At 44.6% G+C, this 61,243-nt stretch overlaps 1 protein-coding gene across 3 annotated transcripts; it reads right to left on the bottom strand.

Moving 5' to 3' along the window:
* Positions 1-7,070: 7,070 nt before the first annotated feature.
* LONRF3 (LON peptidase N-terminal domain and ring finger 3) lies at positions 7,071-56,722 on the bottom strand. Of its 3 annotated transcripts, XM_074392118.1 has the most exons (12): positions 55,372-56,722; positions 52,510-52,628; positions 47,622-47,744; positions 43,569-43,724; positions 40,910-41,198; positions 40,053-40,143; positions 23,467-23,581; positions 20,814-20,935; positions 17,564-17,722; positions 16,363-16,525; positions 15,208-15,357; positions 7,071-12,265 (listed from the first exon to the last, which is right to left on the bottom strand). In XM_074392118.1, the coding sequence occupies exons 1-12, from the start codon at positions 56,195-56,197 to the stop codon at positions 12,110-12,112; spliced, it is 2,469 nt and encodes an 822-aa protein (XP_074248219.1). In that variant the 5' UTR covers positions 56,198-56,722; the 3' UTR covers positions 7,071-12,109. The 3 variants fall into 3 exon arrangements, with proteins under 3 accessions (XP_074248219.1, XP_010339996.2, XP_010339997.2); XM_010341694.3 differs by lacking the exon at positions 43,569-43,724 and having other exon boundaries at positions 55,372-56,719; XM_010341695.3 differs by lacking the exons at positions 43,569-43,724; positions 47,622-47,744 and having other exon boundaries at positions 55,372-56,719.
* Positions 56,723-61,243: the final 4,521 nt, after the last annotated feature.

Consider the following 61,243-nt stretch of genomic DNA (forward strand, 5'->3'; position numbering starts at 1 on the left):
GAAAAATGTGATGTAAATACTCTCACCTTGCTTATTTCAGCTTCCACCCTGACATCACTGAACGGGGAGTTGGGAAGACCAGCTTAGTAGCACACCGTTCTATAATAGCATTGCCACCTCACAGATGAAGTAGATCTAAATACCTTCGAGAACACAGATAACATTAAAAGTATTAAAATAGGCTGGGCATGGTGACTTATGCCTGTAATCCCAGCACTTCAAGAGGCCGAGGTGGGTGGATCATGAGGTCAGGAGTTCAAAACCAGCCTGGCCAATATGGTGAAACCCCGTCTCTACTAAAAATACAAAAATTAGCTGGGCGTGGTGGCACACACCTGTAATCCCAGCTACTCAGGAGGCTGAAGCAGGAGAATTGCTTGAACCTGGGAGGCGGAGGTTGCAGTGAGCTGAGATTACGCCACTGCCCTCCAGCCTGGGTGACAGAGTGAGACTGTCTTAAAAAAAAAAAAAAAAAAAAAAAGTAGTAAAATAAGAAGCAATACATTTTGAGTATTTATTACTTTTTATCATTTTATTACTTTTTATCATAGTATTTATTATCATTTATTTAGTTGTAAGCTTGTACAACTTATTTTTTCAAATAATGGCTATGTTTTACAACTGGCTTTCAAAATTTTTGAAATCTTAATGATCAGTTCTCATGAGCTAGTATGAGCCAGTTTTAGAACACCACAGCCAGAGCCCTGGTTTGCATTTGATTGATCAAGGTGAAGAGATTTATCTGGGTCCATAATCCCAAAGCCTCCAGATCGTATACATCATAATCCTCAATTCTAGTTATACCAACTCCTTGCTTTCGTCCTCCCTCCCCAGCCAGTCTCCCACTTCTTTTTTTTTTTTTTTTTTCGAGATGGAGTTTTGCTGTTGTTGCCCAGGCTGGAGTGCAGTAACACGGTCTTGGCTCACTGAAACCTCTGCCTCCCGGGCTCAAGCATTTCTCCTGCCTCAGCCTCCCGAGTAGCTGAGATCACAGGTGCGGGCCACCATGCCTAGGTTAATTTTTGTATTTTTAATAGAGACAAAATTTCACCATTTTGGCCAGGCTGGTCTCGAACTCCTGACCTCAGGTGATCTGCCTGCCTTAGCCTCCCAAAGTGCTGAGATTACGAGTGTAGCCACCACGCCCGGGCCCCACTTCTGAACACTCCTATCACTCCTCAAAAAATGTCTGTATCACCAACTCCCACTTCTCTTCCTCTTGTCAAAACCCTAAGAGGCTTCCTGAGCTCAGCACCCAGCATCAGGCTGTGCCAAGGGGACTCCCATTAAACTGTGACTTGGACAGCAAGTTGGGCTCTCATAGGCTAACCCTCTCCCCATCACCCAAAAGCCTGCTGCACAGACCTCCGTGGAGACCAGATTTTAATTGGAATAAAACAAAACTGACAGGCCCTGCTCCTCTGTCAGGAACTTGCATGCCTTAAGTCCCGTGTGTTACCAGGTTGAACTACTCATAACATTCCACACGACTGGTCAGTTCTCTCTGTGGACCACCAGATGTTTTTCATGAGTTGGTTCTTCTGCCTGGAGTGCTCTTCAGCTCTTCTCTACTCTCTCATGTGGAAAGCATCTTGTTCTTCTGAGTTTAGCTCCTGCATCACCTCCTCCCAAAGCTCTCCCCGAACACCACCTCCCCAAGCAAGATTAGGTGCCTTTCCCATGAGCGACCACCATGCCCTGTGTAATGAATAAGTCGGTGTTTTCTTCCCTAGCCTGCAAACCTCTCAAGAGCAGGGACAGTGTTGCATTCCTCTCTATAGCCCAATGCTTAGCATATAATATGTGTCCTGCAAATGTTTGCACCATTAATAAATTCATACATTAGAGATGTTAATGCCCTTTTACGGCCTAGACTAAGAATTACCATGATAGCTGAGCCTTTATTTTCCTTTCAGTTTCTATAGGTGAACATCCTCACATTTGAACCTTGAGGTAGGCGTGAGCACTAGAATTCCCCCTTTTTCACTTTAAAAATTCCTTCATCTGTGTATTTGTAGCCCTCTAGGCCTGGTAGCCAACAAAAAACCGTCCCTCTCAGGCATCTGGCTTCAACAGAAAGGACTGGATTAACTTGCTGCTTTTCTTTGTGAATCTGCTTCATCATGGGGCTTTAAAAACATTCAGGAAAGATAGAAACAGACCGCGCACTTGGATGGGATTGTTGAACCTGCGACCCCAGCCCTGAAATCTCTTGCTTCTCGTCTTCCTATAAAAAAAAATAATGCATGTCTATTTGTGGTGGGGGCAAGATTCTAACCTAAACAATCTAACTCTAGGGTCTATGTTCTCAGCCACTGCACTGTAGTAATATTGGATGGATGGATGAAAGAATTAATACATGCATGGAAAGGATTGCAGGTTGAAGGGTCATCTATACTAGAGCAGGATCCCAAAATCTGATTTTAGTCCTAACTGGTATAGCCATTCCAACTCCTTTCATGACCACCTCAGTGACTGGCAGTGGAGGGTGTCTGAGTTGGCAGGCATCATGTTCCTCTTTTTAAGTTGAAAGCAGCCTGCCTCGGTCACATGAAACCCAGACTTCTGTGAATGGAGTTGAAGGTTTCTCCTAAGTAGCAGATTGTGTAAGAGAGAGGCTCCTAGAACAAAGCAGCACTCTAAAGAGAAGGTTGGTTGCGGGGGTTGAGGGGGGCGCAGAGAGAGAACAGTCTCCAGAGGAGCCTTTCCAAATAGGATGTAGCTCTTTAAAAAATTCTTTGTTCTTCCCAATGAAATAGTGCCATCTCCAAGAAGCCACACATCTGAATGAACACTCACGGGGTGGCAAGGGCCAGCTGTGAGCTTCTTCTAGTGTGTTGAATGTGCATTACATTTTAGGCTTTTGTCCCATTTTGGCCAGTAACTCATGGAGTGATCTTGAACACTGGTGTGCAACCATAGTTCTCTTATCTGCAAAATGGGAAAAATAATACTGGCTGAAAGCAGGAAATTTAGCTGGGCTGAATGATTTCTTAAGGCCTCTTCCAGCTTTGGGTGTATGACTCTAGAATATACGTCTGTACATATGTAGCTTTCAATGTTTCTCATTTATTTTGCCTTTTGAATCTCCAAATCTATGCTATTTTTTCTTTGATGCAAAAATAAATTAAATTGGCCACAGAGGTGGGTAGGGGGAACAAGAAGTTGGGTAAGCTGTGTTGATAATTGAGGGGCCCCTGAGTTTGTAGTCATTACAGAGAGAGGCCCTCATGGAGGAGGACCCCAAGTAAAGAAGAGTCAGGTTTTGGGGGTACTAGAGTTAGAATATGGTAGGGCACAGGAATCGAGGCCCAAGAAGTGAGAACGGTGGGCTTTATGAGAGGCAGCCTAACTCACAGAGTGAGTAAGAACAACAGCTGTGGGGCACACAGTCTATATCCCAAGCCTAGCCTCCCTGTTTCCTAGCCACATGACCTTGAACTAGTCATTTTATTTTTCTGAGCTGCAGTGTAAAAGCTGGGTCATAATAGCACCCACCTCAGGACTAAGTAAGATCATGCTTAGCACAGTGCACAGCACATAGTTAACATGCAATAAATGGTTGCTGTTATTTTGCTGTCATCATTACTGAAAGTTCACCAGGCATTTATTATTTTAAATTTAATTTAAGTTCTGGGATACATGTGCAGGATGTGCAGGTTTGTTACATAGGTAAACATCTGCCATGGTGGTTTGCTGCACCCATCAACCCATCACTTAGGTATTAAACCTCGCATGCATTAGCTATTTTTCCTGATGCTCTCCCTCCCACCACCCCACTGACAGGCCCCAGTGTGTGTTGTTCCCCTCCCTGTGTCTCACTGTTCTCATTGTTCAGCTCCCACTTATGAGAACATGCAGTGTTTGGTTTTCTGTTCCTGTATTAGTTTGGCAAGAATGATGGCTTCAGGACTAAATCAGATCATGCTTAGCACAGTGCACAGGACATGATCTCGTTCCTTTTTATGGCTGTATAGTATTCTGTGGTATGTGTCACTTTTTCTTTATCCAGTCTATCATTGATGGGCATTTAGGTTGATTCCATGTCTTTGCTACTGTAAATAGTGCTGCAATGAACATACGCGTGCATGTATCTTTATAAGAGAATGATGTATATTGCTTACCCAGTAATGGGATTGCTGGGCCAAATTGTATTTCTGGTTCTAGGTCTCTGATGGTACCTCATCATAGTTTTGATTTGCATTTATGAACTGAGTTGTTCTCTTGGGTCGGTGGCACTACACAATGGGCATCCCATAATAGTGAGTAAGAATGTGGGCTCTGGCCCAGGTCTTAATCAGTATGGCCACTGGCAAGTAACAAAACCACCCTATGCCACAGTTCACTTGCCTATATCAAGTAAGATGTCTACTTCACATATTATAGTGAACTCTACTTCAGATTATTGTGAAGAGCTCTACTTCACAGATTATTATTGTTTTTTCTTTTTTGAGACAGTCTCACTCTGTCACCCAGGCTGGATGGAGTGCAGTGGCATGATCTCGGCTCACTGCAACCTCCGCCTCCTGGGTTCAAGTGATTCTTCTGCCTCAGCCTCCTGAGTGCCTGGGATTACGGGAGCGTGCCACTATGCCTGGCAATTTTTTAATTTTTATTTTTAGTAGAGACAGAGTTTCACCACATTGGCCAAGCTGGTCAACTCCTGACCTCAGGTGATCTACCCACCTTGGCTTCCCAAAGTACTGGGATTATAGGCATGAGCCACTGCACCTGGCCAAAGATTATTATTTCTAATAAGAGTGTTAAAAATTCTAGAAAAAAAATGGCATGTAGTGAACACTCAATGGACATGGCTTGGCCTTTGGATCAATGACCAGCTCAATAAGGAGCTCCTGGTACACTGTCTGTCCTTTCTGGGATCAGCCTACGGGTGCAAGAACATGGCTCCTATTTCCTGAAGACATGACTGCAGTCTTAGTTTAGGCATAAGTGACACCCCAAATTGGGATGGAAGATCAAGTCCACAGTTAATACAGGAAGAGAATACATGATGTTCTGGCCAGGAGATGAAAAGGTAGCCGATTCAACTTTCATAATTAGCCATTTCCATAACCCTTCTCTGCCTTCATTCCTCTCTTTTCCTCACTCCATCCTTTTCTCCCTCCAGTGGGAACTCATCACTGTAGACTGTGTAAGCAGAAGAGCTTAACTCTGTTTGTGGACATAGTGCTCCCCCTTCCCTAATCACCACTGTCTTCTTATGAACGTGTTCATTTTGGCTCACGGAAAAAACACATGGTCCTGAGACTTCAGAGTTACCTTCTAGGAGTGGCAACAGACATCCTGACAGGCCAAAGGGACAGTGATCTCCCCTGTTCCCATGACTGGATTGAATATCTCCATGATGCACTTCTAAAATCCAAGAGAAGCAAGATTTCTATAGCACAACTGGATTTAGGGCAAGCGGACTGTTCCGGTACTTAATTTTTGCAACACTTGTAGTATCCAGAAATTGTTGATACTACTTACTGGAAGGTAGGAAGCATTCTGCAAGGGGGTGCAATTTGGGAGGCTGTACTTCAGTAAGTGGAGTAAAGAGTTTTTTCAGGGCTTTGTAATGCAGTGATGACATTTGATAATATATGCGTAAGTGGACAGGAAACTTGGATGACCAGTCAATGTGAGTATAGGTTGGAATGGGAAAATCAGTAACTAAAAACTGGAAAGGTTGGGAGAAGGGGCCTCAGAGATACAGAGGCAGGGCTCCTCAGAACTTATACTTCTCTACCTTGACCAGAACATACCTCTGCATTGAGCTGACCACAGACACCTCTGGCTAGGAAATCTCTGCATTACCTGGAAGCAGTAATATGGGGAGTATTAACACCAGCCCCTTCCCATCCCACTTCAGGCCCTCCTGGGAATGAAGAAATCATAAAACCTAATAAGGAAAAATTTAGACTGCTGGGAATCTAGAGCATTCTTTTTCCTTCCTTTCTCTTGTTCATATCTCATTTTTTAACTGGGAGTACCTTCTAAGGAGGCATCTTTGGCCCTGGAGAACTCGAAAGAGCCAGTGGATCCCAGAAGAGAGGATGCAGAAAGTGTTGGCTTTGGTTCTAACAGAGGCCTTGGGGGCAACTGCAAACAGAACCTTCTTTTAAGATGGTCCAATTTGGTTCTCCAGAGAAAAATTACGCAGGCATTCTGGGCAGGACTGTCTTGGAAGGACTGTCTTGTGCCTTCAAGTGTACTCTATCTCTTGAGAACCAGAGTGTGGCATACTGGGCACAGAAGGACAAAGTCCAACAGAGCCAAGCATTTCCTCTGGGGCCTAGATGGGCAGGAGTTCTGATTTTTTTTCAATAATCCCAAAGATCCTATTACACAGAATAAGATCAAGCCCAAGCGGAATTTTCTATAATTTCATTTTTAATTGTCCCATTCATGTGTCCTTTCCTGGTAAAAAAGAATTCATTTAAAAGTTATCAAAGGCATAAGACTAAAATCAGTACTGCAGAGAAGATGGGATGCTGCTGAAGCTCTCCTGCTGGGGTCAATATCACTCAATGTCACATTTATTTTTACCAATTTTCCTATTAAAAGGTTCCATGTTTTGGGCCTTAGCTTTAGCCTACTGTTTACTGCTTGTTTACAATAAAAACGTGTTATTTGCTTTCTTGAACATTTTATGATGCCAAAGAAAATAGCAGATAGTGTGTTCTCCTTTCAGCAAACCCAGTATGTGAATGCTTGGATTTACATATAAAGTAGGGGCTGATAGTGACAAAATGCTTCAACATAATTCTTTACGTAACAAGCTTTTCTTGTGCATTTTGAAACAACTTATGGCCAGTTTTTCAGAACACATCAGTCACATTAATCAGTTCACACATGCCTCACTGTGACACACATGGGAGTTTGCTGTCTGAATGCAGGTATATTTCCTTAAAGAATCTTCTGGTCAAGGGTATTACAACCAATAGGAACAAGAACAAAATAGATGTTCCCGAAGCATTCCTTTCTATTCAACTTCCACCAAAGTGATAGTGAAGCTAGTTGGATAATTCTTTTCCTAAGGTAGGAATACAGTTTTGTTGGACACGAAGTGAGGCAACAGGAAACATTTTTTAATGAACGAACAACTTTCACACAGACTGTATCACATTGTTATTACAACATAGATGAGCTGAAATGTTTTTGTACAGATTTGGAGAAAGGGAATCCTAAAAAAAAACCAAGCATATAGAGGTAGTTGAATAGCAATATGGTGGGGGGGGGAAGCATTGTCTTTTATTTCCCTTCACTTGTTACAGTGCAAGAGTAAAATGGCTGCTTAACAAACAAATGGGAAACAAACACACACACGGTTGCCACTGTTTACGTGGCTCGCTTGATATTTTAATCCTGGTATTACTTACAAATGCATAAGATGATGTAACTAGTTTATCTAAAATAAGCCTATGATGCGACATTGACATATTTGCTTTCCTTTTATTTCATTATTAGTGTTGCTTTAACAATAGATAAATGTTAATCAACTTTTAAAATTATACATTAGCTACAGTGCTGCTTTGTAAACTTCTGTTAAATCACGTTGGCTGCAAAAACATTTTAAACAACAGCTACGGAGTCATGAAGCAAAAGCTTTAAAGTGACACCAGGAACAGAGATTACAGGCACTTCTCTCTGGAGGTTAACTCAGCATGTTTGGAAATAAACATCTGTAAGTGAAAATGTCTTCATTTCACCTCTGGATGTGCGTAACTCAGATTATTAAACAGTTGTACAGTGTAATAAGGTGCAAGCTATCATTCTAAGATGAATTGAATGCGTACATTTTATGTGGCTCCTTTTCCATCCTTCTCTTTGTACTCAGAAGGGGCACAAATTGAAGCCCATGCTGCTGCTTTTTAGAACAGTCTTCTATCATAAATCAAAACCTCATTCCTCAGCCCCAAGAATGGGTTGAAAATCTCCCCTTATCCATTGTTTGGGCTGCCCTCCATTTGCATCTTTGTCACACACCACTGCTATGATTCTGCCTTGAGGAGCAGAAATGGATGTGAAGTCAACATGTTGGGAACTCAAGGAATGAGTCCCTGAATAAAACTCCCATCTTGGAAATGGAGTTGGTGTGGGGATCACAGTCCTCCCCAATGCATTGCAAGTCTGTCAACAGTATGCAATCCATTGACAGTAAGAGACCTCTGGGTGCTGTTAACCAGCCTCAGGAGCTCCGCCGCTCCAATGGCCAGTCACAGGGGATTATCTGAGCCCGGGCCAGCTCCACGGGTAGAGCTGGAAGTGCCACATGTGCAATGACTTGGCTTGCCCCTCGCTGCTGAGGCAACACTGGGCTAGAAGCAGTTGGCCTTCAGAAAAGGCAAACTTCAAAAATAGTCATTCTCTGCCCCACTAAGTCAGGGACAGGCACTCTTTTTTCCAAGTTGTCCACAGAAAATTGGTTTGTTTTTCATTTTCTACATTTTGCTGGTTATTTGCTAGCAGCAGTAGTACAGTACAAAGCAGAAAGGCATGATGTCTGCTTGCTACGTAGTATATATATATGTGTGTGTGTGTGTATACACACACACACACACACGCACACACACACACACGTACAGACATACAAAAATTAATCAAAAATAACCTAGTAGGCAAAGACTGGGTCAGTCACGATAGACAGAAGAACCAAGTAAGTGGCACTATCTATGGTGGGGGAAGTCATTTTTCTGGCCTAAATTTAGCTTTATGTCTTTCTTCTATATACCATTCATTCCTACGCTATGCAGCAAAACCAATTTCCCAGCGTATAAATGGTCAAGACCAATTGATTACCTTGTTAAGGTACATCCCAAAGAAAGCCAAAGCTTAGCCTTGCATCCTGCCTTGCAACTAGACAAAAGTATTTAACAGTGAAGACTCAGTTTTCTCATCCATAATATGGGGATAATAACTGCTCTCACAGGGTTGACAGGATAATGATTTAATGAGCTCAGGTATGTGAGATCACCTGGCTCAGTACCTCATATATGGGAATCTCAGTATATTTTTGTTGAATCTGTTACTTTGGGCAACATAAAAAAATACCATCAACTAAGCACAGAAGTCACAAATCATCTGGCATGGGTAAGGTTCTCAATACATTTTGGAGAACAGGAGTGATAAGCTGGTTATTCTAATGGAGCTAGAACTTAAGGCTTCCATTCTATCAGAAATCCTAGGCTGGGCGTGGTGGCTCATTCCCATGCCTATAATCCCAGCACTTCGGGAAGCCCAGGTGGGTGGATCATCTGAGGTCAGGAATTCGAGACCAGCCTGGGCAACATGGTGAAACCCCATCTCTACTAAAACTACAAAAATTAGCCAGGTATGGTGGTGCATGCCTGTAATCCCAGCTACTATGGAGGCTGAGGCAGGAGAATCACTTGAACCTGGGAGGCGAAGGTTGCAGTGAGCTGAGATTGAGCCACTGCATTCCAGCCTGGGTGACAGCATGAGAGAAAGAAAAGAAAAGAAAGAACAAAAGGAAGGAAGGAAGGAAGGAAAGAAGGAAGGAAGGAGGGAAGGAAATCCTAGACCTACAAGCTTTTTAGCCCTTATTGAAGTGGGAAAAATTTTTCTGGTATAGGATTGATCCCTAACTCTGACCTTCATTTGTTCTCCAGTTATTTCATGTTCACAAACAGATTTAACTCCCAAAATAATTATCTGTAAATCTTCAAATTATGGGTCAAAAAGTCAGTGGCATGGATCCCCCCAACTAAGTTTAAAGGGGTTTCAAGTGGATACTGTGTGTAAAGGCAGTGTTTTATACAAATGTAGGCTCTTGATGATATTCTATAACTACGACTAATCTAACAGTAGCTCTTATTTCTTGAATGCATTCTAGGTGTGAGACACTGTGCTAACTGATTTATACATTATCTAATTTAGTTTTTGTCACAATCCTATATGCAGAACTATCACTAGTATTTCATAGATTAGAAATCTGGGGCTTGACAAAAGTTAAATCAATTGCCAGAAGTAACATATCTAACAAGTAAAGAAGCATTCAGCCCTTTTCTTTGTTGCATTTACACTAGATACCAAGAAACTACTCTATTAGGATTGTGTTATGACCACCTGGTCTGGCAACCAGATGGAAGTGGGAGTCTTTTCTGTTCCTTGAGCCTTGTAGAGTTTTCTTGGGCAGAAATCATGCCTATACTTCCATCTATTTCAATTGTTCACCTGCCCAGACTAGTTCCAAACATCAAATCTGATAAACACAATGCTCTGGCAATATAATGTCCAGTAAGTGAGTGCAGAAAAGATCATCTGGTTTCTGCTTACATGAATCTTTTTTATGTTGTCTGGATCATGGCATTCTCCCTTTCCTGTTTCTAGCTACAGTTGGTGATGAGAGAAGTAAGCATTACCCTCTCACCTTAACAGAGCAATGGGTTGTGAGTGAATGATGCAAAAATCATTCACTGTCCGAAATCACATGGTATAATTTTGCATGACGGTACAAATAGTACAATTCATTTCCTCCCTGCTCTAATTGTTTCACTCTGCCAATATAATACTCCTGTACTCATGGCACCTTGCAGGCTGTCCTGCCACTGAAGGACTCAAACTAGCACTAAGCAAGCTAAATAAGGGCTTACTCTTACTCCCCACCCTGTATTCTCCTGCTACACTGAAATATTTCATCCATGCAACTAGCAGCAAGGCAGTACTTAGATAAAATAATTGTTGCCCAGGCTGGAGTGCAATGGTGCAATCTCGGCTCACTGCAACCTCCATCTCCCGGTTCAAGTGATTCTCCTGCCTCAGCCTCCTGAGTCGCTGGGATTACAGGCACACGCCACCACACCTAACTAATTTTGTATTTTTAGTAGAGATGGGGTTTCACCATGTTGGTCAGGCTGGTCTCGAACTCCTGACCTCAAGTGACCAACCCGCGTCAGCCTCCCAAAGTGCTGGGATTACAGATGTGAGCCACCATGCCCAGCCATCTGGTTTCTTTAAAAAGATTATTAAAGGGTTCTATTCTATCTGGCTTATTTATATTTTTAATAAGAAAAAATCCTTCATCAAGTGTTTCTGCCCAGGTCTTGATCCTCAGAATGCTGAGGAGAGGTGTGGTATGAAGGCTAGTTGGGCATGGCTATGATGTGCCAAACTGAACACCATTTCCTTTGAAGAGTTAATTATAATCCTGCCTAAAATCCCATTCCTAAATGCACCGGGGAGAAATTAGATACACTTACAATTAGACTGCTGGAACAAATGGCTATAATAAAAATAATTCTTTCAGCTTTGCTCTGTATTACACACAGAAAATGAAATATTTTACTTTACCTTGGCATATACCATAATCTAGGCCAAATCCCTTAAGTATTTTATACTGTTTAGTTCAAACTGAAAAAAAGTAGACTCTGAAGACAGATGATCTTAGCATCATTCTGAAGTTCTTTTTAGCATCCACTTGGATAGATATGGAAATGGTCTAAGAACTAGTGTCAATGCAGTAAAAAAAAAAGATTAAAGCAAAAACTGCACACTTCTAGTATTGTTATTTCCCTCTAGGTACACGGTAAACCACATCAATAAATAAAGCAATGGACTTTTAAATAGTTACAAACACACATTGTAGAAAAAAAGAATACAGTAGTGCAAAAAATAAATTATTAAAACAGAAAGAAGCATGAACATTATTTTACACAATGCTCTACAAACCTGAACCACTTGGAATGAGACCTCAAGTCAGTGAAATTATACAGCAACATTATTAGTATCTTTGTTTTCACATTTCAACCATGCAGTCATTGATCTATGAAAGAAGGAATACTAAAGCAAAACCCCTTTAAATTTTTGGAAATTTTAATGTTAAAATCCGATTATGTTTTTCTGGGCTCTTAAACACCTCTGCTGTTTATGCAGTTATGCAGCATGTCAAGAAGCATCTTAAGACAGAAAGTTTCAAAAAGGTCACATTCTTTTGGTCTTTCTACTCAATTTTTCTCTGTGATCAACAGCAGGCTAATGCCTCTGTTTGACACCCTCTTCTGATTTTATTGCAATTAGATATATTTACAGGAAGACTCCCCCCAGCGGCAGTGGGGAAGGTGGGAGCTCCTCTTCGGTAATCCACTCACTAGTTTTGGTTTCGGGACATGAAGGCCAGGACTCGTCGAATACCATTCAGTCTGTCCTTTAAGGATGTCATTGCTAGGAAGGGGAGCTGAGCTCGGCTTTCCAAAGGAAGAACTGCTAACGTCCACCAGCACCAGGCTGGGCCATTCGGGTTCATCTGCAACAGAGAAACACAATGGCATCATCCTATCCCCATCCAAGAACATCAGTCTGCAGGTTTCTAAATGCTCAAGGTAAAGACCCCAGGTAGAACAACTTCTGTGTGGCAGATTGCTAACTGCCCCTATATCTATTTTCTCCCTTATTTTAGCAGGGCATAGAGCCACCCAGAAAAAAAAGACGAAATTTCTCAGTTTCCCTTACAGCTAGGTGAGGCCATGAGACAAAGTTCTGGCTAAGAAGATGTAAAGGGAAGTGATATGTGTAACCTCTTGGTCACGCCCTGAGAAAGCAGCATATGCCCTCTGACTTCTTCTTTCTCTCCCTTTCCCCTAGCTAGAACATGGACATGGTGAGGATCAGCCTTCCTCAATCAAGAAGATGAGGGTGACATTCTAAGGATGTTAGAGCTTTGTGATGAAGGAGCCTGGGTCCCTGAAGGCTATCATGGAATAGAGCTGCCCTAGCTGCCCAGGACTTAGCCCCTCCATCTTGTTTAAGCTCCAGTCATTTTTGGTTCTTGTTAAAGCAAACCAACCAATATCCTAACAGGTACCCTATGCCTCCTAGCCAATGTGATTTTACAAGCTGATATCCACTATGTAGTCTCTTCCACTTCTAAGATTCTGCCGAGTTCCTTTGGACTGATGCATTTAACATGCGGGCCTTCAATTCCCATGACCACTTGGCCTTTGCATGTCTTTTAAGTCCCCTCATTTCCTTGCTGTGGCTGAAGCAATAGTCCAGATATATCATGTCACTATATAGGGCCACTGCTATCTTCTCCCCTAAAACCAAAGGCTACAATTTACATTTCCAAAGAATTACAACCCACTTTGCAAAAATTCCAATTCGAAAACATTCACATTAGAAATACATTCTGCCCCTAGATTTTCTTTTAATAAAGAGCTTTTCCATTACACATAAATCCAGTACATTCTGCCCCTAGATTTTCTTTCAATGAAGAGCTTTCCCATTACACAAAAATCCTTCCCCAAAATTCTGTTCGTAAGCAGCTTCCCTGGCACATATTTTAGACATTGGGAACGTATTTTCTACTAAGCCTAAAACAAGCTTTCTGCCCATAACTTTCAGAAGGTTGGTTGTGGGACTGTAGAGAACCATTCTGATCAAAGTGCCTACACCTGAAATTACTTGGCTCCAAACTGGTTCCTCCGAACTTCACCAAATCTCACTGCCTTCTTTGCTTCTTTGTGCCTCTAGCTTCATTTGCATTGTTTTTCCCTCTCTGAAGTTGGCAACATGCTCTCCCTCCTATGATCAGTTCTGAATATTAGACTGATGTTCTGAACTTTCTTTCCCAGGATCATCAACAGAGATATTTCAGCTGGTTTTAACATTTGTGGCAGTTTCTAAGAAACCTCCTCCTGACAGAACATTCTTATCTGTGGGACCACTGGGGATGCATCATTGGCTGGTGCAAACTGGGATGGGTTTGGGTTTTTCTTTCTTGTTGGTACTGCTGCTGCTGAAGCAACATAACAACAGAACTAAGAAGAAAGGAAGTGAAACCCAAGACTTCAACTTTCTATGTCATTAGCCTTTATGAATCACACTGTAGCATCTGTGTTTTCCCCTGTTATCATTGCTGATCTCTATCTTCTGCCTGACTAGGGGAGAATGCTTCCCGGAAAATGAAGGGGAACATTAAGCTTGATCGTGAGCTTGCTCAGAGGTATATGCTGCAGTCCTGACTCACCATGGCCCAGAGCCAGGAGCTGGGTCACAGGAAGCACTAACTGGCCTTTCTCCCTTGAAAACTCATGATGCCTTTGCAGGGGGGAAAGGAGCCACCTTTGTGGTCTGAGGAAAGCAAGACATTGCAGTTCATTAGGGAACAGACTGGTGTCTTAGAGTCTCAGAATGCAAAAGGAAGAGGGGGCTTTAGAACCTGCTTCATGTCAGGGACAAAGTTGAGAAAAGAAAAGGGATCTTCCCAAGGTCATACCCAAGGTCATTCCCAAGGTAAGCAGGTCAGAATATGTATATTTCGATTTTTCTTTTGTGACAGAGTTGGGGATGAGCATAAGTAAAGAATCAAGGAAGTTCTGGAAGTGTTGATACAGGAGAGCCAGCTCAGAGCATAGGAAGAGATGGTGGTGAGGAAATATGTGGTTAGGATATCTCCAGCCTTGTCCCAGAAAGAAAGTATTCCCTGATTTATGCCAGGCAAGCAAAGTTTGGTGAAACTTAACCATCTCCACTCTCCTGGAGAGCTTCTGATCTGCAGCTTGATCTTGCAAATGGGCCTATCCCCCAGGAAGAACATTGATCAGTAGAAACTAACAAACTACTTCTAGTGTAACTCAACCAACAAGTAAATTTAATGATAGGGTCAGTTTTCTCAGGAGGTGTTCAGCCCTGCTGAGGACAAGAGCAAGGGTCTAGACTTGCAGGGCTAAGCATAGATAGAGCAGGGCATGAAAAGTTTCTGTGGTCTTGCAGTTGTAATCTTATAAGGGTAGCTGGCCCTATCCTTGTTCCCAAAGCAATGAGGGAGAGGGTTATGAAGTTCCCCGAAAGCAGCAGCCTTTGGTCTCAGCTCCTAGGACACCCTTCTCTTAATTCCTGGCCTTTGCACGTATCGTCACCCTAACATTACCATGGTATGAATCTGGACTCCCATGGAAGGTTCTTCCGTTGGTGGAATCTGTGTTCCCATTCTGTTATCTTACTTAGCTATCAAAACCTGCGTTGGATCCGAGTTCCTACTGCTTTACTTTAGTTACCCCAATTCTAACTTGGGATCTTTTTGGTCTTACTCATGACACTCACCGTGCAGCCAAACACCACCAAATTTAATCCATCTTCCTCTCTGCATTCGATATGCTGAATGGTAACCACATACCCATCTAATCACAAACACTACGCACTCTCTTCTGGTGGGGCAACCCATTTAAAATAGACATTTTTCTATACCTGGGGATCAGCATCTTTCTCCGGCATGGGACCAAAGTGATTGAGTATCCGATTCTTTAGGGATGATTTGAGCGAATGAAACCACGATGACGCTTGCTCATAGACACAGTTATGTAATCCCATGAGCTCAGCACAAGCCTCTCCCTGAACCTGAAAGTATCAAAGTGGAAGTGAAATATTCTGTACCCTCTCCATCACTCCCTGAGTCACTTTTGACACCTGACTCACTTTGAGCATCCATCCTGCCTCCCGATGGGAAGGCTCACCCGTCCAGCTTTCTCCTGTGTTTGATGTGAAATGCCCCTTAGTCAAGTGCTGCACAGTATATAGATACTGCTGAGCATGGAGGAAGGAGAAAGGTTCAGCTGGGGATTAGGTGAAACAGCAAATCATGCAGAAAACCAGAGATTCAAACTGGCCCGAGTGGAGGTATGTGATTAAACCAGGTTATGATGGTCCATGCCTTTGCCCTTTTCATTTTTACATCTGTTTTCCCATTTCTTGCTGGAAAAGACACAGGAGTGTGTCAGTCTCAGCATGTAACTATCTTGGTCAAACACGTTTACTCAGTCATCAGATATTTGTTAATCTACTATGTAACAAATGTAAATATAAATGAACACAGGATTATTTACCTCTTCTTCCACCCATTAGCTCAGAAAACCAAGGATTAACTAGATAGGTCATCTCTTCTGCCTTATGGGATAATGGATTATTGGGAAGGGCTCATAGCCAGGTTATATATTTTTAAACACAAATCCATGTGTGGATCTGTAATTATCTCAAAAGAAAAAAGTTTAAAATACACATAAATCGATAGATAAAATATATATGTATAGACCCCACCGTAGATCTATTCCTTGGTATCTTTGGCAAAGACTTAATTCTCAGGCTGAATGGGCCCCAGGGTTGGTCTAGGATAGCATTTCTTAGGCATGAATGAGACTCGGCAGCTAAGCAGAGTCAGGACAATAGATGCTGTCACTGCCATTGTGCAACTGGACAGCAATCCAGCAGCATTCAATGTTGCTGCAGCAATTTGGTGTGAAATCCCAAGGCCTGAAAGGGTTCTGAGAAATCCTTTCCCAACTATCTTTGTGTATCAAGTTACGAGGATAGCCTGGCTTTGGGATTCTTGGCAGTGGCCACCCTCACCTTTTGGTCTTCAATGTATTCAATGTCGGCCGTGTTGTAGCCATCCCGCTGGCTCTGATGGAGCACCCTGAAGCGCCTCTTGCCTATGCTGTCAACCACTGAGCGGCCATCGGCAAAGAATTGAACATTTCTGATCTCTAGGATGCAGCCGTATTCTGCAAACCTGTTTATTGAGAATGGAGTCGAGAGAGAATAGATCCTTGATGAGTTCTGTTTCCCTGGCCTGGCCCCCAGCCATTTCTGTAACCCCATGCTGTGGCTCAAGGGACTTCTGCCTATTTTCCTGTCCCTGGATTTACAGCTTCAATTACACAACAGGCAGTGCCTGTGTGAAAAAAAAAAAAAATCGTAATGTATTTTATAACTGCTACCATTTATTGAGCACATACTATGTGCCAGTGCTATAATTTAATGTTTGTCTCCTCTACAACCCACTTTGAAATTTAATGGCATTGTAGCATTATTAAGAGGTAGGACATTTAAGAGGTGATTAGGCCTCCACCCTCATGAATGAATTCATGCTGATATGGTGGGAGTAGGGTTGTTATCAATATAAAAGGGCAAGTTTGATCCCCACCCCCGTTGCCCCTCTGCTATGCCCTTCCACTATGTTATGATCAAGGAAGAAAGCCCTTGCCAGATGCCAGCACCTTGATCGTGAACTTCCCAGCCTCCAGAACCATGAGAAATAAATTTCACTTGTTCATAAATTATTTGTCTGTGGCATTCTGTTACAGTAGCACAAAACAGACTAAGGAAGCCAGGAACTGTGCTCAGTATTTTATGTACATTATTAACTCACCAATCTTCCCAGCAAACCCAATGAGGTAGGTACTATTATTATACCCACTTTACAGATAAGGAAACTGTGATACAGAAAGGTTAAATAACTTGCTCAAACTCAAACTTGTTCCAAGGCTGCAACTACAATATGAATGCAGGCAGTTTGACTCCATGGCCCACACTCTTACAAAACAAGTTTTATAATATATATCACTTGTTTAACCAAATATTAATTGTTTTTTTTCCCTAGCCCTTACCCAACTAACCACCAAAGGGACCCTGATCCTTACAAATGCTCCTATTCTTCAGTTGGCTAAACCTCATGAGCTACGCCTCCCCATCTCCTGGGAATACCCCAAAGTGAAACAGAAATCCCTCATTATCCCACCTCCCTTTGCTCACATGGCTCCTCACTCACCCTCTGACAGGATCTCCAAGGCACATGCCAAACTGTCTCGTGCCTGTCTCAATGCATCTACGAATCATCAGGCGGTAACAAGGTTCAAAGACGTGCAGGGGACAAGGAACGGTGGGATAGGCCATAGTACACACGAAAATAGGCACATTCTTATTAAGGCTGTCAGAAAGAGCAAATGACAGGAATCTCAAAGCAATCGGACAGAACACAAAAATGTTGGTCAAATGTTAGCATGCGATGCCCCTGGGGGAAGGCAAAGAGACACCAAGTTTGTTTTTTTGACAGTGTCACTTGCCAAACAGACATCAAGTTTTGACGGCTAATAGCAAAATATTGAAACGCAATTGACAGTGTGGGGTAAGTCCCATTAGCTGATGCAGAGGTTAGCCTAAGGCAGGTGTCCCCAAACTACGGCCCGCGGGCCGCATGCAGCCCCCTGAGGCCATTTATCCGGCCCCCCGCCGCACTTCAGGAAGGGGCACCTCTTTCATTGGTGATCAGTGAGAGGAGCACAGTATGTGGCGGCCCTCCAACGGTCTGAGGGACAGTGAACTGGCCCCCTGTGTAAAAAGTTTGAGGACGCCTGGCCTAAGGTCTAATAAATTAAAACTGGTGTTCTACATATTTTAATTTGGCTGGAGAAGTTCTGTAGGATCTTAATATTGTGGGTGATAGCTATACCTCATATGTTTTCTTTCTTTCATGCTCTCCACTCAAAACAATCTCTTTAGGAGTTTTGCAGGCTGCATAGGGAAGGTTGCTGATGAAGTAGACTCAGCAATCCAGAGGGATGGTGGGAAATTCTCTGTAAGGTCCCTAGGGCATCTCAAATTTGCCAGGCCCCCCAAAGAATGTGCAAAGGAGGCCCAGCTGAAAGGGGGAAGGACCAAGAGATAGGCAAGAGTAATCCAGCCCAGTGATGCTCAAATGCTTCTTGCATCAGAATTACCAGGGGGTCTTAAATCAAGAGAACGTGGACACCACATTACCAGAGATACTGATGTGTTAGTTCTGTAATTGGGAACCAGGAGTCTGCCTTTCTTTTCTTTTTGTTTTGTTTTGTTTTTTGCTTCTTTGCTTGTTTTTGAGATGGAGTTTCACATGTCACTCTATCGCCCAGGTTGGAGTGCAGTGGCACGATCTCGGCTCACTGAAACCTCCACCTCCCGGATTCAAGCGATTCTCTTGCCTCAGCCTCCTGAGTAGCTGGGATTACAAGCGTATGCCACCATACCTGGCTAATTTTTGTATTTTTAGTAGAGATGGGGTTTCACCATATTGGCCAGGCTGGTCCTCAACTCCTGACCTTAAGCAATCCACCTGCCTTGGCCTCTCAAAGTGCCAGGATTACAGGCACGAGCCACTGCACCCAGCCCTGCCTTTCAATAAGTACCTACAGAGATTTGCATATACAACCCGTTGGGGAACCAAAATAGAGCCAGCTCCTCTGGGATAGTTGTCTTCTTATTTGTCTAGTAAATCCAACACAGGAACATCTGAACCTAAACCTATCAAGAGATATGAGACCACCTGCCCAAATCTCAAAAGGATTAAGTTTAGGATTCATTTACATAGAAAGCCCTAATACATCTCAGTATTTGGTGTTTTTTTTTTAGATGGAGTTTCACTCTTTTTGCCGAGGCTAGAGTGCAACAGTGCAATCTGGGCTCACTGCAACCTCCGCGTCCCGCGTTCAAGCAATTCTTCTGCCTCAGCCTCCTGAGTAGCTAAGATTACAGGCATGTGCCACTACATCCGGCTAATTTTGTATTTTTGGAAGAGACGGGGTTTCTCCATGTTGGTCAGGCTGGTCTCAAACTCCAGACCTCGTGATTTGCCCTCCTCTGCCTCCAAAAGTGCTGAGATTATAGGCATGAGCCACGATGCCCAGCCCTCAGTATTTAGTAAGACCTTAAATGAGATTTGAGATGAGGCTTAGAGAGGCTCAATGCTAATTTACAGATCAGAAATAAAGATAAAGATGCCCTGAGTAGTTCCAATGTAAATTAATGAGAAAAACAGATTTCTAGTTTCTGAGAAAAACATTATTCAAAGTGAGGAGTGCATTCAAACAAGCCACTGGCAGAGTTTATGAATGTTCTCTACACAATGGGCATGAAATCAGAACCATTTTTGCTGTCACGAACCTGTCTGGAATGCTGTTAGGATTCTACTGGGGTTGGGGAGAGGGGAGGGCAGAAGCAAGAGAGACAGAAATTAGTGACTGCCTCCTGCTTTTTCTGCTAAGGGAGCTGTTCTTGCAGCCAGGCAGGGCACTGAGAACCTCACTGACGCCTCTGCCCCTTCCCTTCACCTCTCACATTACCTGCACATGGCAGAGAAAGCACTTAACAAGTATCAGTACTATTACCATTAATTAAGCGCTTACTATGCACAAGTTCATTTGATCTTCATAAGTCCATTAGGTGGCCAGGCACGATGGCTCACGCCTGTAATCCCAGCACTTTGGGAGGCCCAGGTGGGTATCGCTTGAGGTCCGGAGTTCAAGACCAGCCTGGCCAACATGGTGAAACCCTGTCTCTATTAAAAACTTAAAAAATTAGCTGGGCATTGTGGTACATGCCTGTAATCTCAGCTACTTGGATGGCTGAGGCAGGAGAATGGCTTGAACCTGGGAGGCAGAGGTTGCAGTGAGCCAAGATCACACCACTGTACTCCAGCCTGGGTGACAGAGTGAGACGCCATCTCAAAAAAAAAAAAAAAAGAAGAAGTCCATGAGGTAAGAACTAAAATTATTCTCAAGCTACAGATAAGGAAATTAAGGCCCAGAAAGGTTAAGTGACCTGCCTGAAGTAGACTGGTCATGAAGTAGACTCACTTTGAAGTAGAACTGGGTCTTAAGCCTGGTTCTGGTTGACACCAAAGTTCCTAACCTCATAGCGACTCCTTATATATCTGAAAACAATCTTTTAGACGTTTTGTTAAGTTCCCCTGATTAAGCTACTCCAATTTACTCTTGCCAACAATATCCGTTACTGGGGCCAGGGCATATCTTCTGGTTTCGCTTATGCTTCTTCAGGAGTATGCTGGCATGTTTAAGAACTGGCTCTCTGGGTGCAGGGGAAGCCTTGGTTTGTAGCACTTGCCAATTTCTATGGTGTACTCTCACCACGGCCAATTTCAAGCAACTAGCATGATATCACTAAGTGGGAAGCTTGGAAGAAATGTGCACATTCAGCTCTCATGAGCATCTATGAATGAAACAAAATAGAAATATGCATATACATACTTAGAAAGTTCTTCCATTTCCTCTTCATAAAGCTTCCTTCGTTCCTTCAGTTCTTCTGGAAGGAATTTAGCTATTAGCTCCTCCATTATTACATTTTTGCTGTATTTTCTTGATGCCAAGCACTACATGGGGGGAGGCAATTAGATAATATGCAGTCATCAGTAAAATACTTCTGATGCAATCAGTATACTAGTTAAATGACCCACATATTGCAGTAATCTGAACCCACAAATTAGCAGCTGATATCATCATAATAGTATGTATTTTCTGGATGTTGGAGTTTCATTTAAAAAAAACACATGCAATTGATTATCTTTATAATTAGAAAAAAGTATTTTAACAAGGAGGTAAAACCTGCATTGAAGTTTTTATCACTGAAATCAATTTTCAGTTGTAACACTGAAATCAAGATCATGTTCTTGTCCAAAAAGTGGGGGAAGGGGGATTCTTCCCTTTCCATTTTTTGATTATCATGTTTACAAGCTCACAGAAGTGGTCTCCATCTGGGATATGCTCAAAGTTAGTGGCCAAAAATTTCAGGGAACTTTCAATCACTGATCCTTTCCTGCACTGCCCCACTCTCAGCCTAACCCAATGCTTGGCTTCTGGATACTGTCAAGTCTATATTATATTTTCTCTTTTAATTTTAGTTTATAAAAACACAAACAGCTAAATATTGGTGATTTCATTTGTCTATTTGCCTTTCTAATATACCATGTAGGTATCACTGGGATCAAAAGTCATGACTTCAAGAACTGGACTCAGGCTCAATTGTCACTGTTACTCTCCTCCCAAACAACCCTGCCAAATGCATGCCCAGGGAGGCTTAAGTAGTGGATATTTAACGGTGTGAATCAAACAAGTTAAAACATCTGCAGAGAATTGCTCGCTATGGAAATTACCCCTACAGACCCAGCAGGGGGAGCGCCTGAGTATAAAACTGTTGGCTTCAGACAATGTTGTTCCTTTCTTATATGGGCTGTGTCTATTCTGCAGTGAACATGATTGGAATACTTAATTCTATGTAAAATGGTGCAAGTGTGACCCCTATGTGAATACACAGAGATAGATGAGAATACCTTCTAGCCCCCGAGTCTGAGACCCTGTAGCATCTGTCTCCAGGATGCCTAATCTGCCACTGCCATTCCCTGGCTATGGGAGAATCAACTGCATTTCCCAGTCCCACTTTTGGGGGATAAGCAGTGACTGAGGAGGTAGCCAGTCCAAAAAGCAGGTGACTCCTCTGCTGATTTTAAAACAAAAGGCCAGAAAAGGCACATACTAAAATGTTAAGTAACAGTGGTTTTCTCTAGGTACTGAGCATATGGGTAGATTTTTCTTCTTTCCGCTTAACCTGAATTTTCCAGTGCTACAACAACACAAATGTATTATTTAAGTATAAGGACCATGGACTTCTCACCTGCAATCAGGCCAGCAAATCCTACTCCTTTATCTAGGGAAAGGTATGACATTGACCCTACTCCCAATCCCAACACATACCCTCAGGTATGATCATTTCACTCCATTCCCTTCATTTAAATACTGGGGTGATGGTAAAGCTCAACACGTGACTTTTCTGGACCTGTAGTCACCTAGAGATGGCCTTGCATCTCCAATCTCCCCTCAGGAATGACAGGGGTAAAGGAACATTAACACCAATTGTAAAATGTGGCACACAAATCCCTGAGGGAGGGAAAACAAGATGGATTCTCAGGTCTTCTTTTTCTACAGGAAATCCTTCCAGTTCAATTGAAAAATAAAGATGGGAGTCTGTGTGATTAGTTTTAGAGAATCTGGAAGCCCTAGAGGGCTGCTATCTGCTAAACTGGCTTACTGCAACAGCTCTAGGGCTTCCAGATACAGTGACTCCTGAGGGGCTGGATAACAATAAAGTTCTTCGAGGTTCTTCTGGGGCCTTAGGAGCTGTTATCTTCAAGCCACAGAATAAACATTGATGATAAGGGAACATCAGGGCTGATCTAGTCCAATCCTGGAGGGGACAAAAGATTTACTCAAGATTATAGTGTATCAGGTGCCACAGTGAGATTAAAAAGAGGACCTATGTATATCGCCTATTTAATACTTTTGTTTCCAACCCAAATTAATTTCCATACTTACACTGCATAAAAAGCTACATGTTGCCTCATTTTCCTGAAGGACTTTATGGGGAAGGGGACAATGGCTATAAGACAGGAGACATAGGCCTGGCACGGTGGCTCAGGCCTGCAATCCCAGCACTTTGGGAGGCTGAGGCAGGTGGATCACCTGACGTCAGGACTTCGAAACCAGCCTGACCAATATGGTGAAACCCCATCTCTACTAAAAATGCAAAAATTAGCTGGGCATGGTGACATATGCCTATAATCCCAGCTACTCAGGAGGCTGAGACAGGAGAATTGCTTGAACCCAGGAGGCAGAGGTTGCAGTGAGCTGAGATCGCACCACTGCACTTCAGCCTGGGCGACAGGGCGAGACTCTCTGTCTAAAAAAAAAAAGGTATAGGAGAAATAGATGGTTCAAGGGAGTAACGTGCCCTACCACAGTGCAGTGGCTTGGGGTCCAATTGAACACTGTCTTAGTGCCCAATTTCAAACAAGCTAAACCAAACAAGAAAGAAATACTGATTTAAACCAAACAATAAATATTGATTTACCTGTGAAAGACCATCTTTGCACAGTGGACACTTTGCGTTGTGATCTAGGCATCTTTCCAGGCATTTTAAGCAAAAAGTATGCCCGCAAGGTGTTGTGACTGGCTCATAGAATAATCTGAAATTTAGGAATCAAAATGGAAGAAAACTGCAATAAGACCAAAAATAAAAGAGTGACTCAAAGCTAAGGTTTTAAAACATTATTTAGAATATTTTAGGGTGGGGGAGGAGTTCTTTTTCAAAAATCACTGTTGTACTTCACATAAACATTTGCCTTTCATTTTTGAGCTGGATTATAATAATACATTTATTAATGTTTAGGGCATAGGTAGATCATTTTTTAACATCGATTCTAGACGATCTCTTCTGGGAAATTCAGATTTTTTGCCCTGTCTGGTCTAAGAAGAATAGAGGTTAATGCACAGAGTATCTAGATGAATTCCATTCTGAAAATATTTAGCCAACCTGTTCATCTGAGTATATGTAAAGACACAGATACACACACGTACACACACACTCTCTCTCTCTCTTACACGTTTACCCATTTAAGCACTTTATATCCTATTACCATGAAAAAAAAACTTTGTTAGCTAGGCTTGCTTCCTCTTTTCATCTAAGCAATATTAATGCCTGAAGGATCTCCAAGTTGTTTAATTTTTATAGAGGCAGGAGAATAGTATTGTTGGTGTGCTTACTGATATAGACTAGATATGGATCTATATTGATGCATATACATCCATATATACATACATACACATGTGTACATACATATGTATACATACATACACTTCAATTCAGTACTATTTTAATTGCTTCGAGAGAGCAGGATGTTTTCAAAGCAATCTGGGAATCCTTTTATAAAGCTGTTCTGTGCCTTCAGAGATTCATGGGCTTACTTTGCTTTAAAAAACGGCTCACCTGCAGCGAGATCAGTGAGTGAGGGTAGCTGAAGATGACCGTTGACGAGTAGGGCTTGCACTCACCAAGAGGAGGAGCACAGGAAGAAGGGAAAGACCCCTGCCTGACCAGCCTATTTTGACCTCACAAGAGTGTTCAGTGGCGAGTCAGAGGCTGCCAGCTGCACGGCTCCCTCGTGTGGCCAGGAGGTGCACCAGCAGCCTGGCCAGCATTGCCAGGCTGAATGGAAGAATCAACATGTCAGTTGAAAAGTACTGGAGAAGAAATTGAACCCACTAACTAGAATGAACCTGAGATCCAGAGGGGTTGAAGTCACTTGTCTAAATGTGCACAGCCAACTGTTGACAGATGAAAGTCTATCCAACTTCCACTTCCAGTCATGTCCCTTTTCTGTTGCAACAATAATTCTCTTTTTAAATTTTTTTAGTAGAGACGGGGTTTCGCCGTGTTAGCCAGGATGGTCTCGATCTCCTCACCTCGTGATCCGCCTGCGTCGGTCTCCCAAAGTACTGGGATTACAGGCTTGAGCCACCGCACCCGCCCGACAACAGTAATTCTCAACTATTGCTGTGCATTAGAATCACTTGGGGAGCTTTACCTTTAAAAAGCCTTATTGGCTGGGCGCAGTGGTTCCTACCTGTAATCCCAGCACTTTGGGAGGCCGACGCGGGGGGAGATCACGACGTCAAGAGATCGAGACTATCCTGGCCAACACGGTGAAACCCCGTCTTTACTAAAAATACAAAAATTAGCTGGGCGTGGTGGGATGCGCCTGTAGTCCCAGCTACCCGGGAGGCTGAGGCAGGAGAATTGCTTGAACCCGGGAGGCGGAGGTTGCAGTGAGCCGAGATGGCACCACCGCACTCCAGCGTGGCCCCTGTCAACAGAGCAAAACTCTGTCTCAAAAAAAAAAAAAAAAAAAAAAAAAGCTTTATTGATGCAAAATTGACATATAATGAATGGAACAGACAAAGTGTACAATTTGATAAGTTCTGACATATGTAAACACTTATGAAACCATCGCCACAATCAAGATGCCCATCACTCCTGAATGTTTCCTCTTGTCCCTTTTTATGGCCTCCTTCCTGCCTCCCCCAATCACCTGAGGAACTTATAAACTCTAGATACCCAGTAGGGCACCTACAGAGATTCAAATCGGTAGGCCCAGCATATAGGACAGTCATCAGGAATTTTTTTTTTTTTTTTTTTTTGAGATGGAGTCTCGCTCTGTAGCCCAGGCTGGAGTGCAGTGGTGCGATATTGGCTCACTGCAACCTCTGCCTCCAGGGTCCCAGTTGAAGCAATTCTCCTACCTTAGCCTCCCAAGTAGCTGGGATTACAGACACAAGCCACCATGCCCAGCTAATTTTTGTATTTTCTTTTTTTTTTTCAGTAGAGACGGGGTTTCACCATGTTGGTCAGTCTCATCTTGAACTGATTTCATGATCCTCCCGCCTCGGCCTCCCAAAGGCATCACAGGAATTTTTTAAAGCCTCATGGTGGTTTTAATGTACAGCCAAGGTTGAGGATCATTGTATTACACAGTCCCATTAATCTCTGCATAGGCAAACTTTCTGTATTGGTCTTCAAATATCAGTTACCTGTGGAGCATTAAAAAAAACATACATGGTGAAGCTCCACTGGTTAAAGTTCCAGATTCAGCAGGTCAAGGAGACAAGCAGAGATGGGATATTTTTAACAAGCCAGTGGAGGTCTGGAGTAGGAGAGAGATTTTTTTATATATTCACCTTTTTGGTATTTTTTGAATTTTATGATTCTGTTTAAAAAGTACTTTAACAAATTAATTAAGATTAATAAATTGTAGTTATCAAATTAGCCAAAAAGCAAAGTTTTTTTTTTTTTTAACTATTTATGATGGAGGTCCCAGTGCACTAAGACAAGAAAAAAATTTATGAGAACTGGAAAGGAAAAAACCAAATCTGTCATTATTCCCAAATGATATGATGATGAAGTTGCAAAATCTAAAAGAATCTACAAATTATTAGAATAAGAATTAACAGAATTAACAAGGTTACTAGCTAAATAGACACATGCACACACACAATTATAGTTCCATATACCAGCAATAAACATTAGAAATGCCACCATCTTAAAGATAACATTTACAACTGTTTTTAAAAATCAAATGCCTGGGAAGAAATCTTACAACAGCTGTAGGAGACCTCTATTGGAAAAAGCTACAAACACCTCATCGAAAAAAAATTAAACAACTAACCAAGTCCCAATAAAACAATCTCAAACTATTTCATTTGTTTGTTTTTGTGGAACTTGACAAGTTGATTTCTAAACTTTATAAGGAAAAGCAAAGTGTCAAGAGCCAAGGTACGTCTGAAGAGCAACGATGTGGGAGGACTCACTCTACCAGATAACAGAACATATAAAGCTGTGGTGATTAAAACAGTATATGACTAGCAAAAGGACAAATAGACACATGGAATAGAATAGAAAGCCCAGAAACAGATCCAGACGTGGATTCTTGATTTATGACAAATGTGGCACTTCAAAGCAGATGGGGAAAAGATTTTCAATACATAAATAGCATTCTCAGTAAATGGTATTAGGAGAGTTGGTTATCTATAGGGGGAAATGGAATTGGAGCATGTCTCATATCATCTGCAAAAATCAATTCCATGTGGGCTGTAAAAATAAATGTGAAAAGCAAAACAGCCGGGCGCAGTGGCTCAAGCCTGTAATCCCAGCACTTTGGGAGGCCGAGGCGGGTGGATCACGAGGTCGAGAGATCGAGACCATTCTGGTCAACATGGTGAAACCCCGTCTCTACTAAAAATACAAAAAAATTAGCTGGGCATGGTGGCGCGTGCCTGTAATCCCAGCTACTCAGGAGGCTGAGGCAGGAGAATTGCCTGAACCCAGGAGGCGGAGGTTGCGGTGAGCCAAGATCGCGCCATTGCACTCCAGCCTGGGTAACAAGAGCGAAACTCCGTCTCAAAAAACAAAAAAAAAAAAAAAAGAAAAGAAAAGAAAAGAAAAGAAAAACAATGAAACTTTCAGAAGATGAAGCAGCCAGGCACAGTTGCTTACATGTCTAATCCCAGCTACTTGACGAGGAGGGCTGAGGCAAGAGGATCACTTGAGACCAGGAGTTTGAGACCTCGAGTCTCAAAAAAATTAATTAGTTAAATAAAAGTAAATAAAGATAAAATATGAGAATATCTTTATGACCTGAAGGTAAAAAAATGAATTGCGACACAAACCCTACCTATAAATGAAAAGACTGATAATTTTGACTGTATTAAAATGAAGAGCTTTTGGCTGTGAGCAGTGGCTCATGCCTGTAATCCCAGCACTTTGAGGCTGAGGCGGGTGGATCATCTGAGGTCAGGAGTTTAAGATCAGCCTGGCCAACATGGCAAAATGCAGTAAAAATTAGCCAACCATGTTGGCACGTGCCTGTAATCCCAGATGCTGAGAAGGCTGAGACAGGACAATCGTTTGAATCCAGAAGGCAGAGGTTGCAGTAAGCTGAGATAGCACCACTGCACTCCAGCCTGGGTGACAGAACGAGACTCCCTCTCAAAAAAAGGAAGAAGAAGTGCTTTTAAGTTCATCAGAAAATGTCATTAAGAGGGCAAAAAGGCAAGCCAGAGTAGAAGAAAGTATCTGCAACACACATGACTATCAAAGAACTTGTATCTAGAGCATACATAGAGCCCCTAGAAGTCAGTAAGAAAAAGAGGGAAGCCAACAGAAAATGAACAAACATTCATATGCACCAGCAGGTGTAAACAATGTTTATAATAATGTTGCCCACGATATCCCTTAACTAAATACACCCAAACATCCATCCATAAGAGAACTGATAAACAGACTGTGGAAGATTCATACAGTGGGATACTATATAATAATGAAAATTAACAAACTTCACCAACATGCAATAACTTGGATATATCCTAATATTGAGTAAAATAAACCAGATTGAAAGAATAAACTCTGGATAATTCAGTTTATATAAAGCTTTTACACAGGTAAAACTAGGTTGCATTGCTTAGAGATACATATATGGGTAGTAAAGCTATAAAGAGAAACAAGATAAAAGTCAAGATAGTGGTTCACAATAGGGAGAATAGTCCTGATTGGGAAGAGGCATACGGGCAGCTTCTTGGATCCTGGCAGTATTTTATTTCTTGAACTGAGACGGGTTACATAAGTATCCTCTCTACAATATTTTGTTGAGAGCATATTTATACTTTCTGCACTTTTCCACTGTGTATATTTCACAATTTAAAATGTTTTGCAAAAGTGTGATTTGGAACCACTGCTGTGATCTAATTATCAGAGCAGCTAAGCCAAAATATCTCATTTCCTTGGTAACTTAGTCTTGTGAATCTGAATGCCTCTTATATATTATTATTTGATGGTACTAATGATGAAGATGATTGATGAATCTGTATCTACAACTAATATGCAAAACTATTTTTTTCTGAGAATTTCACTATTAAGCCTATTGTTCATTTAAGAATGTAACAACATAATCTATCTAAAATAACAAAGATATAGCTGGCTAATTAATTGCAATAAATACTGACATTTAGTGAGCAGATGAATAAAACACACCCAAAAGGGCACAGCAATCTCTTAGCAAGAGCTATGATTAAAATGCCCCTGACTGAGTGATAGCAAACACAAATGCGGCCACAGATGCTGCATAATTATTGCCTTGAAATAGTTCAAGGTTCAGATGCTTAGAATACATCACACTTTTCAATACTCACTTCTATATTTAGGGCTACTCTGCTTCTCTGCACGGCCTGAGTAAAGTGACTGGAACAGATGGAATATATTTCTCTGGCTGTATTTATTAGTGAGTCAATACTTAACTTTGTATATTAAGAGGTGGTAATTATGATTAGCTTCATTTTACTATTGGGAAAATTTAAACTCAGGCAGGTTAAATAACATGCCCAAGATCACACAGCTACCTGGTTAAATAGCAGGGCTTTGGGATGTAAATTCAGATCTGACTCCCAAGCCCATCTTTCTCCTTCACTCTATGATGCAGCAACAACTATGTGTATGTATTTCTGCATCCAAATAGACATCATCCATTTACATGTAGATGCAAACTCATCCGCACCCTTTTCTCCCCCGGCTTTCTGCTCTCTCCCTCCTTTTGAGAAAGAGACGCGGGTGGGGGTGGGGTGGGGGGGAACTTGACTAGAATTCCTTTTTATTTACCACTTTAGGTAACAATTTCAGAAAACATGTCCAAGAAGTATTTATAAATCAGAGCAGGGCTAAATTTTCTCACAAAAAAACCATTTTACATTGTTACAGTGATGGAGTAAACAACAGCAATAATAAATACTTTCAGTTTGATGTCAGCCAGGATAAAACGTTTGTCTTGTCTGGAAATAGCTATCTTTTCCCACCAGTTATATCCTTGTATTGTGTTCTCTTCCTATCAAATGAGAGCAAAGAGGGAAGGAGAAGGAAAGGAGGGAGGGGAGAAGGAGAGGGAGAAAGAGAGAGAGAGGAGAGCAAACTGACTCCTTAACACCCAGCTACTTGAGTAACTAAAACTAGGTTAAATATAAAGCTTCTTGTTAGAATTGACAAAGAGGTCACTAGGACATTAGATAACTGGTTCAAATATCAAACATTCTTACTACACATCTCAAAATGTTCTTGTCACCCTAAAAGTTCTGCTCCACAGCAGCCCCAGAGGTGGCCCCCAACAGATAGGATATCCACACAAGGGAAATGTCAAATGAGGATTTGCAACCACTAAGGATTGAGGGCCAGGGTTCTGAAGTGTTGAAGTTAGGCGGTAACTTTCCTCAGCAGAGCTCTCCCAGTTCAGCAAGGGAGACTTGGGCATTGGAAAGGTCCTCATTTACACACCTCCGAAAAGGGTGGAAAGAGTGTTTTATTCACTCTTTCCACCCTTTTCCATCTGGAACTTACAACCTGCTCCTCCTCATTTTCTCTCTAGAATCCGAATATACAAATTCACACTCTAACTTGTCTTTCTACCAATGCTGCACCATGAAATTGGATTTCATACTAGAAACCTGCACAAAGTAGTACAAATGTCTAGTTTCATGACCCACACAGATTGCTTCAGACTATCTTTACTCTTAGACACTCTCTCCCAAAGACACGTGAGGGTAAAAGGAGAACCCAATCATATTCCTAACAACAAGAAAGAGAAGAAAAACACTACAGGGAGGTGGAATCAAAAGCTTTTTTGGCCAGGTGCAGTGGCTCATGCCTGTAATCCCAGCATTTTGGGAGACCGAGGCAGGTGGATCACAAGGTCAGGAGTTCAAGACCAGCCTGGCCAACATGGTGAAACCCCGTCTCTACTAAAAATACAAAAATTAGGCCAGGTGCGGTGGCTCATGGCTGTAATCCCAGCACTTTGGGAGGCCAACGCAGGTGGATCACAAGGTCAGGAGTTTGAGACCTTGTGATCCACCTGCCTTGCCAACATGGTGAAACCTGTCTCTACTAAAAATACAAAAATTAGTCGGGTGTGCTGGCATGAGCCTGTAATCCCAGCTACTTGCGAGGCTGAGGCAGGAGAATAGTTTGAACTTGGAAGGCAGAGGTTGCATTGAGACGAGATTGTGCCATTGCACTCCAGCCTGGGTGACAGGGCAAGACTGTTTTTTTTTTTTAAAAAAAAAAAAAAGCTGAAGCATGTGTATGAAATAGCCTCTGTCGGCCGGACGCAGTGGCTCACACCTATAATCCCAGCACTTTGGGAGGCCGAGGTGGGCAGATCACAAGGTCAAGAGATCAAGACTATCCTGGCCAATTTGGTAGAACCCCAATACAATACTAAAATACTAAAAATACAAAAATTAGCTGGGCATGATGGCATGCACCTGTAGTCCCAGATCTCTGGAGGTTGAGGCAGGAGAATTGCTTGAAACCAGGAGGCGGAGGTTGCAGTGAGTCGAGATCACACCACTGCACTCCAGCCTGGCACCTGGCGACAGAGCAAGACTGTCTAAAAAAAAAACAGAAAAAAAAAGGAATTGTCTCTGTCAACATCTGATGTCTAACTGATAGACAAATCCTGTTGAAAAGGGAACTACATACTTCTAACTGATGGGTGCAGTTTTCAGAACCTCAAGATCCAAAGTTCCTTCTAGATTTAGCAGGCTTCTTATCACCATCAAGCAGTGAGAGGCCAGCTATACCTTAGCAGCCTATGCAATGGCTACTCCAGGCACAGAGGGGTTTTTGGTTTGAAGTCTCACTTAGAACGGAGGGGCAGGATAAGGGAAATGACTTAAATTTCGAGCGAGCCAACTAGAAGGGGGTCTTATCCTCTTGGTGTTTATTTCTTGGACCAAATTTCCAGTCCTCCTTCAAAGCCCCCTGTTGAGATCAAGGACAAACAAGATGAAAGGGAGAAAGCAGAGGAACAAAAGAACTTACACCTCAGGATTCTTAGTTTTCAGAGAAAACACAAACAGGATGAGTCTGTATGTTTGATTTTTTTGTCCCCTGGATGTTGAGGGGACTGTTAAGAAGGATACATACAACAAAGACCTGTTCTCTGTGCAACCTAAGTCAAGTCTACTCCACAGCTCACATCATGGGCTTAGAACCACAATGGTGTTACCTGCAGAAGCCCATTGCTCTGCCTGGAAACAGGATTTCTCTATCCTCTACCTTGGCTTTACCAGGGCCTGCTTGCCATTCTGTCCTGAGGGTGTTAGGGAAGTAGTGAAAGGAACCTGCTCCCCTAGCGCCTCCCACCCTAGTCCACTCCACCCACATCAACTCCTGACAGTATGCAAGAGGCTTGCTTCGAGTGCTTCAACATTCCACCTGCTGAGCTGTTTGTTATCAGGTCTGCCAAAGCTTATGAGCAAATATGGCACTTAAAAATTTTTTTAATAGAAAGAAGGTCCACATTTCAGGTAATGGCTGTGTTACTCGTTTTTCATCATCCGACAATAGTCATTCAGAATACAAATGCACGTGATCAACAGGAGAAGCGTATGTGCTCATAAAGGGCGAGGAAATATCTGAGCAGTTTCTGCTGGCTGGATCCCACCATATAGTGTATCTATCAAAAGACTTTTTTTTTAGGGCCAGTCGCAGTGGCTTACGCCTGTAATCTCAGCACTTTGGGAGGCCAAGGCAGGTGGATCACCTGAGGTCAGGAGTTCAAGACCAGCCTGGCCAATATGGTAAAACCTCATCTCTACTAAAAATACAAAAATTTGCCAGGTGTGATGGTGGGCACCTGTAGTCCCAGCTACTCAGGCGGCTGAATTGCCTGAGCCAAGAGGCAGAGAATGCAGTGAAATAAAATCACACCACTGCACTCCAGCCTGGGTGACAAAGTGAGACTGTCTCAAAAAAATTAATTTAACTTAATTTTTAAAAATTAAATAAATAGACTTTTTGTTATATTTTCTCGAGTCAACCATCTTAATTTCTTTCTTAAAATTTATTTTATTTTGCCATAAGCTATTGGGGTACAGGTGGTATTTGGTTACATGAGTAAGTCCTGTAGTGGTGATTTGTGAGATTTTGGTGCAACCATCATCCAAGCAGCGTGCAGCACCCTATATTTGTAGTCTTTTATCCCTCACGCCTCTTCCACTCTTCCCCACAAGTCCCCAAAGGCCACTGTACCATTCGTATGCCTTTGTATCCTTATACCTCAGCTCCCACATATCAGTTAGAACATACAATGTTTGGTTTTCCATTCTTGAGTTACATCACTTAGAATAGTCTCCAATCTCATCCAGGTCACTGAAAATGCTGTTACTTTATTCATTTTTATGGCTTTGTAGTATGATCGATGGGCATTTGGCTTGGCTCCAAAATTTTGCAATTGTGAATTGTGCTGCTATAAACATACATGTGCAAGTATCTTTTTTGAATAATGACTTATTTTCCTCTGGGTAGATACCCAGTGGGATTGCTGGATCAAATGGTAGTTCTACTTTAATTCTTTAAGCAATCTCCACAGTGTTTTCCACAGTGGCCGTACTAGTTTACATTCCCACCAGCAGTGTAGAAGTGTTCCCTGTTCACTCATCACATCCATGCCAACATCTACTGGCTTTTTTTTTAATGGCCATTCTTGCAGGAGTTAGGTGGCATCACATTTTGATTTACGTTTTCCTGATCATTAGTGATGCTGAGCATTTTTTTCATATGCTTGTTGGCCATTTGTATATCTTCTTTTGAGAATTGTCTATTCATATCCTTGGCCCACCTTTTTATGGGATTGTTTTTTTCTTACTGATTTGTTTGAGTTGATTGTAGATTGTGGGTATTAGTCCTTTGTCAGATGTATAGATTGTGAAGATTTTCTCTCACTCTGTGGGCTGTTTACCAGGCTGACTGCTCCTTTTGCCATACAAAAGTTATTTAGTTTAATTAGGTCCCAGCTATTTTTGTTTTTACTGCATTTGCTTTTCGGTTCTTGGTCATGAAAAGCTTGCTAAAGTCAATGCCTAGAAGGGTTTTTCCAATGTTATATTCTAGAGTTTTTATAGTTTCAGATCTTAGGCTGAAGTCCTTAATCCATCATGAGTTGATTTTTGTATAAAATGAGAGACGACGATCCAGTTTCATTCTCCTACATGTGGCTCGCCAATTATTCCAGCACCACTTGTTGAAAAGGGTGCCCTTTTCCCACTTTAATCTTTTATCTGGAAACTTTGCTGAATTGTTTTATCAGTTCTAGGAGCTTTCTAGAAGAGTCCTTAGGGTTTTTGAAGTAAACGATCATGTCATCAGCAAACAGTGACAGTTTGACTTCCTCTTTACCAGTTTGGATGCCCTTTCTTTCTTTCTCTTGTCTGACTGCTCTGGCTAGGGCCTTCCAGTATATGTTGAAGAGGAGTGGTGAGAGCGGGCATCCTTGTCTTGTTCCAGTTCTCAGAGGGAATGCTTTCAACTTCTCCCCATTCAGTGTTATATTGATTGTGGGTTTGTCATAGATGGCTTTTATTACCTTAAGGTATGTCCCTTGTATGCCGGTTTTGCTGAGCGTTTTAATCATAAAGAGATGCTGCATTTTGTTGAAGGTTTTTTCTGCAGCTATTGGGATGATCACGTGATTTTTGATTTTAATTATGTTTATGTGGTGTATCACATATATTGACTTACATATGTTAAACCATCCCTGCATCCCTCGTGTGAAACCCACTTGATCATGCTAGATTATCTTTTTGATATGTTGTTGGATTTGGTTAACTAGTATTTTGTTAAGGATTTTAGCATCAATGTTCATCAAATGTATCAGACTGTAGCTTTCTTTTTTTGGTTGTCCTTTCCTGGTTTTGGTAGTAGGGTGAAGCTGGCTTTATAGAATGAATTAGGGAGGGTTCCTTCTTGCTCTATCTTGTGGAATGGTGTCAAAAGGATTGGTACCAATTTTTCTTTGAATTTCTGGTAGAATTCTGCTATTAATTTGTCTGGTCCTGGACTTTTTTTTGTTAGTAATTTTTAAATTACCATTTCAACCTCACTGCTTGTTATTGGACTGTGCAGGATATCTCATTCTTCCTGATTTAAGCTAGGAGGGTTGTATTTTTCCAGGAATTTATCTACCTCTTCTAGGTTTTCTAGTTTATATGCATAAAGTTGTTCACAGTAGCCTTGAATGATCTTTTGTATTTCAGTGGTGTCCGTTGTAGTATCTCCCTTTTCATTTCTTAGTGAGGTTATTTGGATTTTCTCTCTTCTTTCCTTGGTGAATCGTGCTAATGGTCTATCAATGTTATTTATCTTTTCAAATAACTGGCTTTTTGTTTATCCTTTGTATTTTCTTCTTGTCGTTTCTATTTAATTTAGTTCTGCTCTGATCTTGGTTATTTCCTTTCTTCTGCTGGGTTTGGATTTGGTTTGTTCTTATTTCTCTAGTTCCTTGAGGTGTGACCGTAGATTGTTGGTTTGTGCTCTTTCAGACTTTTCGATGTAGGTGCTTAGAGCTATACCTATATCCTTAGCATCGCCTTTGCTGTATCCCAGAGGCTTTGATAGGTTGTGTCATTACTGTCATTTAGTTTGAAGAACTTTTTAATTTCCATCTTGATTTTGTTTTTGACCCAATGCTCATTTAGGAGCAGGTTATTTAATTTCCACGTATCCGCATGGTTTCGAAGGTTCCTTTTAGAGTTGATTTCCAGTTTTATTCCACTGTCGTCTCAGAGAATGCTTGATATAATTTTGGTTTCCTTAAATTTATTGAGGCTCGCTTTATGGCCTCTCATATGGTCTATCTTAGAGAAATCTGCATGCACCGTCGAATAGAATGTATATTCTGTGGCTGTTGGATGAAATGTTCTGTATGTATCTGTTAAGTCCATCTGTTTCAAGGCGTAGTTTAAATCCATTGTTTCTTTGTTGACTTTCCGTCTTGATGACCTATCTCGTGCTGTCAGTGGAGTACTGAAGTCCCCCACTATTATTGTATTGCTGTCTATCTCATTTCTTAGGTCCATTAGTAGTTGTTTTATAAATGTGGGAGCTTCAGTGTTAGGTGCATATATGTTTAGGATTGATTGTGATATTTTCCTGTTGGACAAGGCCTTTTACCATTATATGCTGTGTCCCTCTTTGTCTATTTTAACTGCTGTTGCTTTAAAGTTTATTTTGTCTGATATAAAAATAGTTACCCCTGCTTGTTTTTGGTGTCCATTTGCATGAAATGCCTTTTTCCACCCCTTTACTTCAAGTTTATGTGTGAGTATTTATGTGTTAGGTGAGTCTCCTGAAGGCAGCAGATGGTTGGTGAGTTCTTATCCATTCTGATGTTCTGTATTTTTAAGTGGAGCATTTAGGACATTTACATTCAATGTTAGTATTGAAATGTGAGCTACCGTTGCATTCATCATGCTCTTTGTTGCCTGTGTGCTTTGTTTTTTGTTTTTGATTTTTAATTTGTATTTTTGTTTTCTAGGTCGTATGTGATTTATGCTTTAAAGAGGGTTCTGTTTTGATGTGTCTCCAGGATTTGTTTCAATATTTAGAGCTCCTTTTAGCAGTTCTTATAGTGGTAGCTTGGTAATGCTGAATTCTCCCAGCATTTGTTCATCCAAAAATGACTATCTTTCCTTCATAAGTGATGCTTAAGTTTCACTGGATACAAAATTCTTGGCTGGCAATTGTTTTGTCTGAGGAGGCTGAAGATAGGTCCCCAGTCCCTTCTAGCTTTTAAGGTTTCTGCTGAGAAATCTGCTGTTAATCTGATAGGTTTTCCTTTATAGGATACCTGGTGCTACTGTCTCACCGCTCTTAAGATTCTTTCCTTCATCTTAACTTTGGATAGCTTGATGAGAATGTGCCTAGGCAAGGATCTTCTTGCAATGAATTTCCCAGGTGTTCTTTTTGCTTCTTATATTTGGATATCTAGGTCTCTCACAAGGTCAGGGAAGTTTTCCTTGATTATTCCCCCAAATATGTTTTCCAGGATTTTAGAATTTTCTTCTTCCACAGGTACACTGATTATTCTTAGATTTGGTCATTTAACATAATCCCAGATTTCTTGGAGGCTTTGCTCATATTTTCTTACTCCTTTTACTTTGTCTTTATTGGATTGGGTTAATTTGAAGACTTTGTCTTCAAGCTCTGAATTTCTTTCTTCTGCTTGTTCAATTCTATTGCTGTGACTTTACAGAGCATTTCACATTTCTAAACGTGTGTCCAAAGTTTCCTGAATATTTTACTGCTTTTTCTTTAAGCTACCTATTTCCATGAATATTTCCCCCTTCTTGTACCAGTTTTTGGATTTCCTTGCACTGGGCTTTGCCTTTCTCTGGTCTCTCCCTGATTAGCTTAATAACTAACCTCCTGAATTCTTTTTCAGGCAAATCAGGACTTCTTCTTGGTTTGGATCCATTGCTGGTGAACTAGTGTGATTTTTTTGAAGGCACTGAAGAGTCTTGTTTTGTTATATTATCAGGGTTGGTTTTCTGGTTCCTTCTCATTTGAGTAGGCTCTGTCAGAGGAAAGGTCTAGGGTTGAAGGCTGTTGTTCAGATTCTTTTGTCCCACGAGGTGTTCCCTTGATGTACTACTCGCTCCCCTTTTTCTTATGAATGTGGCTTCCTGTGAGCCAAACTGCAGTGACTGTTCTCTCTCTTCTGGGTCTAGCCACCAACAGGGCTACCCGGCTCTGGGCTGGTAATGGGGGTTGTCTGCACAGAGTCCTGTGATATGAACCATCTATGGGTCTCTCAGCAGTGGATATCAGCACCTGTTCTGGTGGAGGTGGCAGAGGGTGCAATGGACTCTGTGAGGGTCCTTAGCTTTGGTGGTTTAATGCTCTATTTTTGTGCTGGTTGGCCTCCTGCCAGAAGGTGTGCTTTCCAGAAAGCATTAGCTGTGGTAATGTGGAGAGGGACAAAGGATGGGTGGGGCCTTAGAACTCCCAAGATTACATGTCCTTTGTCTTCCATTACCAGGGTGGGTAGGGAAGGATCATCAGGTGGGGGCAGGGCTAGGTGTGTCTGAGCTCAGGCTCTCTTTGGGCAGGTCTTGCTGCAGCTGCTATGGGGGATGGGGATGAGATTCCCAGGTCACTGGAGCTTTGTCCCTAGGAGGATTATGTCTGCCTTTGCTGAGTCATGCAGGTTGTCAGGGAAATTAGGGAAATACAGCAGTCCCAGGCCTCACCCAGCTCCCACACAAACCAAAGGACCAGTTTTACTCCCACCATGTCTTCCCCAACAGCCCTGGGTCTGTTTCCAGGTGGAGGCTGAGACAGGCTTGAGAACGTGCCCAAGGCAATTTGCCTCTCAGTGTATTTGGGGTGTCCCCTGGGTCCTGCAGAAGCAACCCGCTTCCTTCAGAGGGACTGTGGGTCCTCTCAGGATTGCTGGTTTGTTCTTGTAGTTGATCTGGAAGCCCCACAGTCCGCAGGACCCTCCAGTGCAACCAACAGTGACAACCATCTTAATTTCTCTGCAAATATCTCAGCCTCCTTTTAATGCTCTTTTGGAAAACAGACACATTTGTGAATCTGCTGAAGGATGTGGACCTTGTCCTGGAAAACCCACACACTTTAACATGCAACTTTGGGGCATTCATACATCTATTAGAATCCATACACAGAACCTCCTCAGAGGTCCATAGACCTAAAGTTTCCTTTCTGATCTCTGGTCTAGAAGGAAAAAAAATAGTTAACATTTACTGAATATCTATTACATGCCAGGCACTATTCCAGGTGTTAAATAGACTTTTCTCAATTAATCATGACAACCCCATGGAGTAGGTACAACTGTTCTCTATTTTACTAACAAGAAAACAGTAGCAGAGAATGTCACTCTCTCCAGGTCAAACAGCTAGTAAAGCCAGGGAGCCTCTCCTCTTAGCCACTAAGTTACAGGTGTGAAATCAAACACATGTAAGTAATTTTAAAAAATTGTAGGCTGGGCACAGTGGCTCATGCCTGTAATCCCAGCACTTTGGGAGGCCAAGGTGGGTGGATCACAAGGTCAGGAGATCGAGACCATCCTGGCGTGAAACCCCATCTTTACTAAAAATACAAAAAAATTAGCCAGGTGTGGTGGCATGCGCCTGTAGTCTCAGCTACTCGGGAGATTGAGGCAGGAGAATCACTTGAACCTGGGAGGCAGAGGTTGCAGTGAGCCGAGATCACGCCACTGCACTGTAGCCTGGGTGACAGCGAGATTCCGTCAAAAAAAAAAAATAAGACCAGGTGCGGTGGCTCAAACCTGTAATCCCAGCACTTTGGGAAGCCAAGGCGGGTGGATCACCTGAGGTCAGGATTTCAAGGCCAGCCTGACCAACATGGAGAAACCCCATCTCTACTAAAAATACAAAAAATTAGCCAGGTGTGATGGTGGGTGCCTGTAATCCCAGCTACTTGGGAGGCTGAGGCAGGAGAATCGCTTGAACCCAGGAGGCGGATGTTGTGGTAAGCCGAGATCGTGGCATTGCACTCTAGCCTGGTCAACAAGAGCAAAAGTCCATCTCAAAAAAAAATTGTATATGGTTACACACACCACAATCATAGCATCTTTCTTTTGGGGTAGGAGAGCATGTGGATAATCTGCCTCTCCAGAGATCTGAGTAAACAGAGATGATGTGGTACTGGTTGGCAGGGAGATACTTGGCTAAGTATCTCAGGCCCACTACTAATATTCATGGCACAACACAAAACAAAAGCCAGTCATCCCCACCACGTGGCTTCCCAAGAATAGGGAACGTTGATTGTCACTTGGGTCAGCTTGTGTCCCCTGCCCACAGACTGCATTCCCTGCATTCCTGACTCCTGACTTAGAAAAACCTGGAGAGTGGGAAGGGAATGGTCTATTCACAGGTCACAAACCGATGCCCCACTGGGCTTAATATGTCTGAATATGTCTTTTTTTTTTTTTTCTTTTTTGGAGAGGCTGAGAGTACAGTGGTGTGATCTCTGTTCACTGAAACCTCTGCCTCCCCAGTTCAAGTAATTCACATGCCTCAGCCTCCCAAGTAGCTGGGATTACAGGCTTGTGCCACCACACTTGGCTAAGTTTTGTGTTTTTAATAAAGACAGGGTTTCACCATGTTGTGATTTCCATTCCGTTAGAGCTATGCTTTTTGCATGCTAACCAACCCAGCAGTAGGTCACTAGCGGAAAGGTTCAGACACCAGAGATGAAGAAACATCAGGCGGTCAATGACAGTACACAGGACGTACCTCATACATAGAGCGCATTCAAGGTCAGATGCGTCGAAGGATGCAAGTGGTAAACTGAGAGCAGGTGTGGCCCCCTGATCAGTGGGAGGATCTGCGAGTTAGAAAGCAAGAAGTCAGCGCTGGAGCTACCCTGGTTTCCTTGATAGTACTTCTGAGGCCAAAGAATCCAATGCGTTTTTCAGTTTGCCATGCTCACCACCTCTCAGAAAGCTGATTTACTGGACACCTGAGCCGTTAAGAATGGGATACTCCGAAGTAGGCTCTCAGAGGTTTCCAGCAGCCCCCCACAGAAAGAGAAATGCACGTCAAGAAATGCCCAGGAGCCCTGGGGACTTCATTCAAATGCATCAGGAACCTCTCTCAACAGCAGAAGCGACAGCAACTGAATGGACTGAGCCAGGCCTTCAAAGCTAAAACTGAATCTTGGCACTGCCAACCTCTCTTGGTAAGATAGCAAGCCACAGCTGCTGCTTTTCACATGCCTACCTATGGGAACACAGCTGAGAATGATCAGGGTGAGGCCTGACCTCACTTCCCTCATCCTGCATTCCTAGAATGGGGATGGGGATAGTGAGAGGTTGACTAGAAGGAAGTGGCATCCTCATGGGTATGGAATGTCATTAGTTGATACTGTGCTTGAGCTGATGCCTTGGCTTTCCATTATATTAATAATTAGTATTGAACACTTATAGTGTGCTAGGCACTGTGCATGATCTCACAGAAGCCTCATAGCAATCTCTGAGGTCACACAGCTAGTAAATGCCACAGCAGGCCACACACCCAGAGCCTAAGGAGCCCCCGGACAGAGGTAAGTAACTTGTATATATTGGTGACCCCAGGCATCTCCTCCCAGCTACCTTCTCCCTGCGTAGAGCCAGAACCTTGCTTGGAGGCTTTATTAGACATCCCTGTGTTATCTTGGACATCAGTTTGGCAATATTTCCTTTTCTTTCCCTGGCATTTTCCAGTCTTGCTGGAAGCAGCTTCTGGAGAGGCAGCATCCTGCTTCCCCTCCTCTTCTTCTTGGTCTTTCATGTGGTGCTGCTGACCATCCCCCTTCACCTTAGCTGCGTTCTTCGGACTGCTGCCGTCTCCCCTGGCTGCTGCTTCCTCCTGACTAGAACAGTGTGGGAGCTCCAGATTGTCCTGAATGAAGAAAGGGCCAAATATCAGAATCTTCTTAGGACCAATATTGTCCTCTGATATTGCTACCCAGAAGGACAAAGGGAAATTATAGAGTCCTGATCCCCTCCCTTGATCGCATAGTGGACACAGAGCTCAACCGAGGGGCTGTCATAAAGCATTGTTTCCCACTTCTTGTCCACACAGCATCTGCATCCAAGGCATACCCAGCTTGGGTGGAGTTAGGGAATTTCCCTAGGCAAGGACTGGAAGGTACGTAGGAGGAGAGGCTCCTTAAGTAGGTGCAAAAAGGGGAAATGTCAGGGATAGCGCCAGTTCCCCTTCTTATCACATCTTTCCCCAGTAACCACTTTAGCAAAACCAAGGCAGACAGTGAGGCCAGATCCTGTCACTCAGTAATTCCTCTCACCTTCACTGCCATTCACAGCCATCTGTGATTCCCAAACTCCAGCTCCAAAAGGACTTTTGGCAGGGCTTTGGCACAGGTCTGTTCATGGCCTGCCAAGTTACCTCATACTCCAGGGCTACGTGTTACACTGGTCAAATGAACCAGGTACAAACCATTCCTTTTACTAGATTTGAGGTGATAAGCATTAAAAAAAAAAAAAAAAAAAGGCAAAATCACCTGGCAAAAAAATCAATAATGTCTCTAGCCTTTTAATATTTTCCGAGGAAATGGATATTTGAAAATGGATTTAGAAATAAACGTAATAATGGTATGTTTATGCAAATTTACATGGAGAACTCCTCTCTAATCTAAACCCATAGTCTCCAGGTCAAAATATTCATCTTGTTGTTTCCCTCTAACCACACCAAAAAAAAAAAAAAAAAAAAAAAAAAAAATTGGTAGACAGGTGAAAAAGGGGAGCATATAGCTGGGAGAAAACAATGAGGTGAGGAGAAAAATAATGTGGGTGTTCTCTGTCTCTAACTTGGGGAGTTGGGGTTTTCTCCAGCACTATAGCAATAATACAACGTTGACTTTCCATGAGCCCAAGGCATTGTCCACTCAGGAGTATACTGCTTTGCAAAGCAAAGTTTGGGTGGAAATCCAATCCTTGTTCCTCAGCTGGCTCACACTGCAAAGCCAACATTGGCATTTTTCTTCTTGTCAGATGGAGCTGCAATTAGAAGTCGCTCCGGCATTTGAGTTCAGTATTAGCATTCTCAGTCAGGTAACAGTGATCTTAATTATTGAAATCACTGGGAGTTCTCTGATTTCAGGAGATCCTGCAAGTTCTGCCTTTTTTTAAAGAAAAGTTGGACACACCTGCATTTTAGTCCTTGTGAGAGCCCAGGCCTTATACACAGGAGAAGAACATCGAGCATGAATGGAGGGAAAACTGCCCCCTTAAAGGTGCCCAGACATTCAGTGCTAAACTTTGCCTTGGAGTCTGGGCTTCTGATCCTCAACTTCTGCCCACTTAACCTCTGCTGAGACAGCCAGGGCCTGGGGCCCATCTCTGTGTTCTGTTTCCTGGTTTTCAAAGAAAGGCACCAATATCTGTCTTCCTCCCACGTCCTTCAACTCCACATTCTTTCCCAACATCTCTTTCCTCTTCTCTGCTACAAATAGGTATTGGAAGCTTACTTATGTATAAGGTATAGTGCAGAAATACAAAATTACATCCATTTGGGGATCAGAGTTGTCTTTGCACAGGATCTGTGCTGGCACTCAAAGGCTAGCAGCTAGAACAAACAAAAAGCTCTAAAGGAGAGACTGTCAGGCCCTCTTCCCAGACTCTGCCTGGAAGCCTATAAACCCACCCAAATTGCATGGCCCAGGGGCAGTAAGCCAATTCCTTTCTAGTTTTATCAAATCTCTCTCTTGGCTGGATCTAACTAAGAACTGAAAATATATATCTATATCTACATCTATATATCTTAGCACTTTGGAAGGCCAAGTTGGGAGTATCACTTGAGGCCAGGAGTTCAAGACCAGCCTAGGCAAAAACGGTGAAACTCCATCTCTTCCAAAAAAAAAAAAAAAAAAAAAAAAAAAAAACTTAGCCGGGCATGGTGGTGCATGCTTGTAGTCCCAGCAACTCAGGAGGTTGAGGAGGGAGGATCTCTTGAGGCCAGGAGTCTGAGGCAGTAAGCCATGATCACATCACTGCACTCCAGCCTGGGTGACAAAACGAGACCCTGATTCAAATTTTTTTTTTTTTTTAATGTAATGAATAACTCTTGAGACCATGCCTGCAATTCACAGCTGTATCTTTAGGAGGTTCTTTGCCAAAAATAGAACCACTAGTGACTCTGTTTCTTCTTTCTCAGGCACCAAAATAGGAGAGGAAGGGCTCACTCCCCACGTTGGCCCCCCAAAAAAGCCAAACAAAGTGTCATGAGTGAGCTGGGTGAGTTGAATTTTACCTGTAACAACCTTGGCAGATTATGGCTGGTAACTTCAGTAGTTATTGACTCTACGTCTTCCTTTAATCTAGGGTGAGGTGCCAACAGCTTCAGGATATTGGGAGAATGTTCCTGAGAGTCCCCCGGGACAGATGGTGAAAAGAAACTAAGGAGAAGCTGGTACATAAAACAGAAGACTTCACTACTTAAGTTTCTACAGATGCCCAGGTGAAGGGGGGAGGGGCGGTGGGGGCAGCTTGCAGGGCAGAACTCTAAGGAGGAAGCCTTTGACCAGTATCCCCAACACACCACACCAGGGCAGGGGTCCTTGCTTCAGTGGGTATCAGAATTAAGTGGGGAACTTATGAAAAATCTAGGTCTCTATTTCCTACTTTCATCTCCCCCAGGTCTGAAGAGCGGTCCAGGAATCTGGATTTTGAGAAGTCACTACAGATGCCTCTGCTGCCTAGCCAACGTTAAGAGCCACCACACTGGTGCTAACACTTCACAGAAATGTCTGCAGTGGGATTTAAAAAAACCCATCTAAGAGGAAAGAGACAGAGAGGTGAAGTCAGGGAGAAACCTCAGTTGGGGAACTTGAAGTTTATAATGCCTCAGTAGGCAGAAGTCTACAGATGTCTTCTAGGATCCTCACTGTTTCTTTTCTCCACTACCCATTTTGCTTCCTCATCTCCCCACCATCACCCCTGGATCTTTGATCCTTTCAGAGCTGGGAACCTGAGCAGTTAATTGTTAGGAAAAACAGAACTCCAGCTTCCTCCCTCTTCTCCCAGCGTCACCTCCCCTATTCTGGCCTTTGCTTCCGAGAGGATGTTAGGTTAAGTTCAAGTACTAGGAGCAAGGAGGTTTCTGTCTCTTGCTGGTTTCCCTTGCAATTGGATAAGCTGAGAGGTTAGACACACATTCTAATGTAGCTTGCACCATTCACTGTCCACATTCCTGCCCCAAGTTTCCCCTGTAGCAGCAAGGATTACATGTTTGTGTGTGTATGTGTGTGTTTCCATATACTGAAACACGTAACACAAGGAGAGCACGTGACTTTGCATCTAAAAAACTGTTCCAGTGCTTACCACCCAGCAGCTCCTGCATGCTCCTGTCCCGTGTTGAAGGTACACAGTCAGGGTATTAATTGATCAATGAAATTTGACAGAATCCCAAACTCCAGTTTGATTTATTCTCTGGCCCCCAGCAGTCTCTTCATGATATTCCTTCAGATGCCAGCACTCACCATGAAGCCAAACCCTGCTCAGCCTTCAAAGCTCAGCTCAAGTGCTACCTTCCCTCACTACTCCAGTCCTGTCCTATGCAGTAGAGAGTGTACCATAATATAGCATCTTGAACAACAACAGAGGCACCACGTTACGTTATCCTAGAAAGGTGTCACAGATGTAAGCCTTTCTCTCCTGCCAGATGGCCAGCTTCTAGAGGGCATATAACAGATACCCAATAAATACTCATCACACCGGATGGAACTGAATCCCCTGGGGTGGATAACCCCAGGGCCCAGGGAGAGGCCTAGCATTCAGGCCCAAAGTCCTCAGACTGATGCCTATGTTTCCTTTCAGCTCTGAGAAACACACTTTCCAGTTATGAGGTGGCAAAGGAGTGAGATGGGGAGGTACTCACAGCACCCAGGGCCATAAATGTCAGCTTTCAGAGCTCCCTCCTCCACAGGAGCCAAGGTTGACCCTCAGAAGCCCTAACGAGTGACCCAACAGGACCAAACCAGTTCTAAGGAGGCAGTATCCCTGGAATTCTCCCAAAAAGAGCATAATGCTCTTCAATGGCAGCCACAGAGCATCACAAGGTGCCAGGATGAAAGGGCAGATGGTGGTGGGAAGGAAAGAGTCCAAGGGAGAAATCAAAAGAAACAAAGCAGAAATAACAACAGCAGTTCCCTTCTTCGTTTTACTACTTAAGATCTCTCTCCAGGCCTTCTCAATGGCATTAAAAAACAAAAGCTGGGATCAACTCTCAGTGAGAATGATCATTCCACATGAATGAAAGTCAATTCCACTTCAGCCTCAGTCTTAGAAAGACCCAAATAGGTCAAAAAGGAGGAAAAAGAATCTGAGGTAAAAACATTCAAAAGAAACACAGGCCTGTGAGTTTGAAGGAAGCTTATTAATGCCAACTGAACTTGCATCATCTCTGTCAAATCTTTAGTCCTGAAACAGGAATGCTTTAGTAAATAAACACAACTGAGGATCCTCGATGTTCTTAATCACTGCCATGGCCTCATCACACTCAATGGAAATTTGCCTCTAAGTTCTCATGCTCACTTCAGAACTCTGTAACACTCATCACCGGCACATGCTAGCTTGTGTCATCTGGCATTTAGGTTAACAAATGCAAGATTGTAAGTTCCTTGAAGGCTAAGACTGTGACTTATGCCTCTTTGGGTCTCCAGAGCTTTACACAATGCCTTGCCTCAAGCCATTAGGCAGCTGTGGAAATGACAACAGTTTGTCTGTAAAAGTGGACTGGAGAGACAGGTCAGCCCAGCTGATGGTACCAAGAACATCTCAGGCCGACTGGGAAATGGACAAACAGGAGTCAAGAAACCTTTCCTCCTTGGGTCTGAGACTTGCCTCTGCTGGCCTTTACACACTCTGTCCCCAAATTCAAGTTTCTTCTAACTGCCTTTGTTCATCCCAGAACTAGAAAGTTCCATTGCTACCAGTGCGTGCTGAAGCTGTGGCCATGTCCTCATGGGAAGCAGGATGGCGGAGCAGCTAACAGACCAGGCTTTGGAAGCAGATAGACTTGGGTTCGAATACTTTCCCACCAATCATCAGCTGCATGACCTTGGGAAAGTCAGCAAGAACTAGCTTCATCTGTCTCATGTGTACCACGAGGATGAATCACCATACCTCACCGCAAAGGAATGTAGTGGGGTTTAAATTACATATTCCACATAAAGTGCCTAGCGCAGTGTCTGGTGCAGAAGAAATACTCAGCAAATGTTAGCTATTATTATTGCTATCATTACTCACACTATGGACTACACTTAAGATTTGGAGAAGGGTCCATAGCTTCGAGCATACTCCTCTCAATCACACCTTGTCCACATACTCAAACAAATTCAAAGCAACTTCCCAGAAAGGAAATCCTCTGTGAGAGACAGAAAATCCAGAGCCAGTTCCTTTAGTTCAGCGATTTTGCTAACCGTTCCTTTCTAGAGCCTTCAGAAACCAGTTCTGTCTCTTGCTCACTTTCTTCATCCACTGCTCTGCCACACTACACTGGGACAGAAACCATGGGACTCGGCGGAGTAGGGGGTGGGACACAAGGAGAGCAGAGACAACCACCGACTGTCAGAATCCAACTTCCAGGCTGATTAACCAGGTACCAGGAGAGTCAATTGTAAAGCAATAAACAACAAAGTTCATGAATTGAAGATACCTGAGCCTTCACTCACGCTCTCAGTATTTCGTGCCATTTTTCTTTTATAACTACCACATTCTCTTGGGACCCAAGAGTTGAAATGACTGTTTGGATTATAACAGTCTCTGACTAGCATTTGTGAGGCAGTGTGTTTTATTTCTAGCAAAGGAGCTGAAGGTTGAAGTTCTGTGTATGGTGATAGGGGAGGTGGAGACGACCAGTGTCCCTTCCCAGGGGCTGGCTGTCCTGTGTGGCTGCTGAAAACTGTGATTCAGCCAAAGAAAAGTTATGTAATGGCAGGCGGCCCCACACCCTGGATCTCGCATCAACAGCCAGAATGTCCTCAGTGAACCTCAATCCCCATGTTAATGTACTTGATTTTGGTTTTTCTCCCACTGACAATCCAGACCCTGAGTCAAGCAAGAATATTCCTCACAGGCTTCTACAAAAATGTAGGAACTGCCCAATCTCATTGTACACACCAGAAGCATGGTGTTTCTGGGCAATCAGTTAGCACTCCCATCTCCCTTTTGTCCCCTTAACCCAGGAAACCACCCACTCAGGACCCCAAATGCCAGGGAGACAAGCACGCTCACTCCCCTTCCTAGAGAAGACAGAGAGGTGAGGGTCCATTAGGCAGCTGGACCTGACGTCATTTCAACTCACTCTTTGGGCTTCAGCTCTTGCTCTCTTGTTCTTTCCATCAAGGGATACACAGTAGAGAAACTCCCTTAGTGCCTCCTCCACCTTGCCTAGGGTGGCTAAGGCTTGGGCTTTTCTGAAATGTGCCTGGAAGGAAACATCAGCATTCAATCCCATTTTATGCAGCCTATTAACACTACTACTGTAACAATAAATAACCCAGAGCACGCACTGTTGTATGAAACATCTTAAAAGGACTCTCTTGGCCAGCAAGGTGGCTCACAGCTATAATCCCAGCACTTTGGGAGGCCGAGGGGGCCGATCACAAGGTCAGGAGTTCCAGACCAGCCTGGCCAACATGGCAAAACCCCATCTCTACTAAAAATACAAACATTAGCCAGATGTGGTGGCAGGCACCTATAATCTCAGCTACTCAGGATGCTGAGGCAGGAGAATCACTTCAACCTGGGAGGCGGAGGTTGCAGTGAGCTGAGATTATGCCATTGCCCTCCAGCATGGGCAACAAGAGCAAGACTCCATCTCAAAAAAAAAAAAAAAAAAAAAAAAAAAAAAAAAAAAAGACTCTCTTATCTACAGCCCTAAAATGCAGGCAACTGTTCTAATGCCATTTTAAAGAAGACAAAACTGAAACCCAAAAAAAGTTAACTTGCCCAATGTAATATAGCTGGTAAATTGTGGGATCAGAGTTTGAACCTGAACCATATTCTTTTTTTTCTTTTTTTTTTTGAGACGGAGTTTCACTCTTGTTACCCAAGCTGGAGTGCAATGGCGTGATCTCGGCTCACCACAACCTCCGCCTCCCAGGTTCAGGTAATTCTCCTGCCTCAGCCTCCTCAGTAGCTGGGATTACAGGTACGCGCCACCATGCCCAGCTAATTTTTTGTATTTTTAGAAGAGACGGGGTTTCACCATGTTGACCAGGATGGCCTCGATCCCTTGACCTTGTGATCCACCCGCCTCGGCTTCCCAAAGTGCTGGGATTACAGGTTTGAGCCACCGCGCCCAGCCCTGAACCATATTCTTAACCACTGTGCCATGCTACCTTGTCTCTGCCCCAACATTGTACGGAGTGACCATCAAATGTAGCAAGAACCCCCATTTTACCACATGCTAACCAGCTTTCAGGGCCTGCCCAGTTATGCCTTCCTTTGAACTAGTCTGTCAAGCAGAGAATTAGTCCTCAGTAGTGGCTTAAATGAGCACCTAAACTAACTGATCAATTTTCAGAAGAGTCCCAGGAAAAGGGATCTGATCTCTCCAAGACCTCAAAGGTAACTAGTGGCAAAACTTGAACTCAAACTGCAGTCTCAGGACTCCCAGAATGTTCTTCTCCATGAAGCAGACTGCCCTTTGGAGGGCTAACCAGGGGGCTGAGCAGATACTTTCTCTCCTAGGGGCTTGGCTCACTTCTGCTCCTTCACCACATACTTTAAAAAGTATAAAGTTGTTTATAGCTCCAAGCCCAACTGCTCTGGGAGAGACATTCTAGAGAAAGCGGAGGAACATCCTGGGGAAGAAGGAAGAAGAAAAAAGAGTAGGGGAGAGGGCTGCCCTCTGTGTGTGTCTTGAGACAGGTGGACACTAGCAACTTGGCTTGAAGAGCATTTCACTTGAGTCATCTAGGATGTCCCTCCACCCAGTGGCCTGCTCCCTTGCCTCCTCCATGAGCAACACTAAGTCTAACTTAGTGAATGAAGTGATTGATCCAGGTTGTGGCTGCTGGATACTTCCCTGCCTCCCTTTCTAACATGCCTCTCTGCAGGCCCCGGCTATGGCCTGCTACAGAGGCCGACCTGAAGTTGCCTTCTTGAACAGTGGCCCCTGCTCCAATGAGGACCTCTCTGCATTCCCCAAGCTCCTTCTGAAGTCTTGTCTTGGTGGATACATGGATGCTGACGGCTTCCTTTGTTGCCTCTCCCTGTGGTGTTTACCAAGGACCTTTGGGGAAGGGCTTGCATGACATCATAGGGCAACCAGAGGGGAGAAGTGCTGGGAGACTGGAAAGGCCTCTGTGATCCCACTAATCATATCAAGTAGCAACCCATATACTCTCTGTCTCTCTTTTTTTTTTTTTTGAGACAGAGTCTTGCTCTGTCACCCAGGCTGGAGTGCAGTGGCGGATCTTGGCTCACTACAACCTCCGCCTCCTGAGTTCAAGCGATTCTCGTGCCTCAGCCTCCTGAGTAGCTGGGACTACAGTGATGTGTCACCATGACAGGCTAATTTTTGTATTTTTAGTAGAAATGGGGTTTCACCATGTTGGCCAGGCTGGTCTGAAATTCCTGACCTCAAGTTGTCTACCTGCCTTGGCCTCCCAAAGTGCTGGGATTACAGGCATGAGCCAGTGCACCCAGCCAACCCATATACTCTACCTGCTCAGGAAAACCAGCTCACAACACTGAGAGCTGTATCACCTGCAGGATGCACTGAGTACCACACACTCTGACTGGATGGCTGGAATGGAGAATAGGGCTGCCAGATAAACCCCTACACTTTGGGCATTTTACATAGAAATGTTGAAAAATATGCAAATCAGGGCTAGAGGTAGTTTTGAATTACATGCATCAGTTCCAGTCTCTTCTCTTAACCCTCAAGACAATAAATTATCTCATCACTGCCCCCACCTCTCCGTCCATCACTATAGGGAAATGAAGCTCCTATTTAATACTTTCTTCAACTCTTCCTTCACTGGGGAAGTCACTTTTCCCATTTCATCCAAAATGCTTCACTGTTTCTCAGCTCTGCTTCTTATCACACTATCCAAGTCCTTAGCCCTAGGATCTAGGCTTAGGGTGGAGGTGGACAGAGTTGCAAGTCCTCTTACTCCTAGGCAGCTCCCTGACTTGCACTAGTGCCCAAAAGTGCCCCCACTATAGCTCCTTTGGGTTAAGACACTGGTGATTTGTATTAAACGCTAACTGTGTTCCTTGGGAAAAAAGCATACTAATCCATCATCACTCAGGAAAACCTTCTTGGAAAAAAAGAGCATACAAATCCATCATCACTCATGAAAACCTTCTCAGGAAAGAACATACAAGATTCACCTGACATTCATGGCAGAGTACACAGGTCCACATGCTGTATCTGAAGTTTCCAGATCCAAAAAAGTTCTGATAACCCATTATTTTCATAAGCTTGACATCAAAATTCATTGGATGGCAAAACCTGACCTAAACTGACATGAAGTGCTTTAAAATATTTGTCCCACAGAGTGTGAATTTTCACAGAATCTGCTGGAGAGATAATGTTTGACTACAGGAAGCTGTCCGGAGCTCACCAAGACATAATATATTGTCCTTGTAAAATCTAAAACATTCTGGATTCTGAACATTTCTGGTCTTATAGTATTCAGATAAGGGATCATGGACTTGAACTTGGATAAAATGGATTTCTGAGGAAGGCATCCTTGGGTTGGTAGAGAGAGCACTACACCCAGCAAGCTTTATAGCTTGCAGAATGTCCTCTTGGCCACGTTCACATTTGACTCTCACTGCATCCTTGTGAAGTAATCAGGGTAGATATCAATAGCTTCATTTTGCAAACAAGGATACTTGGGGTTCAGGGAGTGAAGCCACCTCCCCATGGCTTACAAGTAGTAGAGCACAGGCTCAAATCTAATCTTCAAAACAAAGTACTGACATGTGGCTGAGGGCCAGTCCTGAAGCCAGGCAAAGATACAGAAAGTGACACTTTGCATCCTGGCATCCTGAGAGGTGTCAAGCCTGTCTTTCTTCTCCCCCCCCCCTTTGACCTAAATCCTTGGGGATACTGGCAGGCTGACTGACTATATTAAGGACTCGAAATGGCACAACCATTGTGTGAGTGTACGGATCCCTTCAGAGAAAACTGGCTAAGCTGCCAAGGAGCCTGGCTATCAGCAGAGGTTCAGGAGGGCCAGGCCAGCCATGCTACTCTCACCTCCTCTTTCTAATGTCCCTAGAAAATGATAATGATGATGATAGAAAACATTTATATGGACCAGACACAGTGGCTCAGGCCTCTAATCCTAGCAGTTTGGGAGACTGAGGTGGGTGGATTGCCTGAGGCCAGGAGTTTGACACCAGCCAACATGGCAAAACCCCATCTCTACTAAAAATACAAAAATTACCCAGGCATGGTGGCATATGCCTATTGTGATCCCTGCTACTTGTTAGGTGAGGTGAGAGGATCGCTTGAACCCGGGAGATGGAGGTTGCAGTGAGCTGAGATCATGCCACTGTACTCCAGCCTGGGCGGCAGAGCGAGACTCTATCTCAAAAAAAAAAAAAAAAAAAAAATAGGAAGGAAGGAGGGAGGAAGGGAAGCGGGGAGGGAGGGAGGGAGGGAGGAAGGGAAGGGGGAAGGAAGGGAGGGAGGAAGGAAGGGAGGGAGGAAGGAAGGAACGAACGAAAGAAGGAAGGCATGCAGGCAGGCAGGCAGGCAGGCGTTTATATAGCGCTACGTGCCAGACACTGTTCTAAGCACCTTACATTATTAGCTTATGTAATCCTCGCAACAACCCTATTTAGTAGCTGCTTTGAATATCCCCCATTTTACAGAGGAGGAGATGAAGTATTGGGAAGTTAAGTCATTTGCCCAAGGCCACAAAGGTCATAAAAGCAGCAGAGCTGGGACACAAACCCAGGCAGTTTGGCTTCCAAGGGCGTATTCTAGAGTCACTATGCCCAGGCTGCTCTGAAGGTCATCAGCTGAAGACCGAATTGAGGAAGAATCCAGTTCCCTTGCAGACCTGAGTCTCTCTTTGCCCAGGGATCTTTACCCTGGCTCCTTTGCAAAGCCTTCTTCCTGCTCTGCTTGAGCTCTAGCGCCCCTACGCTCCAGGGAGGCAGCCCTTCCTGCCAATTCCTGTCTACAGTACAACCCCTTCCCACCTCTCCCATCCCACACTCACCTTAAAACCCATCGGGCGGAGCTTACATGCTATTTCTGCATCATGCAGTGCGTTCTCATGAGACTCCAAGGTGAAATAAATCTGAGACCGATTGCTATAAAGCAAGTGGTCATTTGGAGCTGCCAAAATGAGAAAGAAAAACCCTTATTAATGGCCCCCAGCCAGCGCAAGCAGGTGGTAAGTCCTGTTATGAGCATGGATCTTGAGCAAATGATAAGTTTTCTAGGACTTTTTTACTGGAGATCAAAAGGATTGGGATCTATTTCTAGTTCTAATATTGTCCTGCCTTCTACACCGCCAGACAGTCTTGATTCCCCAACTGCAAGGTCATTTTTGACCCCCACTCACAAGTTCATTAGAGGCCCTGTGGTGTCAGTGATGCATTAGACACTTTGACATAGACAAGATGTGGCTACACACAGCTAGTGCCTGGCAGCCAGGTTTGAGGGCATTATCACTAACAAGAAAATAGGCCAGGTAGGAAGGAGAGAGAAGTGGGCAGATGTGACCCCTATCTGAACCACCAAGAAGACAAATCCAAGTTCATCTTCCAGGAGGACTGATGACAATAGCAACATCTCTGTCTACAAAGCCCAGCACATATGAAGATTCCCTAAATGGAATGGGAAAATATATTCATATGGTCCTGTCCTCTCATTTCAGATGACCAAATGTAAATGAACTTGGAAAGGGTTACTGGGAATAAGGTGAGGCTGGCTCTCACCAAAAACTCCGAATTACTAGATGTGAGAGCTGGACAGGCGATTAGAGATTATCTGGCTCAATCAACTCATTCTTCAGATGGGGAAAATCAAGCCCAGAGAAGGGAAAGCATCTTCTCAAGGTCACACAGCTAGATGGACAGAGTCACTGATAACTGGTGAGACTTTGAAGCTAGAATGCTGGGGAGCAGGTTCCTTTTTCTGAAGGTGTGTACAGTACTTGGAATAATATGGACACACTGGCCATCTTCCAAAACAGAGAGCCTCCTTTCCTCTTAGAAGGGTAAAGCTGGCCTTGACATTTTCACCCTGACTTCCCTGAGGGGATTAACAAAGATGCAAGGAAGAACCCCTAGGGAAAGGTGGCAGCAACAGAGGAAGAGGGTGAGGTCAGGAAGGGGCTTTTTTGGCCCTTGGAGGATGGCTAAAAGGAATGTAACCTGCCTTGGAGATCTGGAGTTAAATGCCTTCCAGAGCTTCATTCATATTGCCCTGCTCTTCCCCAAGATCTGACTCTAGCTTCCTCTGTGGCAACAGGTTTTGATGTTTTTTTTTTTGTTGTTTTTTTGTTTTTTTTTCTTTTCCCCCAGGGGTGTGCTAAGGACTTGCTTGGGTGCCCATTACTTGCTCTTAAGACATTAGCAAATTGTTTACAGTCTTTTCTGTCTTTTCTCTTCTGCAGCACACTCCAGCCTGGTGGCAGCTCACAGTGTGCCTTGCTTGTGCACAGACAGGGGCTGGTGGGGTCCCCTTCTCTAGCTGCCAGTGTCACCCCATCAGTCCTTATTCCACCTTCTCCTATTACCTGTCGCAAGCCCGAGTGGAGATTCAACACGTGGAGACTCCAGCCCACACCCTTCCTCCACTCCATAGAGTCAGGTCCAGAACACCCTGGGATGCCAGGGCCCTGTCTGCCCATCCCTGCTGCCTCCTGTCGTCATGCTTCGCCAGACAACCGCGCCCCACGGCCCAGCTTCTGGCAGCCTGCCCGAGCTGGACAACACGGACTGGCAGCTCAGCAGCCACTTCCTGGGTCCAGAGGTGGTGGGTCGCAGAGAGCGGCTCCCTGGGGAAATTCAGGTGCCCTAGTCCAACTGGAGATGTGGGACTGCCCACGTTGCCCTTGAAGCTGCAAAACCCACCCAACCTTCCCAGGCGGCGCTGGAAAGCAGGACAGAGGCGTGACCCATTCGTCGCCAGCCCAAGGTCCCTGGGGATCCCCAAGCAGTTGCCGGGCCCCGTCTCCCACCGGGCTGGCCGGGTTAAAGGGGTTCGAGGCCAGGGCACATGCTGCGGGTTGGCAGGGCGGGAGGAGGGAGGGGGCATCTATTTCAGCAGAAGATCGTGTGATAGGAAGCGGTGACAATGAGTCACAGGGCAGCGGGGCGCAAGCGCTCCCCCTCCCCCCGCACACGCTCGTGGGATGGTTTCCGAGGCGAGCGTGGCCCACTTCAGTTACCTCAGCGGTTACACAATCCCGCCCGCCCGCGCGGAGGAGGGGCCGCCCGACCCGGGCCGCTCGCGGCCCTTATGCAACCAGTGCTCTCCTGACCTAATTCCACGCCGGACCCACCCCACAGGGAGCCGCGGCCCCGGAAGGGGCAACACCCGGCGACGCGAGCGGCACGCAGGCGCCGACCGGACATCGCCAGCCTGGAGGACAGGGCGCCAGTGCGAGGAGCGCGCGAAGTTCCTCTCCTCACTGGGAAGGTGTGAGCAGGTGTAAGAGGAGGCCGGGTGTGCAGCGGGAGGAGGAGAGTCAGAGAAACAGAGAGTGACACTGAGCAAGAAAGAAACAGTGACAAAGATGAGAAGAGATGTAGAAAAAGAACTAGAAACAGGGAGACACAGACAGGAACTGGGACTGACAGGAACACCAAAGCTAACAGAAGTCGGCAGAAAAAGACAAAAGCAACCGATATCGACACAAACACAGAGAAAGACAGCTAAAGCGGGGAAAACAGGACAAACTCAGAGACCCAGACCCAGAAACACCCCTCCCCCACCCCGGCCTGGGTCCATGGGTCCCCTGTCCCCTCTTCCGCCCTGGTCCAAGTCCCATCTCGCTGCAGGGTTTGTTCTCCCGCACCCTCGTCGCCAAACGAGCCCCAGCCCCAGCCCAGCAGCACACTGGACTCACCCAACTGAACTGCCTCGTTGTACTTGAGCAGCGCCGCCTCCACCTGGCGCTCGCGGTACAGCCGGTTGCCCTCGTGCCGGAGTTGCGACGCCCGCGCCGGGCCAGGGAACAACTTGCCGAGGAGGCCTCTGAGCACCACGTTGACTCGCAGCGGTGGCGGCGGAGGCGGCGGCTGCTGCCCAGTCCGCCGGGATCCACGCGCCCGCCCAGTGGCCACCATCAACGCGGAGAGCTTGACCCCGCACAGCGCACAGCGCCGGTCAGCGGCCCGCCCACGTTCCAGGCACAGTTTACAAAAGGTGTGGCCACAGGACAAGGACACGGGGTCTGACAGAAACCCATGACATTTCCGGCACTTAAAGCCGTCCCACACCTCGGTGGCCGCCGCAGCCCCTGTCTCTTCCGCCGCTACGGCGCCGCTTGCAGCGCTACCCTCGTCCGGGGGCGCCAGCGTCAGCGCCTCGACTTGCGGGACTTTCTCCGCCAGGCAGCGCACCAGCTGCTCCAGCTGTTCAGCCACCAGCTGCTGTCGCTCGGAGAGCTGTCTATACACCTCGAGGGCTTCCCGGAGGCGCCCCCGGGACGCCAAGGCGTCTGCCTGCGTGAGCAGGACTTTGCTCTCGGGCGTTGAGGTCCCCGGAGACTGCTCTTGCTCTCGCTCCGGCGTCGGTGGAGGTACGGGACCCTCTGCAGCGGCCTCTGGTGGGGGAGCCGTGTCTACTTCGGCCGCTGATGCCCCTCGCTCCGCCGGCTCCACTGGATCTAAGTTGCTGCTGCTGACCTCGGCGGGCAAGCTCAGCATCTGTTCAGTCCGTACTGGCTCCATAGGGAGAGGGACACGAGAGGGGAAGAGGCGTCTAGGGACCGGGAACACGAAACAAGAAGTGGCGGCTGGAAGAAATCAGGGCGGCCACTGCCGCCGTGCTGCCGAACTCTGGGCCCTGCCGCGCCTCCGGGAGCTCCATGCCGGCTGCCCCGCGCCGCCTAATAACTGTCTTGTCTCAGCAAAGTGTTATATAAAACGGTACCACGTGACGTGCCGCCACGCTGCTCATTGGCCGGCGGCGGGGAAATTGTTACAAAACCAGACAGTTTTGTAACAGTGTTGCTCTTGCTTCTTTGGGCTTCGCTTTTCTTGGCTTCTTTCTGAGGTTGTTTGTGTTTACACTTCGCCTTATTCCTCTTGGCTACCTGGTTCGGTTTCCGAAGTGGGGTTGAGGGCTGGGGAGAAACTCAATGTCTTCTCTTGGGCTTCTCAGTCTCCAAACCCCACCCCATCTCACCTCCAAACGGGCCAGCAAACAGGTCCCCTCTGCCAGCCGCTGCACAGTCCGCGAGGTCTTCTGGGACGCCTAAGGCTCTCCCTCTTGGGGGCGATGGCTGCTGTCAGGGAAAGGAAGCAGCTTGGGAGGAGTATCCGTAAAGCCCCCCCGCCCCCAAACACAACCCAGCCCCAGCCCGAGAGCCCTGGAAGCCCCGCCTGGACTCCTTGCCTTCCTCCAGAAGCCTCCCAAAGGTGGTGAATGCGGTTTTCCGGGGGTGCTTGGTCTTCTGTACCAAGAGCGACTCAGAGCAGCGGGTCCCAAGGGCTCAGAAGTTGGGCGGCGCTCGCTGGGCAATGAGGAACTCGCGGAAAAGATGCTCTTGCCGGCTCAGCCCCGAGAAGGAGGCGCCCCGCCAACTCCCCTCCTTACCTTTCGCCCCCAATGCTGAAACTGGCGCTGGGGCGGACGGCAGGTGCCCAGCTGGAGAGACACCAGGCCGGCTCCTGATCCATTGGCCGCATGGGTGCGGCCTGGACTCCCCGGCCTGCTGGGGTCGGTAGGTACTCTGGGGTCCTGAGAAAGTGCCAGGCGAAAGATGCGAGTTGAGAGCGCTACTCCGGAGAAAGTCCGCGAGTCCTGTCAAGCCTAGTGGCCGACGGAGTAGCCTTCAGGTTTGTGGTTTCTAAGCGCTGAGTTCTCACAGTGGCACGTCACAGTGGGGGGACTGCTGGGGAGGGGTACAACTGGGCAGGAGCCTCAGGGCCTGGTTTACAAAGGCTAGAGGGCCTCTACGGTGCCCCCACACACTTCCTGAAGGTTAGAGTGGTGGCCAGCGGCACACTCTTTGTCTCCCTTGAATCCCCACATTTAGGTCGGGAACCCAGTTCACAAATGAGCAGACAGAAAACGGCGTAGTCACACTGTTCCAAGCAGAGAGGCAGGGTCTAGGATTGCCGCTGGCTCAGCTGGCCTCCAGAGCCTCCGGGCTCTTGGGCAGTGCCAGCGTGCCGCCCCAGGGGCCTGAAGACCTATTGTTGTCCCCTGCTCCAGCCACCTTTTGGCTGGATGACCTTGGGCGAAAGTCACTTAAAATCTAGAATCCATCATTTTTGCTTATGAATGAATGTCAGAGTTGATCTTACTTGGGATTAAGTCATGTTTCAGAGTTGGGTTATGGCACGCTCCCTTGGAGCTCTGCTTCTCTTTAGGTAGTTAAACCAGCCTTAGATCAATACCAAGGTCCCAGAGAACAGGTACTATGCAGCCAGCTCCAGAACCTCTCTCTAATAAGACAGGACAGCGAGAGAGAGAGAGAGAGAGTCACAGCGCAGAAAGGAAGCATCACATAGGGGGAAAAAGACACCAAAAAAAAAAAAAAAAAAAAAAAGTAGAGAAACTCCGGATGTAGCCAGGAAAGCACGAGGAACAAAAACTTGGCTTGAAGCCTTGGCTTTGTCATGTATTTGCTATGAAACCTTAGGTAGGTTCTCCAGACCTTAGTTTCTCTTCATCTCCAAGGTTCCTTCCAGCTCTAACCTTGAATGGCTTTGATCCTAAGACCAGATTTCATGATACTAACTCTTATTTAAGTACAAACGACTAGTCCTAATGCTGTGGATGGTGGTTTGAATGGGAGTTGAGGGGGTGGGAAGTAAACAGAAGGCTGTGCGTTTAGTCCAGGTCAGGTCTGAGCTAGATCCTTTTTTTTTTTTTTTTTTTTTTTTTTTTGAGATGGAGTTTTACTCTGTTGCCACGCTGGAGTGCAATGGCACAATCTTGGCTCACTGCAACCTCCACCTCCCAGGTTCAAGTGGTTCTCCTGCCTCAGCCTCCTGAGTAGCTGAGATTACAGGTGTGTACCACAATGCCTGGCTAATCTTTGTATTTTTAGTGGAGACGAAGTTTCACCATGTTGGTCAGTCTGGTCTCGAACTTCTGACCTCAGATGATGTACCCGCCTTGGCCTCCCAAAGTGCTGGGATTACAGGCGTGAGCCACCACACCCATCCCTGAGCTAGATTTTTAAGTAGAGGTCAGAGCACTGGCCAAGAGGCGGTGGAGGTGGCTGTGCCAAGCAGCAGGGGAGAAGCTGGGGTTCCTGGTGACTTGCTAACTCACTAAGGAGAGCTCTTTTCACCTCTCAGGTTCCCCTACTATCAAATGAGATCCCCAGCACTAATTATCTGCCTGCCCCTTCAGACACCTGTGGGAAGGGCGTCCTATGGGAAAGGCATGAGATGGATAATGATGAAAAATCTTAATTCAAAAGCTTTACCCCTTCACCATATCTTTTTTTAAAAAATAGATGTATGTTACCCAAAATTGTTTCCTAGTTGCAAATCTAGGATGTACTTTGCTCCCCGGATGACCTTGACCACGGAATACCCGCTGGGTTGATTCCCCTCCCTTGCCCTGTTATGGTAGGGAAGCTAAAAGAAGGCCAGGTCAGGTAGAGAGTCACAGTCCTGCAGGCATGGAGAAGAGAAACTCTCTCCAGGCAGGCCCTCTTGGCTGCCAATGCATGAGGCTGACCTTGCACTTGGTCAGGAATGTTAATAGCTGTCTGAATGTTGCGAGGTACCATGGTGTAAATGACAGTACCACCTCCTCACTGACCAGACTCCACAGGGAGTTTTACATTATAATCAAGACTGCCTGTAGGATAACACCAAATGGGTTTCTATTGAATGCTGGAAAACATTACCACAGTGGCTTTCTTTACTTCTTTAAGTTAAACAAACATTACCATTACATGATAAACATTTGTGAACCAAGTCAGAAGTCTCCTATTCAGAACTTCCTCCCCTCTGCTCTTACTAATGGGAGCCCCCCCTGGAAGGAGGGTAAGGGGGAGATTGACACCATCTTTTCAGGTGCAAATATTCCCTTTGGAGTGCCAGGTTCTTCAAACCTCCATTGATTCTGCTAGGCTGGCTACGGTTAACTAAGAAGAGAGCAAGGATTGAGCTGCTCTTTATTTTCAACTGACTAGTAGTTTTCCAAATGGGCTCCGAAGAATCTCTCTGGGGCTCAGAGGAAACAAGCAGGCAGGCTTTGACCCTAGCTCCCTCAAGCAGGGCAGCACTGTATCCATCTGTTTCACGTAAGTGAGCCTCCAGGTATGAATTCATTGAAGAAAAGCTGTCCCTTACAATATCAAGTTTGAAAACCATAGCAATTTTCACACATTTTCATATATCTGTTGGGCATCTTCCATGTACCAAAGACTCTTTTAGATACTGGAGACATATCAAAAAGCAGGGGCTAGGTGTGCTGGCTCATGCCTGTAATCCCAGCGCGTTGGGAGGCTGAGGCAGGCAGATCACTTGAGGTCAAGAGTTCGAGATCAGCCTGGCCAACAAGGCAAAATCCCGTCTCTAGTAAAAATACAATAAATAAATAAATAATAAAATAAGCAGGGTGTCATGGCACACTCCTGTAATCCCAGCTACTTGGAAGGCTGAGGCAGGAGAATCCCTTGAACCCAGGAAGCAGAGGTCTCAGTGAGCCGAGATCACACCATTGCACTCCAGCCTGGGTGACAGAGTAAGATTCTGCCTCAAAAAACAAAAAGCAGCACGTAACTCCCAGGCTCTCCCTCACATGTGATAGTGCATCTTTCCTCACACATACACATCCTCGTACTGGCTTCCCATATAGACTAGAAGCTCCAGAGGGCAAGGGCTGGTGTCTTATATCTCCTCCAGTGACATAAGCAGGACAGTGCTTGAACAGTTCTTACTGAACATGCCAGTGGACATTCTGGCCCTAGGAGTGTGCAGAGGGAAAGAGGGAACAGTTGGAATGCCATACCTTTGCACTGGCGCATTCATAGAGCAGAGACTGGGCATACAAATAACAAATGGTTGACAGTCCTGTACTTGGAAAGGACTGCTGAGCATCTCTGGGAGGAAAGGGTCCATTCAAAGCCAGAGACCTGGGGTAAGTTGTATGCAACCCTGCAACCCTGTGTGCACATATACATGCACACACTGTATGCCTGGAAGCTTTGCCAAAGCACACATTTGTTCTGTACTTGAGTTTCTTATTTTATAAACTGAGGTGACTCATAAATCTGCAGTCCTTACAGGGGAAAAAAAAAGGAAACATGGACATTAATGGTATTGGTATGGAAAGAAAGACTTCCCCTTGTTATACAGAGTAGCCCAAACCCCCAAAGAAAAGAAAGTTTAGCCGGGAACGGTGGCTCACACCTGTAATCTCAGCACTTTGGGAGGCTGAGGTGGGTGGATCACTTGAGGCCAGGAGTTCAGGACCAGCATAACCAACATGGCAAGACCCCATCTCTACTAAAAAAAAAATTTTTTTTAATTAGCTGGGCATGGTGGTGTGTGCCCGTAATCCCAGCTACTCAGGAGGCTGAGGCAGGAGAATCGCTTGAACCCAGGAAGTGGAGGCTGCAGTGAGCCAAGATCATGCCATTGCACTCCAGCCTAGGCAACAGAGCAAGATACTGTCTCAAAAAAAAAAAAATAAAGAAAGAAAGAAAGAAAAGAAGGAAGGAAAGAAGGAAGGAAGGAGGGAAGGAAGGAAGAGGGAAGGAAGGAAGAGGGAAGGAAGGAAGAGGGAAGGAAGGTTGGTTTACA

The sequence above is a fragment of the Saimiri boliviensis genome, chromosome X, assembly GCF_048565385.1.
Source record: "Saimiri boliviensis isolate mSaiBol1 chromosome X, mSaiBol1.pri, whole genome shotgun sequence".
NCBI lineage: Eukaryota > Metazoa > Chordata > Mammalia > Primates > Cebidae > Saimiri > Saimiri boliviensis.

Coding starts and splice junctions, on each gene's coding strand:
- LONRF3 (XM_074392118.1), bottom strand. CDS start 56,197: ATGGAGCCAGTACGGACTGAACAGATGCTGAGCTTGCCCGCCGAGGTC. Junction 41,199..43,568: donor ATCTGCCAAGGTTGTTACAG/GTAAAATTCAAC, acceptor TTCTTCATTCAG/GACAATCTGGAGCTCCCACA. Junction 23,582..40,052: donor GAATGCGCTCTATGTATGAG/GTACGTCCTGTG, acceptor CCTAAATTTCAG/ATTATTCTATGAGCCAGTCA.